Source organism: Vulpes lagopus, chromosome 3, assembly GCF_018345385.1.
Source record: "Vulpes lagopus strain Blue_001 chromosome 3, ASM1834538v1, whole genome shotgun sequence".
In the NCBI taxonomy this organism is placed as follows: Eukaryota; Metazoa; Chordata; class Mammalia; order Carnivora; family Canidae; genus Vulpes; species Vulpes lagopus.
In genome coordinates this window covers 113,933,613-113,984,780 of record NC_054826.1, presented here as the reverse complement: position 1 = coordinate 113,984,780, position 51,168 = coordinate 113,933,613, and the positions used below count along the sequence as shown (strand labels likewise).

The following is a 51,168-nucleotide window of genomic DNA, read 5'->3' as shown; positions in this document are numbered from 1 at the left end:
CCCAGCGACCCCTCTGTGTCCCTCTGGGGAACTGTCAGCCCTTCCACACAAATTTCAAGCCTGGTTCCAGTCTCTCTATCCCCAACCCCCACATAGGTAGGAGTGCCATGATAGGAAACTTCTATGAATAAGAATAAATAAGAATAAAAGCAGCCAATACAGATGGGCTTGCTACCAGCTGCCACTGCTCTGAGCACTAAATGCCCTGGGTTTCCACAGGCCAGAGCCTCAGGTCCCAGCCACTGTTGTCTCTGGTCTGGTCAGAGGAGCATTAGCCTCCTCTCTGCTTATTCATTTTATTTATTTTTAAAGGTTGCATTTATTTGTTTAACAGAGAGAGCCAGAGAGTACAGGCAGGAGGAACAGGAGAGAAAGGCGTTGGATCCCAGGACCTGAGCCAAAGGTGGACACTTGACTGAGCCACCCAGGTGCCCCTCCTCTCTGCTTATTCTTTTTTCCTTCCTCCAGTCCATTCTTCACACATAATTTAGAGATTTCCTTCTAAAACAGCTTAGATCACACCACTTTCTTGTGGGAAAGTCCAGGGGCCTGCCATCACATATAGTGCACTGGCAGCTCCACACCCCCTCATCCTCATCCTCTGACCTTAGCTCTCTGCTCTCCCTCCCATTCACAGCATGTCATCCATGCTGGTTCCTTCCCTTTCATCAGGCACACCCTGCCTGGGACCTCTGCTTCTGTCTGGAACACCCTGACCCTGATTTGCAGCCTTTCTTGGTCATTCAGGTCCTGGCATAAACACCAGCTCCTCCAAGGAAGTGTCTTCCCAGGCTGCTTTGTCTCCCCACTGCCACCTCTGCCTCCAGCACTCTTGGCCCCATCACTCCTGTTTGCTTCAAATCCTGTATTATTATTTCTGAGTGTACGTTGTTTCTATTTCTAAACTTCTTCATGCACCTGCCTTTGTTCACAGCTGTTTCCCCAACTCCTAGAACAGTACATGGTCCAGATCTAGAGCTCAGTGAATGTTTTTGAATTAATGAATGAACAAACAGCTGAATTTAATTCTCACTCAAACCCCCCAATCCATTTCAGTGATTCTCAACTGTGACTGCACATTAAGATCTCTTGGGGAAACTCAGAAAAATTGATGCTGAAACCCAAACACACTAGATTCTAATTTCATTCATCTGTCTGAGTGAGTCTGGGCATCTTTTTTTAAGGCCCCTTTGGTAATAATACTAATGTGTAGCCATCTACGCAGTGAAACACACTTAAATTTGTAACAGCCATGGCAGAAGGAAGGTGGCCAGGGCAGGGCCCGATGGTCAGAATTGCCAGGTTCAAGCCCATACCTGCAGGAAGCCTGGTTATGCTCAGTCTGCTGGGGCCAAGCTGGGCAGCAAACTCCAGGGCACTTGTGGCAGGAAATCAGGTTGTGGCCTGGAGAACAGGCTCCTGGCTTCCCTTTGTGACAGAGTAGGTTGTGACTTGCAGGCTGCTGAGTGTTCTAAAGAAATCCAGAGGCAGAAATAAAGTCCCTTCCTGGACACACTGGGACTGTACCAGCCTGAGCAGCAGTGTTCCAAGTTCTGGGGTTCTGGAAGACCAGGATGACCTTGGAGAAGAATGGCCATTGTTGGGTAAGAAGACCTTGCCCTGCCCTTGCTGAGAGGAGCATGCCCATGGACAGGGGTGGGGTTGGGGTTCACAGGGAGCACCAGAAATAAAACACACCCTGGGATGCCAAGAGTGGCACATGGGGGGCCTGAACTCAGTGCCTAACATTGGAATTTGAATCCCAGCTCTGTCCCTAAATAGCTGTGTGGCCTTGGGCATGTCACTCACCCTTTCTGAGGCTCGGTTTTCTCACATGTAAAATGTCATAGAACTCACAGGACTATTAAAGGGTTAGATGAGCTGACATGAGCAAAGTGAGCTGCAAGGTACCCGGAGGGCAGAAAGCTGGCCCTCATCCTACCTCCTAGCGTCTGTCCCACTTCCTGTTCTAGCCACACTGGCTTTCTTGTCATTCCTCCAATATGACAGTCACATTCTCATCTCAGGGGCATTTATAGTTTCTTCTGCTGACAGCACTTCACTCGGCTGTATTCAGGTTCTCTCTTATCTCCTGCAAGTCTTTGCTCAAACACCTCCTCCTCAGCCTGGGTCTTTCATATCACTCTGTTTAAAACCATTCATTAACTTCCCCCAACCCACTCTCAGGTACTCTTTCTAGGCCTTCTTTTCTTCCCAGGACTAATCACCTTCTAAATTTCCTATAATTTACTTTGCATAGCAGGTAACAGGTACTCTAAAAAGTTTGTTGAATGACTAAATAAAAGGCAGTTATTGTTATTATTTGCATCATCATCATTTTTGTCAGGTTGCAGCCCCCCAGTTTTGTGCTGCCTGATTCTTATCATTGATGGATAGGAGTGATGTTGAGATCAGGTTGCCTGAAGAGCAGGCCCTCTGTCCATCCGCCTCCCTCAGAGTAGAGATTGTATCTTTGGATCTGGCTGCAGATTTACAGATGAGAATGATTGCCCAGGACCCAGTAGAGGTCTGAGGAAATGGAATTTGAAGGCCAAGGAGATGATTCTCTGGCCACGCTTGGCAGGGAGGGAGAGGAGCTGCCTCCACGGAAATAGGCCACCCTGGCCTGGCCAGAAAATGAGCCTGAGCCACAGGAGAATAAAACACAGTGGAGGATCAACACCCCATGTGATGCTAGCTACTGCAAAGCCAGGTAGCTGGCATGTCAGCACCTACTCCCAGAGGCACCCAGAGCACTTCCTCCATCCCTAGAATCCAGTTCCAGGGGTGGATAAGGAAGGTTCTCTGAAGAGTAAATGAGCCTGGAGTTCCCGTAGATCCTGGATACTGGGAACTTATACCAGTTTGGATGTGATTCTGGGAAAAAACAAAAAAACAAACTTTTACCAAAAACACCAGCGGTTAATTTTTACTTGCTACACATAGCAACATCTGGCAGATAGAAAATGTTCACTAAATATTAGTTCTCATTTACTCGTCCTTGGCTCAACAAATATTTACTGAACTCTTACTACATGGCAGGGTACTGTTTTAAGTCCTGAGGATACAGCTGTACCGAAAAATCTAAAGTCTCTATCCTTGTGGAGTTTATTTTCTAGTGTACATGTGTCGTAAGGGAGGTGACAGGTGACATGGTGAATAAATAGAAAATATTGAACCGCAAGTTTGAGAGGTGATGGTTGTATTAATTAACTGCCGTAGCCATTTATGTAATATACAAATTGTATACCTTAAATATATAGGATTTTTTTTAAGATTTTATTTTTATTTATTTGACAGAGAGAGCATAAGCAGGGGGAGCAGCAGGCAGAGGGAGAGGGAGAAGCAGGCTCCCCTCTGAGCCCGGAGTCCAATGAGGGGCTCAATCCCAGGACCCTGAGATCATGACCTGAGCCAAAGGCAGATGCTTAACCGAGCGAGCCACCCAGGTGCCCCAAATGTATTGAATTTTATCTGTCAATCATACCACAATAATACTGGAAAAAAAATATATATATTTACAAAATACATTGAATGTTAGAAAGTGATGAACTCTAAGGAGAAAAATCAAGTAGAGAAGGGAGGGTGGGGAGTGTCAGATGAGAGAGGATTCTAGTTGGGGTTAGCGCTGCGGCCCAAGGCACAGTGAGCAGGGCCTGTGTGTGAGTGGTGACATAAGGCAGTGAACCATGTTGCAGCAACTTCCTGGCAGAGAAACCAAGGAGCACAAAGGCTTGAAGCAGCACTGACTGGGGCCAGCACACATGGGCACCAAGGACCATTCATAATCAGGTGAAAACCAATAATAATAACAAGTCAGTGTTAAAACTCTGGTTGCTTGAAATTGGCCATGCCACCATGGGAACACTTAACCGCAGATATTGGCAAATACTGCGAAACAGGATCTTTTTTAAAAAGCTATTGTTCTCAGGGATTCAGCTTGCCAAGTGGCAGAGAGAACAAACAGCAGGTGGACCAGTGTGGCTGGAGCAGAGCTAGCAAGGGGTAGGAGTAGAGAGCCAGGAAATCATGTGGGGCCTTGCAGATTGCTCTTGGAGCTTTGGCTTGGATTCTGAGCCATGCAGGGAGCCATAGCAGGCTTACCTCGCCTCTCAAAAAAAAAGCTGTATTTAGTTTTAATTTTACATACCACAAATTCATTCGAGTATGCCATTATTATTAGTAGCAACAGTAGTAGTAGTAATGCATTTACAGATTTGTGCAGCCATGATCACAGTCCAGATTTAAAACATTTCTATCCCCTCAAAGAGATCCGTTGTGCCTGTATGCAGCCATTCCTTGTTTACATACCCAGCTCCAGGCAACTAACTTCTAATCTATTTTAGATCTCTATGCATTGGAGGGTTTGGTGCAGAAAAGGAACATGGTTAACTAATATTATTGTTACTATTGTATCCTATCTGCTAAAACATAATGAAGTTCCTGTTTTCTTTTTAGATGAGGTGGTGACCTGAATTTTCTGGGAAGACATCCAGAGCCACTGGGAGCTGTGAGAGGGCCACTCTCACTGGCTCAAAATGAGCTGGCCAGTTGAAACCGCTGTGTCCGCTGCTGGCTTTGGGCTCTGCTCTCTCTTAGTTGCATTTTGGGCCAAAGCTCCCTGTGGGAGGCTGAATCAGCAAATTGCCTTTTCCAGTGTCCTGGAGGTACCTAAAGGTTTAAGCCCTGTGTTTAGTTGAAACAACGTTGGAGCCCTTTCACATTTCTTGGGTTCAAGAACAAGGTAAGATAGAAATCTTTCAAGGACAGGTGTCAGCTGCCTCTGAGGCCCTTGCTACTTCAACCAAGAAGGGGCATGCCTAAAATGGCCTGGGTTTGGAAGGGATGCCAGGGGATTCTAATTATCAGCTGTCAAGGGGTAGAGGAATCCAAGGGAGGGAGGCAGAGGAAAAAGCTTGGGGCAGAGTGGAAGGGAGGGGGGAGTAGGGAGAGGGTCAGAGAAGGGGAGTCTGAGGCCACAGGGCTGGGAGCTACAACAGAGGCTGGGGCCTAGGCCTTTCTGGTAGGTGAGCCCTTAAGTCATTTGTCCTCTTCAAACCTGACTTTTTGTGTATCTGTAAAATGGAAACAATAGCATTTATATCATAGAGTTGTCATAAGGATTAAAGGAAATAACATCTGCAAGGTACCTTCCAAATGCTTGGTACACAGTATTAAGCCTTCTGTGACTGGCAATTATTATTGTTTATCTTGTTATTGTGATACATTCTTATTGTTGGTTATTGTCTTAGTCCGTTTGGGCAGCTGTGGTTTAAACAACATTTATATCTCACAGTTCCAGAGATTGCAAAGTCCAAGGTCAAATTGCAGCAGGCAGATTCTGTGTTTGGTGAGAACCCGCTTCTGGTTCACAGATGCCTGTCTTTTTGCTTTGTCCTCACCAGGCAGAAGGGGCAAGGGAGCTCTCTGAGGTCTCAGGATCTGATCACCTCCCAAAGGCCCCCACCTCCTGCTATAATCACAACGGGGGTTAGGATTTAATAAAAGAATCCGGGGGAAGTTCAAAGTCTTTAATCTCTGGCAGTTACATTACCATATTCTGTTGTTATTATTATGACCAAGAGGAATTTGGTAGAAAGAACTTGCATCTATGGATGCAGCCTGTAGACTGCTTCTCTTGGGCTCCTGTGGAAGTGCAAGGTCTAATTCCACAGGTCTAGGGCAGGGTTTGAGGTTCTGCAGTCAACACAAGCTCCCGAGTGATGCTAATGCTGCTTGCTGTACCATAGACCAGACTTTGAATAGCAAGACATTGAAACTGCCCTGTCCAATATGGTAGCCACTAGCCACCTGTTGAGCCTTTGAAATGTGGCTAGTCCAAACTGAGGTATGCTTATAAGGGTAAAATACATGTTGGATTGTGGGGACTTAGAACCAAAAAGATAAAAAATAAAAAGAATGTAAAATATCTCTTAGGTAATTTCTTTTTACCTTGATTATATGTTGAGATTATAGGAGTTAGCCAGTGCTAACCGAGAAGAAAGGCAAAGCTGAAATAAAAAGGAAACGTTTATTTGAGGTCTCAGAATTGTGATTCAGAAAACACAGATTTGGGCAGCAATCCAAATAATGCCACCACCACCCACCCCCACCACCCCTACTCCAGGGAACAAAAACCAAGTTTTTTTGGTAAGTTTTTCTTTTTTAAGAGAGAAGGGAGGTGGGCAGTGGGAGAAAGAGAGGGAGAATCTTTAGGAGGCTCTATGTTCAGCACAGAGCCACTGCAGGGCCACTGTGGGGCCAAAGGCAGGGCTCAAGGCAGGGCTCGATCTCACGACCCTAAGATCATGACCTGAGCTGAAATCATACTGTAGAAAGTTGCAGGTACTCAGGCTGAATCCTTGGAATATTTGTGGTTTGGCTCAGTTTAAAAGCTCATGGTTCTACCAGTGAGGACGTGCATAAGGCCCACCACCTTCATGGATGGCCTCCAGGTTCATTTTGAATTTATATTTTTAGATTTTATTTATTTGAGAGAGAGAGGTTGAAATAGCATGAACAGGGTTAGGGGCAGAGGGAGAGGAAGAGAGAGAAACAGACTCCCCAATAAGTGGGGAACCCAACGTGAGACTGGATCTCAGGGTCCTGGGATCATGACTTGAGCTGAAGGCAGGTGTTTAACTGACTGAGCCACCCAGGCGCCCCCTCCAGGCTCATTTTAAAACCCTTTGACATGCATGACCCCATTTTATTTCACCTTTCATACTAGTTAAGTAAAATATTATTATAATTCATTTCACCTTTTTTTTTTTAATGAAGCTACTAGAAAAATTGTACATTATGGGTGTGGCTTACATTATATTATTGGGAAGACTTGAGAAGTTGGCTCTTGAGTTACTGACCTCAGACCCACAGAGATCCACAGGGAGTGAGCAGTTGAAGGGATGGATCTCAGGCTTAGGGAGATGGAATGACTAAAATCACATGATAGAATTAAGCCTAATGCCCAAGACTGTGTTTACAAATCAGTGTGTACTATAGTCACCATCATGGCTGCCACAGATTTCTCCACAAAGCCCAGAATTCAGGATTGTGTTATTTCTCTTCCCTTTGGTGACAGGCTACACAATAACATGATGCCATGGCTAAGAGGACGGGTACTCTGGGTGCTGAGGAATGCCCGGGGATTCTGTGGGCCTCGTGGGCAACAAGCACCTCTACCAGACCCTCAGAAGCTTGTGGCCACCTGGGAAGCCATCAGCCTGGGGAGGCAGCCAGTGCCTGAGTACTTCAACTTTGCTCATGATGTGCTGGACATGTGGAGTCAGCTGGAAAAGGTGAGGCCTGCTGTGTCCTAGTGTCTGTCTTGGGCCTCAGAGGCTGCTCTCAATTACCCCAATGTGACTCAAGGCTATAACACAGGTGGACATTTGACCTGGTAATTTTGCAAGTCCTAAAACTTAAACTGTTAGCATTTAAGCCTTAAGGGAAAAAGAATTATGACCAAGTTTCATGAGCTTTAGACACTTAGCCCAATCCCTGATGCTTCTCATATTCTTGAACACAAATCACATAGTTGAGACAGTTGTGCCCACTTTGATTCTCTTCCCATCATTCTGATCAAGTGAAAGAGAAAGTTTGGTTTTGATTCTTTTCTGTTGTTAGTATTTCTCTCACTATTGTGTTCTTCCCCCTACTTACTTTCTCTCTCTCTCTCTTTCTCTCTCTCTCTTTTGAGAGAGAGTGTGGAGGTGGAGGAGCAGAGGGAGAGGGAGAGAGAATCTTACACAGGCTCCACACTCTGTGTGGAGTCCAGGGGGGCTCGATCTCATGACACTGAGATCACGACCTGAGCCAAAATAAAGAGTTGGATGCTTCCTGAACTTACTTCCTTTTAAATAAGGAGAGAGCATGGCTGAGGCTCAAAGCTTTTCATAGATCACAGCAGATATGTAGGATTAAATTAAGATTATCTTGATTTCTTTGTGTGTGTCTGAGCATGTACTTCCTTCTTTAATTTTCTCTTCCTTAGCTGTCTGTTGTGTCTCTCACTGTATTTTATAGTCACTTTTTATTTATGCTAAAGATGCTTTTTATTTTATAGTAGGAGAGTATAAACTTTATCTCAAAGCAATTTACTTATGTTAATTTTAAGAAGAGCTTGTGTAAAGAAAAATGGTGAGGAAACTAATACCAATAGTAGACTCAATAAAAGTATGCTGTTAGTGAATATAGTGAAGTATGAAGGCAGCTTTGCAGTCAGCTAGAAATGGTGCATCCCTGGGACACCTGGGTGGCTCAGCGGTTGAGCGTCTGCCTTTGGCTCAGGGCGTGATCCTGGAGTACAGGGATCGAGTCCCACATCGGGCTCCCTGCATGGGGCCTGTTTCTCCCTCTGCCTCTCTGTGTCTCTCATGAATAAATAAATGAAATCTTAAAAAAATAAAAATAGAACTACCGTATGATCCCGCTATCCCACTTCTGGCTATACATGCAAAGGAAAGAAAACCACCATCCCGAAGAGCAGTCCGCACTCCTGTGCTTGTTGGGCCATTACTCATAATAGCCAAGGTCAGGGGAGCAACCTGAGTATTCACTGATGGATGAATAGATAGAGAAAATATGGCATTTACATGCAATGGCATATTATCTCAGTCATAAACACTGAAATTCTGCCGCAATATGGGTGCCCCTGGAGGACAGCTTCTCCCTTTGCCTATGTCTGTGCCTCTCTCTCTGTGTGTGTCTCTCATGAATGAATAAATAAAATCTTAAAAAAGAAAAAAAAGAAATGGTTCATCCACTTGAAATGTGACCTTGGACAAATGCCCTAAGCTCTTTGGATCTCAGTTTTCTCATCTATAAATTGGAAGCCATACCATCTGCTCACAACCTAGAGTTGTTGTGAGAATAAAATAAGAAGCATATAGGAGATGGAGCTGAGACACCCCATTCCTGTCTACAAAGTCTGAGCTCTTTTTCCACACTGAGATCATTCTTAGAGAGTTTCTCATAATGATAAATACAAACAGGTTTACATCTGCAAAAATGGTGGAGTAAGGGCTTTCTAAAATTTTATCCTCTATAAAAACAACAAGAATTAAAAAAAAAAACCTTGGAAAAATTGCCAGAATCTACTTCTTAAAACTGGAAACTAACCAAAGGCTGGAATAGCTCAGGGAGTGTTTATTAAGCACTCATTAAAGATTTGAGTGAATCTCAGAATGCCCCTGAGATATTGCCTCATTATGCAAAAATAACATATCCCTCATAACAATTTTGGGAAAAGTTTAAAACATATCTGATGAATTTCAACTTTCAGAAACAAGAACCACCAGAAAATATTAGTCTCAACATTTTGTATGCTGAAGTCTGCCTTTGATAAAGTTGAACTGTACATTTTTTAAACTTGATTGCCATCAAAGCAGAAATTATAAAGTTGCAAAACAATGATAACACATCCCAAATTGATCTAGACACTCAATATAATCTTTATTAAAATCCCAGTAGACTTCTTTGCAGAAATAGATGATCTTGTCCAAAAATTTATGTAGAAAGGCAAGGGACCCATAATAGCCAAAACAGTCTCTCTTTTTTTAAGATTTTTTTTAATTCATGAGAGACACAGAGAGAGGCAGAGACATAGGCAGAGAGAGAGAAGCAGGCTCCCCGCCTCCATCCCAGGACCCCAGGATCACAACCTGAGCCAAAGGCAGATACTCAACCACTGAGCCACCCAGGCATCCTACCACAACAGTCTTGATAAAGAAACAGAACAGGACTCAACACTTCCCTATTTCAAAACCTACTACTAAAAAAAAAAAAAAAAAAAAAAAAAAAAAAAAAACCTACTACTAAGTGACAGTAATAAACTGTGTGAAAAAAAGAAAGATAGTGTGGCGCTGGTAGAAAGATAGATATGGATGAATAGGATAGAATTGAGAGTCCAGAAATAAACCCATAAATCTATGGTCAGTTGATTTTAAACAAAGTTGCTAATAAATTCAAGGGGGAAAGAATTGTCTTTCCAACTTGTAGTGCTGGTACATATTGTATGATCCCATTCATATGAAATATCCAGAATAGCCAAATCCATAGAGAAAATGTAGATTAGTGGTTGCCAAGGGCTGGGGAAAAAGGGGGATTAGGGAGTGCCTGCTAATCTGTACCGTATTTCTTTTTAGGATAATGAAAATGTTCTGGAATTAGATAGTGGCAATGATTACACCGTTTCATGAATATACCAAAAACCATTGAATTGTGCACTCCAGAATAGTGAATTTTATGGTATGAGAATTATATCTTAAAAAAAAGAAGAAGACACAGAACAGTGTGAATCATATGCTACCTATTGCATTAAAAAGATGGTACGGAAAACAGAATATACTTAACATTTCCCTAAAGAAACACTGAACAGATATGCAAGAAACTAGTAATATTTGTTACACATTGAAGCAGGTGAAATGGGGAACAGGGTAGATGGGCACAAGATGGGAGTAAGCCTTCTCAATGCATCTTTTCATTGTTTTGAATTTGAACCCTGTGACTATAACACTATAAAAAATTAAATTAAATTTAAAAAATCAAGCAAACAAAATTCCTCAACAAATGTTTTCTATTTCTTTTCTGCCTATGCTACTGTCTAGGCTGGGCACCGGCCCCAGATCCCTGCATTCTGGTGGGTCAATGGCATGGGAGCAGAGATCAAATGGAGCTTTGAGGAGCTGGGGAAGCAATCCAGGAAGGCAGCTAATGTGCTCCAAGGCATGTGTGGCCTTCAGCCTGGGGACAGGATGATGCTGGTGCTCCCACGGCTCCCAGAGTGGTGGCTGGTCAGTGTGGCATGTATACGGACAGGTCAGTGAGCAGGGCTGAGGCTACCAGTTGGGGTGGACACACCTGCCAGAACTTTGCAGAATCCACATGTTTTGGGAGATGCAGCAAAGTGAACCCTATGTGGGGTTTTGTTTACTTCCCCTTTGCTCCACAATCATGCACTTGACTGAGCCCAGGGGTCAGATAGTAATGTAATTGATGAAAGTGGGTCAGTGTGAGGCAATTAGAAGCCCTGGGGGCTTTACTAAACTGGACCTCACATGCCTCATCACCCAGGGACAAGTGCTTCTCCCTCCAATCAGATGTTTCCATGTGTGAAGGAGGGCCAATGTTTCCAGCACTTTAGACTTTGTAATAGAAAACTCTGGATTTTTATGAGAAAAAAAAAAGCTTCTTATCTTTTAATGTTGAGAACTAAATAAACTTTTAAAAAATTCTGAGTGGGACAAACCAAACATATCTTTGGCTGGTTGTAGCTTGGGAGGTGCTAGTGTGTGGAGAGTAATGCAATTACAGATAAGAGACCTTCATAATCAATCCACATTAGTTTCACTCTTAGACTTTATGGCTCTCACCACCACAGCATCTATCAGCTTCCAAGGGGAAGAAGAGGAGGACAAAATAATCAAAGCAATAAGATAAGCCCCTGAGGGTTCCTCCTCCTGCTGTTATGAATGGCCAAAGCAGTGGACCATTGATCTTCCTGGGATGATTCTTCCAGCAGAGGAGCAGAGGAGGCAAAAGGACACAGTCCATAGAACTCAGAGGGCCTCTGCTGATCCTGTCTTATTGAAAGGGCTGGAGGGTTTTTTGTTTTTCTTTTTGTTTTTTGCTGATTTTACAAAAGCAAGAGAACTACTTTTAATGGAGAGCTGATTCCTCTATCCTCTGGAAACTTTCCATCACTTAGAATGTTGCCGCCCCCCTCCCAATCCTATCCATAGAACAATCTGCCTGAAATACAGATGCTTTTACAAATAATGTTTGCAAAATAGAGGGATATAAACTCATACCAAACAATTAGGTTGCTATATGAACAAGTTGAGTCAACCATTTTTTGAATGGATTGTCAAAAAAAAAGGAGGCAGGAACTTTCATTTTATTTTTATATATTTTTGCACAATATATAGAAATGAACACCATTCTAATGCTACAGCTAGAGGAAAAGAAACAGGCACACAGGTTTGAGGAGTTCTCCATATTCAGCCATGACATATAAGGCTTAGTTAAACGAAGGCCAAGATAAGGGAGCCCTTGGACTTTTCTTAAGGACCTACTATGTGCCATGCGCTGTGTTGCGTACTTTGATAGATCAAAACTTCCTTTTGGGGTATGATTTTAATTATTTTCCCTGTTACCTAAATGTCTCCAGTTTCTCCAATCATGCAAATTCATCCATTTCTTTGATGTCCAAATAAAATAACTCAAGACGACATCACACATGACTATGTCAAGCCCAACATCCTCTCCAACATCTTAGAGGATATCCAAGGTGGATGCCCTCACATTCTCACATTCCCATGTTTTCCTGATGTGCACTGATCACCTCTCTTCCAGCCTGTGGTGTTGGACTCATTTCTCTTGCTGACAGCCCAGCTGTCCACTCTCTGACTGGGCCCCCAAAGCACACCACACACAACTCAAGGTGGGACAGACTTATTCTGGGAATCGCTAAAACAGAGAGATGAACTGAGGAAACACTGTTCAGCTCCAAAAGTGTTCAGGCTAGGGTTTAAATTCAATAAAAGTTCAGGAGATAAAGCAAAGTATAACGGGAACTCTGGTGTGGCTCCCATAGCATTTGGGATTGACTCCTTCTTCTGTCTACTGTCCATACTCAATGTCCATGGCAGGATAACCAGTTCCTTTAGGAGCTCTCCCCCACCCCATCTGTGAAATGAGAGTACTGGCTTCAGTGGAGTGTTTACAACCTGTTCTGAGATACTCAGGTGTCTTTTGAGGTGTCTGATTAAAATTTGTCCCTGCTTTCTGCTTCCTCATCCCTTACCCTTGGGAAGAGACATACTCAGCTACCTTCAGAATGGCTTTGGTTGAACTTACATGAGTCCTGGAGCTCCCACCTACTAAACCTGCCCTCCCACCACCCACCCCAAGAGATCCACCCTCAACACTAGGGTTTGTTGTAGCTTTTTGTTTGCAGGTATGGAAAATCATTGAGCTAGGTTATCTCTAAGGCAGTATAATATAACGTTCAAGATCATGGACTCCTAGGTTTACTACCTCCTGGATTCACTATCCCAGCTCTATAACGTGTTAGCCACGTGATCTTGGGCAAGTTATTCCATTTAATTAAGGTATAAGGGTCTGAGTCTTAGTTATTGTTGTTTAATCTGCAAAATGCATAATAGCACCTACTCTCCAGGGTTGTGAGAATTAAATGAAATAATGCATATATAGTTCTTAGAACATGTAAGTGCTCCATAAACATATTCTGGATTTCATTATTATCATTATTGTTACCTTTCCCAGTTCAAGCATTCCAAACCTTACTAGTCCCTTCCTGTTCCTATCTCTTGGGGCTATCTGGTCTGGACCTCTTCGCAGGGGTCTTCCCCAGCTGCCCAATCAATATGCCCTCTCTGTGTGGTACCAGGGGCTGTTATGATTCCGGGTGTCTCTCAGCTGACGGAGAAGGACCTCAAATATCGGCTGCAGGCATCCAGAGCCAAGTCCATTATCACTAGTGACTCTCTGGCTCCGCGGGTGGATGCCATTAGTGCTGACTGTCCCTCCCTCCAGTCCAAGCTACTGGTGTCCAACAGCAGTCGGCCAGGCTGGATGAACTTCAGGGAACTCCTTCGGTAAGTTGGGGCTCTCTAGAGAACAGGATAAAGATAAGGCCAAGGCTTTTCTCCTTTAAGTACTAGGAGACGGAATACAGTGCTGATTATACAGGAAGAAAGCGAACCAGAAAGGAGCACTCACTGTGGAGGCCACATGGGCTAAGACCAAATCCTGGTGACCACCTTAAGATCCTTCAAAGTCACTTACTTAGGCAGTACTAGAATCGTCATTAGCCTTTCTGGGTGTCATTTGCTTCTGCAGTGGTGGTAGTGGTTTCAGAGCTATTCACCAGAGTAAACAAGATAACCCATATGATGCATTTAGGACATAGTAGGTGATCAATTAATAATATAATAATAGCTACCATGCATTGAGTGCTTAGTGTATACTAGGCAAGCATTTACCTACATTTCATTCATACACCAAAGATGTAAGGAACATCTGTTTTGTGATAAGCATTGTGTTTAAGTGAGTCACAGCATCATTTTTGAACCTCCATTTCCTTATTTACAAAGGGTTCTAATGATAGTACCTACCCCAGGAGGTCATTGTAGGACTCAGGTATGCAAGCTGGAGCTTCCAGCACAGTATAAAAGTATGTATTTTTAAGGATTTTATTTATCTATTTGAGAGAGAGAGTATGAGAAAGAGTAGGAGCAGGATGATAAGCAGAAGGAGAAGCATACTCCCCACTGAGCAGGGAGCCTGACAGGGGGCTCCATCCCTGGATTCCAGGATCATGACCTGAGCAGAAGGCAGATGCTTAACCGACTGAGCCACCCAGGTGCCCCTCATGTAACATTTATTAAAATGGTGGTCAATATTGTTGTTATAAATATTACTGTTGTTAGGACTAATTTTTACTGCTTATAATATTACCTAAGATTTTTATATTTTACAGTGAGGCATCGACAGAGCACAACTGTGTGAGGACCAAGAGTCAAAACCCTATGGCTATCTACTTTACAAGTGGCACTACTGGAGCTCCCAAGATGGTCGAGCACTCCCAGGCTAGCTATGGACTGGGTTTTGTGGCCAGTGGAAGGTACCAGGGAAAGTTCATTTGCTGGGTCCAGGGAACAGAAAGTAGGGAGTGAGCTGGAGGAATATGAGTAAGAGGCATAGTGACAAGAGAGCTAACAGTGGCAAATTGGGTAGAATCTGAAGGCTTTTGGCTTGCTTTAACTTTGAGCAAAGTGAGAAGCCATCAGAGGATTTTGTTTTCATTTTTGAATTGTGGTAAAGATACTTAACATAAAATTTACCATTTTAACCATTTTTTAAGTATAGACTTCAATGTCATTAAGGACATTCACATTGTTGTGCAATCATCCCCACCATCTATCTCTGGAACTTCTCCATTCTGCAAATCTGAATTAACATTACACAAGACATGTTACACAATAACTCCCTATTCCCTCTCCCCTCTGCTCCGACAACCACCATTATACTTTCTATCTCTATGAATTTGACTTCTCTGGAAACTGCCTGTAAGTAATCATACAGTATTTTTCCTTTCATGTCTGACTCATTGCATTTGGCATAACATCCCAAGTTTCATCCATGTTGTAGCATGTGTCAGAATTTCCTTCCTTATTAAGGCTCAATAATATTCTGATATATATAACATCCCAATGTTGCTTATCCAGTCACCCATGGATGGACACAGGTTGCTTCCCAACTTTTTGGCTGTTGTGACTAGTGCTGCTTTTAACATGGGTACATAGCATCTATTCAAAACTCTGCCTTTAATTCCTTGGGGTTTATACCTAGAAGTGGAATTGCTGAATGATATAGTGATTCTATGTTTAATTTTCTGAGGAACATTGGAGTATTCTGAGCAGAAGAGTGATGTGGATCTGATTTGTTTTTTTAAAGGATCTCTCAGGAGTTTGGGTTGAGAATAAACCATAAGAGGGACAAGGGGTGAAGCAGAGGTCCACTTCAGAGACCAGTGCATAAAGAGGCAAAAGTAGAGGCTTTCCAGAGGGAGTGAGAAGAACTAAGATTCTGAATGTATTTTGAACATAAGCCTAATAAGATTACTTGACAGGTTTGACATGAAGTGACAGAGATGAGTCAGGGATGATGCCAAGTTTTATGGCCTAGCAACCAGAAGCATTAACTGACAGTGGGAAGACTAGGATGAGCTGTCTGGTGGGAGGAACGTGAGCAGTCCATTTTCAGAATTCTAAGTTTGAGATGCTTAGTAGACATCTCCATATCCTGAGTTAAGGATGGAGACACTGAGGATACATGTGTAGAGTTAGTAGGGAAGATTCATGCTGGAATTATCAAGAAAGTGGTACTTACTGCCTTGAGATTGGATGAGATCAGCAAAGAGTAATGAACACTGAGAATGTCACTTCATTGTCAGTGAATGAGCACCAAATGTCTGAGGCCTTTCCACAATGAAGGAATAAGCAAGGAAAACTCAGAGGAGACTAAGAAGGATCACTTGCCATCAGGGAAATACAAATCAAAACTACAATGAGATACCACCTCACACCAGTGAGAATGGGGAAAATTAACAAGGCAGGAAACAACAAATGTTGGAGAGGATGCGGAGAAAAGGGAACCCTCTTACACTGTTGGTGGGAATGTGAAATGGTGCAGCCACTCTGGAAAACTGTGTGGAGGTTCCTCAAAGAGGTAAAAAAGATCTGCCCTACGACCCAGCAATTGCACTGCTGGGGATTTACCCCAAAGATACAGATGCAATGAAACGCCGGGACGCCTGCACCCCAATGCTTCTAGCAGCAATGTCCACAATAGCCAAACTGTGGAAGGAGCCTCGGTGTCCATTGAAAGATGAATGGATAAAGAAGATGTGGTATATGTATACAATGGAATATTACTCAGCCATTAGAAATGACAAATACCCACCATTTGCTTCGACGTGGCTGGAACTGGAGGGTATTATGCTGAGTGAAATAAGTCAATCGGAGAAGGACAAACATTATGTGGTCTCATTAATTTGGGGAATATAAATAATAGTGAAAGGGAATAGAGGGGAAGGGAGAAGAAATGAGTAGGAAATATCAGAAAGGGAGACAGAACATGGAAGACTCCTAACTCTGGGAAACGAACTAGGGGTGGTGGAAGGGGAGGAGGGCAGGGGGTGGGGATGACTAGTTGGTGGGCACTGAGCGGGGCACTTGACAGGATGAGCACTGGGTGTTATTCTGTATGTTGGCAAATTGAACACCAATAGAAAATAAATTTATTATTAAAAATAAATAAACAAATAAATAAATAAATAAATAAATAAATAAGGAGCAGCCACTGAGTAGGTTGAGGACCAGGAGACCATGTATTCCAGAATCAAGTGCTGAACATGATCACTTTTCTTTGTTCGCAGGCACCGCTTTCCCTTCTGGATTGTGCTTCCTTCTCTGCCTCCCCTGTGTAGCTCCTATGCATCATTTGGGTCTCACTCAGGTCTCACCTCTCTGGGGAAACATTTTTCAGATTCCATCTCCATCCTATATCTGGGTTAGGTGCCCATTCTCTGTAATTGCATAAGTCTCTGTGTCTAACTGTATGAAAGCTTGCTCTACAGGGGCCTCCCGGAGGGACCTATCATCACTCAAAGCAAAACTAATCATTCTTTCCTACACGCTAATGCCACGTCCTGAGTAAATGTTCAAGAAAATGCCCTCATCACATTGTACTGAGATTATGTGTTCCCTTATATATCACTCCACTAGACAGTGAGCTCTTGAAGACACAGGATCTGTCTTTTTAATTCTCTATCCTTCACCTAGGGAATAAATACATAGAATATATTCAATAAAAGCTTGTTGAGACAAAGATTGACTTTATGGTTCTTGTACAGATTTGATAACTATAATAGTGAGTATCCACTGTGGGCAAGGCTCCACATAAGGCTACATGGATAATATAATCCTTTTTAAAGGTAGAATCATTGCTGAGAGTTCTGACTTTCTTTAATTTTTGGCAGGCAGTGGGTGGATTTGACCAAATCGGACATCTTCTGGAACACGTCTGACCCTGGCTGGGTAAAGGCAGCTTGGAGCCTCTTCTCTGCCTGGTCTAATGGATCTTGTATTTTTGTACATGAGCTGCCCCGAGTTGATGTCAAGGTTATTCTGAATGTAAGGAACAAAAACATGACTTATGAGTTGCATGTAAATGAGTGGAATATAGGTTTTGAATTTGCAGGAGAAAAGGCATGAATAAGTGACAATAAGGCTTCTTTGGTGGCCTCCTTCCATATCTGATTTCTGCTCATTTGCCTATCTTCAATTATTGCCTATCCTCTAACTAGATCCCTAGTCATAAGACCATTTCATGTCTCTAAAAATTTGCATATTCTATTTTATCTGCATTAGGTGGCTCTCCCTCCATCACCTTCTTTATGCTCCTGTTAAAACCCTAATTATTTTCCAACACTTTGGGAAAAATCAGTCTACTTCTCAATTCCATGTTCTACCATCCCTGGGGCTTAGTGTGTTTTATCCAACACTGGAGTCCTGGTGACTCCTGCCCAACCTCCCAGGATTTTCTCATAATTATTGAGCCCAGTGAAGACATGGGGCACCTTTCTTCTGCCCTCCACATTCTAATTGCCATTCCTTAAAACATCTGAGGCACCATCTGCCTGTGCCCTTTGCATGGAGGTAAGCTGTCACCTGGTGGCTAATAGCATAGGCTGTACTATCAGTCAGACCTGGTTTCTGATCCTGCATCTTCCATTTGCTAGCTGTGTGTCCTTGGGGAAGTCACTGAATTTCCCTGAGCCTCAATTTTCTCATCATCATCTGTAAGAAGAAAGGGATAATTCTATGTTCTATGGAGAATGAAACTATACTAGGCATAGGGCCCGGCACATATTGATTATTATTGCCACGGTCAAGCTCACCATCATCATTATTCACTATGGGCTTGATCACCCAATGTGTGCCTTGTCCCTTTACTGCCCATAGCCCTTACTTACATAGTGTTAGTTATCTACTGTAGTGAGTTAGCCCAAACTTAGCAGCTTAAAACAAACATTTTTAGTCTCAGTTTCTGGTGGTCAGGAGTCTGGGAGAAGCCTAACAGCTAGTTCTGAATCATGAGTTTTCAGCCCGGTATGTCCATGTTCAGAGCAGCATTATGCCTAATGGCCCAAAGGCATGGAAGCAATGCAAGCCCCATGGGCAGATAATCAAATAAACAAAATATGATACACACATACAATGGAATGTTATTCAGCCTTTAAAAAGAAGAAATGGCACATGCTATACCATGGATGAATCTTGAAGACATTACATTAAGTGAACCAAAACAGCCCCAAAAGGGCAGATACTATATAGTTCATCTATATGATGTATCTAGACTGGTTAAAATAATAGAGACAGACAGTAGAATGGTCAGGAGCTGAGGGAAAGAGGAAATGGGGTGTCAGCATGTAATGAGCACAGAGTTTCATTTTGGGAAGATTTTTTAAAGTTCTGGAGATGGATAGTGGTGATGGTAACCATTCAATGATCACAACAATGTAAATGTATTTAATACCATTAGACTGTACATTTTTAAATGGTTAAAATGTAAATTTTATGTGGTGTGTATTTTTTTGTAGGATTTTATTTATTTACTCATGAGAGACACAGAGAGGCAGAGACATAGGTAGAGGGAGAAGTGGGCTTCCTGCGGGGAGCCTGATGCAGGACTTGATCCCAGATTGCTGAAATCACCACCTGAGCCAAAGTTGATGCTCAACCACTGAACCACCCAGGTACCCCTGTGTGGTGTGTGTTTTGCCATAATAATAAAAAGAAAGATGCCTGTCAGGATCACAATTATCTTAAGGCTTGACTGGGACTACAGAATATTTTAAAAACCCACTCATGTGATTTTTAAAAGACTTTAGTTTCTCACGGACTATTGGCCAAGGGTTTCAGTTTTTTGCTATATACATTCAAGTATATTCACATCATGGTGGCCTCTTTTCCCCAGAGCAAGTGACTCAAAATAGGGAGAGAGAGGGACAAAACAGAAGACAGAAGCTCTAGTCTTTATATAACCTTTATATAACCTTTATATAATCTTGAAAGTGGCATCTGTCACCTCTGAGGTATGCTATTGGTCACACAGACCAAACTTGGTTCAATATGGGAATGGATCCCACAAGAATGCAAATATCAGGAAATGACATCATTCAGGGCCATCTTGGAGGCTGGATGCCACACACAGTTTTTACCTTCTCTCTGTTAATGAGAATATGAAGACCCAGTTCACTGCTCCATCTTCACAAATTCCCACCCCAGTACCTCTAAGAAGATCTTCTACCCTTTGTTTTTGTTTAGACTCTCTCCAGTTTCCCGATTACCACCTTCTGTTGTGTTCCTACCATCTTCCGGCTGCTGGTACAAGAGGATCTGACCAGGTACAGCTCATCTGTTGGTGATTTGGGGACCTAATATGTAAATATACAGCAGTATATATACACATTGACACCCTCTCATATCAACTCTGTCTCAGTCTCTCTCTCTCTCTCTGTGTATACACACACGTCTGTGATTATGTATAGAATACATATTTAGAATATAGATATATCTGTGTTTCTCCCTCTCTCTCTCTCTCTCTCTCTCTCTCTCTCTCTCTCTCTCACACACACACACACACACACACACACACACATTCAACCATACACATATACATCTATATCCTTTGCAGATGCCTCACAAAAATAAACTGCACCACAACCCCCTGCCCAGGAATTTCCATTCAGATGGAATTGGATAGATTTAAGATAGTCCGAAATTTAGCACTTGAAGTAGACTGTCTACCCATAGGCCATTCTCTCAGCAGTATGTCGGCTACTTCTGTGAGGTTGGAGAAATTGTTGGCCACCTTTGTAATGGGATTTGTGGTCAGAGCCTTAGGCCTGGTGGGACTAGCAAGCCTACCACAATAGATATTCCATCCTTCAGCTGAAGACTAACTCCATTCAGCCATGCTGAGTGAATGCCATTGGGCATCCCACAGAAGACAACAAGACACTGTGTGTGCATGGCTCCCATCCAGGGTGAATCCAAAGCAACATCTGCTAGCAGGACAAGTCTAGTTGCTGGAGTGTTTGGAGACCTGTGACCCTTCAGTAACTTCCTGACTCTGATCTTTGTCTATTCTATTCTATTCTATTCTCTCCTCTCATTCCATGTATCTGTCCATGAAGCACCTAAGAGAGAGTTCTTACATGATTCTCCTGGTGAATTCTTCTCTAGTATAAGAATTTATCTCATTCATTGATCTGTTGTGTATACCTCACACATATTCAACCATACACATATAAATCTATATCCTTTGCAGATGCCTCACAAAAATGAACTCATGATTTTAACAGCAAGCAGACTTTGAATAATTTGCTCAAAAACAATTTGGCTGAAAGGCATTAGGTAACACTAATTAATAGTCAAACCAAGTTTATCCAAAGGGAAAAAAATTGTTGAAATGTATTTTCAACCACCCATTTTTCACATTTTGGGTAATTTGTTGCATAGAGGAGTAGTTTTACAACATATTTAATATCTGTAGGAATATTTGGCCTATTCATCAGAATTGTCAGATTTCTAGAGGGCTACTTTTACATTTTAATTTGTAATCAATTTATCTTTTTTTTAAGATTTTGTTTATTCATGAGAGACACAGAGAGAGAGGGAGAGAGGCAGAGACACAGGCAGAGGGAGAAGCAGGCTCCATGCAGGGAGCCTGACGTGGGACTCGATCTTCAGGATCACACCCTGGACTGAAGGCAGCGCTAAACCGCTGAGTCACCAGGGCTGCCCTCGATTTATCTTTTTTAAACAGGTAGCTGTCCTAACCCATTGATTCGGAGTTTGTTTTCAACCAAGTTATTTTGGCCAATTTACCTGGAATTCACTACGTTATGCCAAAACCTACTCTGTGATATTATGATTTTATTTCAAAATCAGATAGGATTGATTTTTTAAAAAAATTTATCTGCCCATGAGGAATATGCCTGCAAAGCCAGAGGACAGGGCACTTGGAACAGATTATAGAACCTGGACTTTAGCCTCCAGTGGCTTTAGATGTTTAGACCTGAGCAACAGTGCTGGAGGGTGAGGTGGGCGATGGAGAGATCCTGACCAGGTGACCTTGTCTTCCAATGGAGAAAGGTACCAATTTCAGAGCCTGAGACACTGTGTGACAGGAGGAGAGGCACTGAATCCTGATGTGAGAGAGAAATGGAAGAGCCAGGTGGGCCTGGAGCTGCATGAAGGCTATGGCCAGTCTGAAACAGTGAGTGCTACTGGGTCTCGGGTCCCTGCCACAGGTCACCTCCACCTGAGCTCTCAGCCACTTGGTAGAGATGGCCGGCCCACAGAGCTTCTTGCCTTCCCTGCTGTGACACCTGTCAGGGACTACCCTGCCCCCTGGGAAAACCTGATAACAAAATCCCATCAGCTTTTCTCCTTTTTGGTTTAAAGATAAAGTGATTTCACTAAGACACCATAGCCAGCAAACCAACTCTTATGGCCACGGGTACTGCTTATCTCCACCAGAACAGCCTGTATCTGTCTCTGGTCAGAGCACAAGATCTTACACAGTATTCCCCACAGCCATCTGGGCAGCAGAAATTTGGTGGTCAACTAAGTCTTTTGGCTTAGCAGCACATTAGGTTCTTTATGTGTCAGTGTCCAGTAGGGTATTCAATAAATGTTTGTTGACTATGGAAAGAAGGAAGAAGACAGCAAGAGAGGATAGGAGAGGAGAGAGGGATGGAGAGGTAGAAGGCAGAGTAAGAGAAAAGGCAGGCACCATGAAGGAGGCTACGGGGATAGTCTCCACCTTACTGGATCTGCTTTCTCTCCAGGTTTTAATCTGTGCCAATCTAAAAGGCATGAAAATCAAGGCTGGATCCATGGGGAAAGCATTCCCACCTTATGATGTACAGGTAGGCAGCCTGCCCCAACTGCTGTTGAGGCTCAGTTTAAAGAGGAGAACAAAGTGCATGTCCGAGGTTAGCAACAGCAGGCTCAGCTGGTGGAGTGGTCTGGCTGTGTAGATATCCAGACATGGCCCTATGATCTCCCTGCCAGGTCGTGGATGATGAGGGCAACATCCTGCCTCCAGGAGAACAAGGAAATATTGCTGTCCGAGTCAAGCCCACCCAGCCCTTCTGTTTCTTCAGTTGCTATTTGGTAAGTGGAAGGAATGGCCATTTTCACAGTGATTTCTGTGTGATGAGCATTGCCTTCTGCAATTTATAAATACTTCTTGGTTTAACCCTTGTAATTACTGCATGAGTTAGGTTGGCACTGTTGTGCCCAAGATCGCCAATCCGAGAAACCGCCAAGGAGCCAACACTGATGCAAACACACGAGGGTTTATTTACAAGCTCCAGCCTGGGTCCAAGTATACCTGACACAGCGGAGCAGGGACTTGGACCCCGAGAATAAGAGGCTTAGCAACTTTATAGGGGCCAGTGGCCAATGGGATACGCAGAAAGTTGCACAGTCATGCTGACCCAGCACTATTATTGATAAGGTGCTATAATCGATAAGGAAGTGAGAAAGATTGACTTATCCAATGTCAAGCAAGTAGTATGTGCAGGACATGGATTTAAGCATGGGTATGTCTGAGAGTGCAAATTTATAATGTAGGGGTCGGCCCATCGTTTTAATGATGGGAAAAATGCAGCTCAGAGAAGAGAAGGGACCTCACAAAAGTCAGATGCAATTTGTATCAGAGTCTACTTTTCAGAATTCTTTTTTGTCTTGAGTCTTGTGTGGAGAGGGGTCTGCTGGGAGGGCTTGTGTCCAAAGGATTCTAGTCTAAGTTTCTGTGATTATCCAGTAATGACCTCTCCCTTGGGCCCACTTTGGCTGGTGTTTGCTATAGACTTTCTTTTTGGCAGACTCTTCTCTATAAAGCTCTACTGACCTGGTTTTGGTTTCACATTAGAAATACCTTGGAAGCTTCAAAATATGATGGATACTAAAGTTCCGCCTGATGAGATCAACCTTCCTAATGATGTGGATCAGTTCCTCTGGTGATTCAAAAGTACAGCCAAGGTTGAGAACCATGGCTTTATTAGGAACTCCATCTGTTGTGCATATGATGCCATCAATCAGCTATAACACTGGAAGGAACAGATAAAAATCAGTCCATTTCTTTTTAGAATGATGGATATGTATTTTAGTGGCTTTTCTGTGACTATAAGAGAGATAGTCTTTCATGGTATTTCATTTAAAGTCACAAAAGCTTACCTACCAGAAAAAGCCAAAAACAAAAACCAAACCCAAACAACATAGTAATACACCAAGAAGAGATCATTTTAAAATTTTAATGCATTTCTTTCTAATCATTTTTGCAAGCAATAGCAAATCCTTGACTTTTCTGAATAATTTATTCATTCATTATTTATCGAGTGGCTACTTGATGCCACAAGTCTACAGCAATGGGCAGAAAAGACAAGACCCTGGTTCTCACAGAGCTCACATACAGGACCTTTCTGGGTCTGTGATCATTCCGATGGGAAAGTCCAATAATTTGTAGAGTTATTTGCTGGACAAGAAACTTTACTTGTTTCAACTTTTTCATTCTAGCACTAGCTGTTAGTTTTTTTCTTGGGTCATTTTTAACTAAGAAAAAAAAACAAACATTAAACCTCAGTGAGATAAAAGTCATCTGTCATGTCAGTTTGGTCCGAAATAAAAGTTTGATATATTCATACATAGCTAAGTTTTGGCAGTTTCTTCTATTTAGTTGGTCATTTATTTTATCCCTGTACTGATAACATAGAGCCTCATCCAGGAAAACATTCTCCTAAGTCTTAATATCTACTAGAGCAAGCCTCTCCTTCCTCAACTTCTTTAGAAATGTTTTAACTACTATCAGCTCTCTATTCTCTCATGTACGTTTTAGAATCAACTTGTCAAATTCCATGGGAAATGTTTATTAGTATTTTAATGAGTGTCCCTAAGTCTATAGATCAAATTTGGGGAGAATTAACATATTTATGACAGTAAGTCTTTCTATCCTTCCATTTATGTATATCTTCTTTACCATTTTGTGGAGATTTAAGTTTTCTCTTTATATTTCTCTCATATTTTGTGTGAGATTTATTTTCAGGTATTGACAGCTTTTTTCTTTTTTCTTAGAATACAGTTTTTAAATTGAGGCACAAGTTACATACAAGAAGCATACCTATGTTACATGTATATAGGTCAGTGACATTTGACCCATGTGTACACTTATGTGACCACTATCACAATCAAGATCTAGAGCATTCTTATCACCCCAAAAAGTCCCTTGTGCCTGCTAGCAGTCAATTCCCAAGCTATTAGCAATTACTAAATTGTTTGTTGTTACTAATAGAATACTTTTGCCTTTTTAAAAGAACTTTATATAAATGGAATCATAAAGTATTCATTTATATGGGCTGATTTTTAAAAATTCATTTATTTTACTTAAATTTTACTTAGTTAACATACAGTGCAACATTGGTTTCTGGAGTAGAATACAGTGATTCATCACTTCCATACAATACTCAGTGCTCATTGCAACAAGTGCCCTCCTTAATCCCTATCACCCTCTAGCGCATCTCCCACCCACCTCCCTCCATCAAACCTGTTTGTTCTGTATCATTAAAAGTCACTTAAATGGCTTGTTTGCCTCTCTCCTTTTTTTCTTTTCCCCCCTTTTCCCTTTGCCTTCCCCATTCCCTTATATCCATCTGGTTTCTGTCTTAAATTAAGTGAGATCGTATGTTATTTGCCTTTCTCTGACTGACTTACTTCACTTAGCATAATACAAATACACACTAGTGCCACCAACCTCATGGCCAATGGCAAGATTTCAGTTTTTGATGTCTGAGTAATATTATTTTTATTTTTCTATATCACTTCTTCTTTATCTATCCATCAGTTGATGGACACTTGGGCTCTTTCCATAGTTTGGCTATTGTAGATAATGCTGCTATAAACATCAGGGTACTTGTAACCCGTTGAATCTGTATTTTTGATCCTTTGGGTAAATACTTAGTAGTGCAATTGCTGGATCATAGGGTAGTTCTATTTTTAATTTTTTGAGGAATCTCCATACTGTCCTCCAGAGTGGTTGTACCAGTTTGCATTCCCACCAACAGTGCAAGAAGATTCCCCTTTCTCCACATTCTCACCAACACCTGTCCTGTGTTGTTAATTTTGGCCATTCTGACAGATGTGTGGTATCTCCTTGTGGTTTTGATTTGTATTTCCCTGATGACAAGTGATGTTGAGCATCTTTTCATGTGTCTGTTACCCAACTGAATGCTTCTTTGGAAAAGTGTCTGTTCATGTCTTCTGCCCATTTCTTAACTGGATTATTTGTTTTTGGGATGTTGAGTTTGGTAAGTTCTTTATAGACTTTGGATACTAACCCTTTATCAGATATGCCATTTGCCATTATCTTCTCCCATTCTGTAGGCTAGCTTTTAGTTTTGTTGATTGTTTCCTTTGTTGTACAGAAACTTTTTATCTTGATGAAGTCCCAATAGTTCATTTTTTTCTTTTGTTTCCCTTCCTGGTGACATGTCTAATAAGTTGTTATGGCCAAGTCAAAGAGGTTTCTGCTTGTGTTCTTTTCTAGGATTTTGATGGTTTCCTGTCTCGTATTGAGGTTTTCATCCATTTTGGAAATTCGTTCCTGCTTTGCCAAAGATTGGTTAACCATAGGTTTGAGGGTCCCTTTCTGGGCTCTCTATTCTGTTCCATTGATCTATGTGTCTGTTTTTGTGCCAGTACCATACTGTCTTGATGACTACAGCTTTCTAGTATAGCTTCTAATCTGGAATCATGATGTCTCCAGTTTTTTTTTTTCTTTTTCAGGTTACTTTGTCTATGTACAGTGTTTCATGGGTTTATACAAATTTTAGGATTGTTTGTTCTAGCTCTGTGACAAATGCTGTTGGTATTTTGATAGGGAATGCATTAAGTATGTAGATTGCTTGGATAAAATAGACATTTTAACAATGTTCTTCTAATCCATGAGCATGGAATGCTGTTTCCATTTCTGTGTGTCCTCTTCAATTTCTTTCATAAGTGTCCTAGAATTTTCAGAATACAGATCCCCCTGCTTTCAGTTAGGTTTATTCCTAGGTATCTTATTTTTGGTACAGTTGTAAATGGGGAGCACCCCGGTGGCTCAGCAGTTTAGCGCCACCTTCAGCTCAGGGCATGATCCTGGATCTCCAGGATCGAGTTCCACGTCCCACTCCCTGCATGGAGCCTGCTTCTCCCTCTGCCTGTGTCTCTGCCTATCTCTCTCTCTCTGTCTCTCATGAATAAATAAATAAAATTTAAAAAATTGTAAATGGGATTGATTCCTTGATTTATTTTTCTTCCCCTGCATTATTGGTATATAGAAATGCCAATTTTCTGGACGTTGATTTTATATCCTGCAACTTTGCTGAATTCATGTATGAGTTCTAGTAATTTTTTGGTGGAGTCTTTCATGTTTTCTACTTATTGTATCATGTCATCTGCAAATAGTGAAAGTTTGACTTAGTCCTTGCTAATTTGGATGCCTTTTATATCTTTTTGTTGTCTGATTTCTGAGGCTAAGACTTCCAGTATTATGTTAAGTAGTAATGGTGAGAATAGACATCCTTGTCTTGTTCTTGACCATAGGGGAAGGGTTGTCCATTTTCCTTCATTGAGGATGATATTAGCTTGTGGGTATTTCAGTTATGGCCTGTATGATGCTGAGGTCTATTCCATCTATCCCTACTTTGTTAAGGGTTTTTATCAGGAAAAGATTCTGTATTTGATCAAATGCTTTTTCTGCATCTACCAAGATTATATGGCTTCTATTCTTTGTTTTATTAACGTGGTGTATCATGTTGATTGATTTGTGATTATTGAACCACCCTGCAACTCAGGAATAAATGCCACTTGGTCGTGGTGAATAGTTATTTTAATGTACTGTAGAATTTGATTTGCTAGTATTTTATTGATAATTTTTGCATCCATGTTCATCAGGGATACTGGCCTGTAATTCTCCTTTTGAGTGAGGTATTTGTCTGGTTTTGGAATGCTGGCTTTGTAGAATGAGTTCAAATGTTTTCTTTCCATTTCTTTTTTCTTTTGGAACAGTTTGAGGAGAACATTTACTAACTCTTCTTTAAGTGTCTGGTAGAATTCTCCCAGGAAAGCCATCTGGCCCTAGACTTATGGTTGTTGAGATTTTTTATTATTGATTCAGTTTCTTTGCTGGTTACGGATCCATTCAAATTTTCTATTTCTTCCTGTTTCAGTTTTGATAGTTTGTAGGTTTGTAGGAATTTGTACATTTCTTTCGGGTTGTCCAGTTTGTTAGCATATAATTTTTCATAGTATTCTCATATAATTGTTTGTATTTCTGTGGTGTTGGTTGTGATCTCTTCTCTTTTATTTGTGGTTTTATCTATTTGGGTCCTTTCTCTTTTCTTTTTGATAAGCCTGGCTAGGGACCTATCAATTTTATTAATTCATTTGAAAAACCAGCTTAGTTTTATTAATCCATTCTATTGGGGTTTTTTGTTTGTTTCTATATCACTTATTTCTGCTCTAATCTTTATTATTTCCCTTTTCTTGCTGGTTTTAGCCTTATTTACTATTACCTTTCTAGCTCTTTTAGTTGTAAGGTTAGGTTGTGTATTTGAGACTTTTCTTGCTTCTTGAGGTGTGCCTGTGTTGTAAGATGCTTCCCTCTTAGGATTGCCTTTGCTGCATCCCAAAGATTTTGGATTATCATGTTTTCATCTTATTGCTTCCATGTCTTTTTTTAGTTCTTCTTTAATTTCCTAGTTAATCCATTCATTCTTTAGTACGATGTTCTTTAACCTTCATGTACTTGTGGTCTTTCCAAATTTTTTCTTGTGGTTGATTTCAAGTTTCAAAGCATTATGCTCTGAAAATATACATAGTATGATCTCAGTCTTTTTGTATTTGTTGAGGGCTGATTTGTGACATAGTATGTGATCTATTCTGGAGAGTGTCCCATGTGCCCTCAAAAAGAATGTGTATTCTGCTGCTTTAGGATGAGATGTTCTTAATATATGTGTTAAGTCCATTTGGTCCAGTGTGTAATTCAAAGCCTTTGTTTCCTTTTTGGTTTTCTGCTTTGATGATCTGTCGTCCATTGCTGTAATTGGGGTGTTTAAAGTCCCATGCTATTACTGTATTATTATCAATGAGTGTTTTTATGTTTGATATTATTTGACTTATATATCTGGGTTCTCCCAAGTTGGGGACACAAATATTCACATTTGTTAAATCATCCTGTGAGATAGACCCCTCAATTATGATATAATGCCCTTATTTATCTCTTATTACAGTCTTTCTTTAAAATCTAGTTTGCTAGGGTGCCTGGATGTCTTAGTTAAGCAGCTGCCTTCAGCTCAGGTCATGATCCCAGGGTCCTTGGATCAAGCCCTGCATTGGGCTCTCTGCTCAGTGGGGAGTCTGCTTCTCTCTCTGCCTCTCCTCCTTGCTTGTGTTCTCTCTCTCTAATAAATAAAATCTTTTTTAAAAATCTAGTTTGTCTGATAAAAGTATGGCTATTCTGGCTTTCTTTTAGCATACATTAGCATGATAAATAGTTCTCTATTCCTTCACTTTCAATCTGCAGGTCCTTAGGTCTAAAATGAATCTCTTATAGGCAGCATACAGATGGGAAAAAACACCAAAACTTGTTTTTTTGTTTTTTTGTTTTTAAGATTTTATTATTTATTCATGAGAGACACACACACACAGAGAGGCAGAGACAGGGAGAGGGAGAAGCAGGCTCCACACAGGGAGCCCAATGCAGACTCAATCCTGGGACTCCAGAATCAGCCCTGGGCTGAAGGCAGGCACTAAACTGCTGAGCCAACCAGGGATCCCCCTAGATCTTGTTTTTAAAGCCTTTCTGATACCCTATGTCTTTTGATGAGAACATTTAGTCCATTTATATTCAGAGTGATTATTAAAAGATATCAACTTAGTTCCACTGTGTTACTTGCAGAGTTGGGTTTCTGGTGATGTCTTCTGATTCTTTCTAGTCTTTGTTGCTTTTGGTCTTTTTTTCTCCATGCAGAGTCCTCCTCAAAATCTCTTGCAGGGTTGGCTTAGGGGTCACAAACTCCTTTAGTTTTTGTTTGTCTGGGATACTCTTTATCTCACCTTCTATTATGAATGACAGCTTTGTTGGATAGAGAATTGCTGGCTGCATATTTTTCCCATTCAGCACAGTGAATATTTCCTTCCACTTCTTTTGGCCTGCCATGTTTTGGTGGTCAGATCTGCTGCGAACTGATCTGTCTTCCTTTGTAGGTTAAGAATCCCTTTCCCCTTGCTGCTTTCAGGACTCTTTCTGCATCTTTATATTTTGTGAATCTGACTGTGAAGTGCCTTGGCAATGGTCAACTTTTTGAATTGAATGGGAGTTTTCTGTGCTTCTTGGATTTTAATGCCTGTGTCCTTCCCCAGCTTAGGGAAATTTTCAGCTCTAATTTATTTGAATAAACCATCTGCCCCTTTTTCTCTCTAATCATCTTCTGGGACTCCCATGATATGAATGTTACTATGTTTTAATAAGTTGCTGAGTTCTCTAACTCTACCATCATGGTTCATCACCTTTCTTTCCCTCTTCTTTTTAACTTCATTATTTTCCATAATTTTATCTTCAGTATCACTGATTCACTCCTCTGATTCATCCATCCTCATTTTTATGGCCTCCATTTGGAAGTGCATCTCAGTTATAACATTCAAAATTTTGGCCTGACTAGATTTTAATTTTTGTTGTCTCTGCAGTAAGAGATTCTCTAGTGTCTCACATGTTTTTTTCACACCCAGCTAGTACCCTTATAATTGTTTTAAATTCTAGTTCAGACATCTTACTTATTTCTGTATGGACTAAATCCCTGGCCATGAATTCTACTTCCTAATCTTTCTTTTGGGGCGAATTTCTCCATCTCATCCTTTTGTCCAGAAAAGAAAAGAAAGAAAAAAAACCAAAACAACAGCAACAAAACAAAACAAAAACTAGATCCTGGATGCATCTTAATCTGCTTATTAAAAGGATCTAGATCCCAAAAACAGAAAAAATAAAAATAAAAATAGCCTCCTGGGTGGCTCAGTGGTTGAGCATCTGCCTTTGGCTCAGGTGGTGATGTTGGGATTCTGAGATCCATTCCCACATCAGGCTCCCCACAGGGAGTCTGCTTCTCCCTCTGCCTGTGTCTTTGCCTCTCTCTGTGTGTCTCTCATGAATAAACAAATAAAATCTTTTAAAAAAGAAAACACAGTGAAAGTACACCAAAAATTTAAAATATATATAAAAAAATTTTAATTAATAAAATTTTTTAAAGAATTGAGAAAAATAAGAAATAAATGAAAAAAATAAAAATAAAGAATAAAAGTACCAAGGAGGCTAGATGCTAATTTCCCCTAGAGCTGAAGCTTTGCAGCCCTCTATGTCAGTAGATGGGGTGAGTGAGTTGTTTGTACTGGTTTTCTGGGGGAAGGGCCTGTTGCACTAATTCTCAGGTGAATTGGTGAAATTGGCTTAGTGGAAATGGGCCTCAGTTGGCAGGGCTTGTTGTAAGCCGCTCCAGCCTCCACTAAGGTGGTACTGTTCTGCTCCCTGAAGGCTTTCAGTGCTGATGGTGGTGGGGCAGGAGGTGAATATGGCAGTCCCCCCAACTCCTGCAGTTGAAAGTTCATGCCACCCACTCTTCAGTAAGCCCTCACAGAAGAGCAGTCAATCATTCTTCTGTCCCCAGTTTCCATCACAACCCTGCATGCACCCTGCCTGTGTCCGAGATTTTTATCTCAGGCACACAACTGAATTTCAAAACTCCAAATTTTAGGAAGTCCTAAAATTTGTGGTCAGAATGTGCTGTTCTTCCCAGGTTCAAGGGCCATAGGTTGTTGGGAGGGCTCTCCCTAGCTTCTGCTCTTTGCCAGACCTGTCCCAGGAATGCAGTCACTGGACCTAGGAATGATTCACAATTTATGGCAAAACAGAGCAGAAAGCCAGCACCTAGACTGGCTGTTCTCAACTACCTCCCACCCTCCTATGCCTGGGAACAATGCAGCATTTAGGTACCATCCATTCCTTTGTGACCCAGGGGATCCTGAGACCATGGTGTCATCACACTTAGGTTCTTACCTGTTTCACGACCTGAGCACCTTTAAGCCAGGCACATACCTATGGTAGCAGACCTCTAAAAGTTCCAATTCTGTGCTCTGCTGTTTATAATACTTTGCTGTAGTCTCTACCCCCCTGGGCCCTCTCCCTAATGCCATATCCACAGCTATATCTCTCCAAATTCATGTCTCTGCACCTCCTACCTTCCAAAAGGTAGTCAGTTTTCTACTTGTAGACTTGTAGCTTTTGTTCTCTCAGAGCTCATATTGATGTCTCAGGTGTCCAGAATGATTTAATAACTAGCTGTATTGAAGGCATGAGACAAGCTTAGGGTTCCTCTAATTATCCGCCATCTTAACTCCCCATCTGGTTTCATTTACTCAGCATAATGGTATTGAGATGCACCGAGATAGTTGCACAGAGCAGTAATTTGCTTCTTGTTGAGTAGCAGCTTCTAGAAAGCTTTGAGAATCAGAGTTTTTTTTAAGTTAATACATTTTTATTCAAGATTTTTGACAAAGTTAATAAATTTTTATTTAAGATATTTGACATGTGATTCCTTCTGCCGCCAATCACCATAGTTCCACCAAGCCAGAGTGGTGATCTTAAAGATAGCACTTTTAAAACAAACTTTTGTTCAATCCATAGCTGTCACTGTCCTGTAATCTTTGAGGTCCAATTTCTTTAGAGCCCCATTTAGGGTCTAAATAGATAAATGATCTCTCTGGTTCTCAAACATCCTTTAAGTCCAGACACTGTTTTCAAGTGAAAAAGCCTTAATATTCATATTCCTATCTCTTCCTTTTCAGATCATTCTATCCTCTGTCCCATGTTTTTGGATTTTGATGCTCTCTTTTTAGACGAAGCAGCTTCTTCAGTATATTCCTCTTGTCCTAAATACAGATTCATTTTCTTTGGTATTTCAGAACTTACTATGAAATCATTATTGTCCACCAATTTGATATCACATCCATCATCATGTTCAAGAGTTGTTGCAGCCTCTTCCACTGTTTCTGACTCTTCGATAGGAGAGAGAGAGATCCATCATCATCCAAGTATTTGTATCTACGACTGTCAAAATCTTCCCTTTCTAAATCTTCACCAACATTCATTTGTTTCAAGGATTCCTTGAGATAGTATTCATACTTCAATTTTTCAAGGTAGTTGAAAAATCCTCATGCCACCGCTTGCTCAAAGGTTAAAATCTTTCTCCATGGTAATGGCTTTTTTACATTCTCAGATCCTAAAAATGGGAACCCAGATCCTTTGTCTTTAACTTGTTTCTTATTTATTTGGGAGCGTCTAGTGGTTTTTCTTCCTTTTGGTCTTCCCCTTGGTCTTCCTTTTGGCTTATATTTCCTCTTTTTACGTTTCTTTTTTTTTTTTTTTTGAATCTTTCAAAAAATAGCTTTTAAAGTCAGTTCTTGGTTCAAAAGAGGAGTCACTAGATGAATCCCTTGCTTCAACACCTCCAGATGAATGAACAAACTTTCTAATAGGGTTTCTTTGCCCCTGTTTTGGTGAGTAAGGGACACACTGAGTCTTAAATAAGCTGCTACCAGAAGAATTATCACTTTCATTGTCAATTTCTACAGCTGAATTAGATGCCATTATAGGTTGAGAAAATTCGTTACATATTCTCCCCCAAGTCCTCTCCAAATTGTATTCACCACTTGTTTGCTTCAGAGTTCTCAACAATCACGTGGAAGGAAAGCGAGAATCAGAGTTTGATTCATTTTTCCCCTTTCCTCTACCCTTGCCTTTTGGCCAACTGCTCACTTTCTACCTTCAGTGATTCCTGAGCACAGAAAGTATCAGTGTGCTCTTTTATCCTAAAAAAACAGAGCCAATGGCCTTTGTCCACTCTCTTGCATTAACTATGCTTCCTTGGACCCTTCCAAGGGATGGTAGTGAGTGGCTGTCCTTAATCATTCCCTGGCATTTCCTTCCATTTAAAAGAGAGAAAATGCACAGTTTTACAGCTCTTTGTCCAGTGAGAAAGTCTGGCCCGGATGGTCTTTGAGAACTCCTGGACTTCCAATTAGGGGTCCCCAGCCTCCTGTATGGGCCTTTGTGGACCATAGCTTTCTTGAGGTGATGTGCCAGGATGGCCTTTCATGGGCTTACTTTATCTTCCAGGACAATCCTGAGAAGACAAAGGCATCAGAACGAGGGGACTTTTACATCACAGGAGACCAAGCCCACAAGGACAAAGATGGCTACTTTTGGTTCACAGGAAGAAATGATGATGTGATCAATTCTTCAAGGTCAAGTTGTCTACTCTGTCCTTCTCCCTTTGAAGCCTCCTGGGGGAGGGGAGGTCACTTGGAAGAGTTTGTTTTTTTCTTCCAGCTACCGGATTGGGCCTGTTGAAGTGGAAAATGCCCTTGCTGAACACCCTGCTGTCCTGGAAGCTGCTGTGGTCAGCAGCCCAGACCCCGTCAGAGGGGAGGTAACTAGTCCAGCCCAGAACATTGCCTCCTGGTTCTGTACCTGTTAGCACCAAGCACAGTAAGCTGAAAGACCCAGATTATCCCATATCTCACTCCACTCAGGTACTACAAAGTCTGAAATACCACCATGAGGCACACATTCCTTTTGGTTAAGCATTACCCTCATGTCTTTAGAGACATACTCTGGAGAGGAACACAATGAGGAGATACCAACACTTTCATGTCAAGTGGACACAGAACTGAGTCCAAAAGAGATGGACTGTTGGACAGAAGATCTTGGCAGTGGGTGCAGGCTCTATTATCCATCCTGGCCAATAAAGAGTCCTTTCCCATTTGCAGATGAGTATATAGCAAGCACACCAGACATAGCTGCTGATGGTTTTAAACTGGGAGGAATATCCAACTTAAGGGATGACAGGATAAGTATCCAAAGTGACCCTGATATATCAGAAAGATGGGCTGAATTTAATAAGCTGAGCTTTCTCATGCGAAATGCAAATTCCTTCCCATGGGTCCCAGAGGAATAGATAGAATGGGAAAAATTAAGCTCATAGGGAGACCTATGTGCTTTTCACTGGCTATAAATCCAACATAATCCTACAGTATAGTGTAGTTACCTTATGAAAGTTGGTAAAGCATCAAGCTGTGTTCTCAGAAGCTCAAGGGCCAGTGGAGTGGTTCTCAAGATCTGGACCCTGGACTACTGGTGGCTGCATCACTGGTATTCTTGTTTAAAATACATATTTCTAGACCTCAGGTTAGCCTTGCTGAATCAGAGTGATTGAGGATGCAGACCAAGGCTTCTTCATTTTGACCAGAAGCCCTTGTCCAAGTGTTTCTGATGCCCATTAAACTTTGAGGCCAATTATTTAGAATAAGAGAGGTGGGAGCCCCATGTATGTGCTAGAGAAATCACACCTGGAAAACAATACCTAGTTTTGTATATGACAAATTAGCTAGGGCTGTGACAGATGGCTGTGTGTGCTGTTAATCAGCGTATAGTACTCAGAATAGAGCCTGGCACATAGAAAGTGCTCAATAAATGTTTAGTAGTTTTAACAGAGAGAGCCTTTCATAATAACCAGATCTGTCTGAACATGAAATGTAGTGAGATGCCCACCTTTGGGAAGCATGCAAGGATGGTGAACCCATACCTAACAGGATGTTGTTGAGAAAGCTATATGCTTGGGTGAGTAAGCAACCTATTGGACTTTGGACTCTTCCATTCCTGTCAGAAACCATGTTCTGTTGTGCCTGAGTTCAAGACTCGTCCTTGGTGGGAGGCAGCCTGCAAAGAAAGGCTAAGGCAGAAACAACCAAGGTTCAGAATGTCCCTTGGGACATCTGGCACAGAAGAGGTGAGCAAAATGTTTGCTGGTTGCAAATGCAGACTCAGAAAGACTCACCACCCCTTGGAAGTGGTCTGCATTATTCCCAATCCTGCCTATCCAAGCCTCTGCCAGCTATCTTTCTGGTTAGAAAGACTGGAAGTAACGGGCCCTGAGGAATTTATGAGGATCCTTTCTCCAAAGTTTTTGCATCAGAAGAGAAGCTCATTGGCTGCTCACCCTGTTATTTTAGGAAAGAGGAGCAGTTTGGGAAGTAGTTAGGATCCTAGGATCATTCCACAAAAGCCAGTGCATCCAATAGTTGGTCCTGGAATGGAGGCAATAGGAAAAAATCTGGTGTTGCCCAGTTGCTGGCTGAGCCCAAGGCACTGGTAGGACTTTCATGCTTGGCTGGCAAATGTGAGCACTTATTCACAAGGCTAGGTTAAGGAGAAAAATATTGTTATAGAAGTTTTGAGGGTTTTTTGTTTTCTTCTGGTAGGTGGTAAAGGCATTTATAGTCCTTTCTCCAGCTTACTCCTCTCAAGATCCTAAGAAACTAACTCAGGAGCTCCAGGAGCATGTGAAAAGGGAGACAGCTCCATACAAATACCCCAGGAAGGTGAGCACCCCAGGAAGGGCTTCTAGGACTTGATGAACTGAGAAATCACCTGAGCACACACTACATGGGCTCTCACTCAGAGCCAAGCACATGGTGCCAGGGGAGGGCGGTGGATGAAGGCACAAATAACCGAGCTACTCCTTCAGCCTTTTCTCCGTTTCCTCACTGGCCCTGTCCCAAACCACATTTTGTTCCTACTCTAAGAATTGATGTAAACCAGATTGGAGGGGGGCAGGGTAGCACTGGATCACATAGGCCAAGGTCATGTGCCTCAGGCTCTATCCGTTTTGGTCATTGCCATTTAGAGAAAACTATAAATCTGGGAAGCTTTCCAATAAAGTGGTAGAGGGTAATAACTTTCAAGTTAAACGTGTTTCTAGGAAATGAGATTTCAAAATGTTTTTGTTTTATGGTCACTAGATGGCCTTTGTTTCAGAACTGCCCAAGACAACTTCTGGAAAGATCCAAAGGAATATATTGAGAAGACAAGAGTGGGGGGAGATGAGAGGCACCCCCCGAAAAGCCCCATAAGCCTCTGAAGCTTCTAAGAGGAACTGGTTGGATCACTGGTTAGTCCTTGTTTGGTGCATCATCCTTTCAACCCTTCAGACATCAAAAGGATTTCAGTTCCAAATGGGCATCTCCAGAATCATTGGAGGACCCCGAAAGAGAGCAGAAGAATGTCACTAACCCAGAGTGCACAGTCCTTGCCAGTCTAGCATATGTTTGATGGCTTGACTTCCCCCTCCCCTGTGTGAAGGCATCTTCAGCAACTGCCCACTGCACTGGTCTTACTCCAGCTGGCATCCTGAAGGTCAGGTCACCATAAAGTCAGTAGATGATTTCATTCACTGTGTTCTTATTCACTGCCAGTGGGGGTGTAACCTCTTGACCCTTTTGATAAAGCCATTTGGTAATTATATCCAGGGCCATGAAAAATTGGTTCTACCTTTTAGCTCAGAAATTCCATCTTTGGCAATCACTACAAAAAAAAAATTCAAGGATATTTACTGGAGGATTATTTAAAACTGTAAAAAAAAAGGGGGGGGGGACCAATGTCCATAGGACAGTGATTAACTAAATTGTAGTAAATTAACTTAGTAACATATTATGTGACATTTAAAAATATGTCTTGGGGCACCCTGGGTGGCTCAGCAGTTTAGCGCTACTGAACCTTCAGCCCAGGGTGTGATCCTGGAGACCCGGGATTGAGTCCCATGTCAGGTTCCCTGCATGGAGACTGCTTCTCCCTCTGCCTGTGTCTCTTCCTCCCCCCCACCTCTCTCTGTGTGTCTCATAAACAAATAAAATCTTTAAAAAAAATATGTCTTGGGGCAAACTTGAGCTAAATTCATTTTAAATCAAAATAAAAATAATATATGTGTAGTTCAAACCACAACTTTGAAAGGTAAAGGGAAAACTATGGGGAAAAGCCTGAAAGGAAATACAGATGTTAAAAGCAATATGGATGCTTATTTTCTCCTTTCTTCTACATTTCTCTATTTTCCAAGCCTCCACAGTGAGCATGTATAACTACTGTAATGAAAAAATTATTTTAAAGAAACAATCTCCCCAAACCACATTCTGCCTCCAACACATCATTCCTCAAAAATTAATGTATTATGTTGTGCCCAGGAAAGACACTAGAACCTGAAGTTACACCCCAGGAGCAGAAACAGGAAGAGGTGACTCTGGGCCTCTGAGACCAGCCACGTGGCGATGAAGCAGATGGAAACTCACCATCATCTTCAGTGCTGCTCACCCAACTCCAGGACCTCCATTCACCCACCAATCAATATTTATTGAGCACCTTCTTAGTGCCAAGCTCTGGGAATACAATGATAAGCAAAAGCCAACCCAGTCAGTACCTGTATTAGTCTGTTTGTGCTGCCATGACAAAGTACCACAGACTGGGTGGCTTTACCAAAAGAAATTTTTTTTTTAATTTTTATTTTTATTTATTTATGATAGTCACAGAGAGAGAGAGAGAGGCAGAGACACAGGCAGAGGGAGAAGCAGGCTCCATACACCGGGAGCCCGACGTGGGATTCGATCCCGGGTCTCCAGGATCGCGCCCTGGGCCAAAGGCAGGCGCCAAACTGCTGCGCCACCCAGGGATCCCTACCAACAGAAATTTATTTCCTCGGTTCTAGGGGCTGGAAGTCCAAGATTGAGGTGTCAGTGGGGTTAGTTTAATTCTGAGGCTTCTCTCCTTGGTTTGTAGGTGGTGGTCTTCTGTGTCCTCACATGGTCTTCCTTCTATATGTGCCTCTGTCCTGATCTCATCTTATAAAAACACCAGTCAGACTGGATGAGGGCCCGATGAACTCCTTGTACCTTAATCACCTCTTTAAAGGCCCCATCTCGGAGGAGGGGCAAGATGGCAGAAGAGTAGGGTCCCCAAATCACCTGTCCCCAACAAATTACCTATATAACCTTCAAATCATCCTGAAAATCTACGAATTTGGCCTGAGATTTAAAGAGAGACCAGCTGGAATGCTACAGTGAGAAGAGTTCACGCTTCTATCAAGGTAGGAAGATGGGGAAAAATAAATAAAGAAACAAAAGGCCTCCAAGGGGGAGGGGCCCAGCGAGGAGCCAGGCTGAGGCCGGGGCGAGTGTCCCCAGGACAGGAGAGCCCCTTCCCGGAGACGCAGGAGCTGCACCAACCTTCCCCGCGGAAAGGGGCCCGCAGGGAGTTAGAGCAGGACCCAGGAGGGCGGGGATGCCCTCGGGCTCCCTGGGACACTAACAGGCGCCTGCTGCGCACACAGGTGAGTGCGCCGAGCTCCCTAAGGGCTGCAGCGCGCACGGCAGGACCTGGAGCAGCTCGGAGGGGCTCGGGCGGTGGCTCCGCGGAGGGGGCTGCGGGGCAGGAGCACGAATCCAACAGCGCAGGCCCCGGAGCACAGGGCGCCGGGACACAGCCCAGGATCCGGCCTCCCCTGGGACAGGCAGAGACCAGGAGGGCCCAGGACAGCAAGGACGCTCCTGCCCCGAGCTGAGCAGATCAGCGGCCCCGCCCCAGAATCCCCAGGCCCTGCAGACGGAGAGCCCCGGAGTTACTGTGGGGGCTGACTCCAGGGTTCGAGAGCTGCCATAGCTACTGTGGCTGTTCCCCCTGGGGCCTCACGGGGTGAACAACCCCCACTGAGCCCTGCACCAGGCAGGGGTAGAGCAGCTCCCCCAAGTGCTAACACCTGAAAATCAGCAGAGCAGGCCCCTCCCCCAGAAGACCAGCGAGATGGACCAGTTCCAGGGGAAGTCAAGGGACTTAAAGTATACAGAATCAGAAGATACTCCCCCGTGTTTTTTTGTTTTTGTTTTTGTCTTCTTTTGTGTTTTTTTCTTTCTTTTTGATTTCTGATTGCTTCCCCCACCCCCACCCCACCCTTTTTTTTCTCCTTTCTTTCTTTTTCTTTCTCCTTTTCTTCTCTTTTTTCCCTTTTTTTTCTTCTTTCTCTTTTTTCTTGTTCTCTTTTCTTTCCTCCTCTTTTTCTCCTTTTCCCAATACAACTTGTTTTTGGCCATGCTGCACTGAGCAAAATGACTAGAAGGAAAACCTCACCTCAAAAAAAAAAAAAAAAGAATCAGAAACAGTCCTCTCTCCCACAGAGTTACAAAATCTGGATTACAATTCAATGTCAGAAAGCCAATTCAGAAGCACTATTATACAGCTACTGGTGGCTCTAGAAAAAACCATAAAAGACTCAAGAGACTTCATGACTGCAGAATTTAGATCCAATCAGGCAGAAATTAAAAATCAATTAAATGAGATGCAATCCAAGCTAGAAGTCCTAACAACGAGGCTTAACGAGGTGGAAGAACGAGTGAGTGACATAGAAGACAAGTTGATGGCAAAGAGGGAAACTGAGGAAAAAAGAGACAGACAATTAAAAGACCATGAGGATAGATGAAGGGAAATAAATGACAGCCTGAGGAAGAAAAACCTACCTCTAATTGGGGTTCCCGAGGGTGCCGAAAGGGCCAGAGGGCCAGAATATGTATTTGAACAAATCCTAGCTGAAAACTTTCCGAATCTGGGAAGGGAAACAGGCATTCAGATCCAGGAAATAAAGAGATCCCCCCATAAAATCAATAAAAACCGTTCAACACCTTGACATTTAATAGTGAAGCTTGCAAATTCCAAAGATAAGGAGAAGATCCTTAAAGCAGCAAGAGAAAAAAAGTCGTGATTTTATGGGGAGGAATATTAGGGTAACAGCAGACCTCTCCACAGAGACCTGGCAGGCCAGAAAAGGCTGGCAGGATATATTCAGGGTCCTAAATGAGAAGAACATGCAACCCAGAATACTTTATCCAGCAAGGCTCTCATTCAAAATGGAAGGAGAGATAAAGAGCTTCCAAGACAGGCAGGAACTAAAGGAATATCTGACCTCCAAACCAGCTCTGCAAGAAATTTTAAGGGGGACTCTTAAAATTCCCCTTTAAGAAGAAGTTCAGTGGAACAATCCACAAAAACAAGGACTGAATAGATATCATGATGACACTAAACTCGTATCTGTCAATAGTAACTCTGAACGTGAATGGGCTTAATGACCCCATCAAAAGGCGCAGGGTTTCAGACTGGATAAAAAAGCCCATCTATTTGCTGTCTACACGAGACTCATTTTAGACAGAAGGACACCTACAACCTGAAAATAAAAGGTTGAAGAACCATTTACCATTCAAATGGTCCTCAAAAGAAAGCAGGGGTAGCCATCCTTATATCAGATAAATTAAAATTTACCCCGAAGACTATAGTGAGAGATGAAGAGGGACACTATCTCATACTCAAAGGATCTATCCAACAAGAGGACTTAACGATCCTCAATATATATGCCCTGAACGTGGGAGCTGCCCATTATTTAAACCAATTAATAACCAAACTGAAGAAATACTTTGATAATAATACACTTATACTTGGTGACTTCAATCTAGCTCTTTCTACCCTCGATAGGTCTTCTAAGCACAACATCTCCAAAGAAACGAGAGCTTTAAATGAAACACTGGACCAGATGGATTTCACAGATATCTACAGAACTTTACATCCAAACTCAACTGAATACACATTCTTCTCAAGTGCACATGGAACTTTCTCCAGAATAGACCACATACTGGGTCACAAATCGGGTCTGAACCGATACCAAAAGATCGGGATAGTCCCCTGTATATTCTCAGACCATAATGCCTTGAAATTAGAACTTAATCACAACAAGAAGTTTGGAAGGACCACAAACACGTGGAGGTTAAGGACCATCCTGCTGAAAGATGAAAAGGTCAACCAGGAAATTAAGGAAGAATTAAAAAGATTCATGGAAACTAATGAGAATGAAGATACAACCGTTCAAAATCTTTGGGATGCAGCAAAAGCAAGTCCTGAGGGGGAAATACATCTCAATACAAGCATCCACTCAAAAACTGGAAAGAACTCAAATACAACAGCTCACCTTACACATAAAGGAGCTAGAGAAAAAACAGCAAATGGACCCCACCCCCAGCCGCGGAAGACAGTTAATTAAAATTCGAGCAGCACTAAGTGAAATCGAGACCAAAAGAACTGTGGAACACATCAACAGAACCAGGAGTTGGTTCTTTGAAAGAATTAATAAGATAGATAAACCATTAGCCAACCTTATCAAATAGAAGACAGAGATGACTCAAATTAATAAAATCATGAATGAGAAAGGAGAGATCACTACCAACACCAAGGAAATACAAACGATTTTAAAAACATATTATGAACAGCTGTACGCCAATAACTATTATAACTATTGGTCTTCATCAAGACAAGAAGCTTTTGCACAGCAAAAGATACAGTCAACAAAACTAAAAGACAACCTACAGAATGGGAGAAGATATTTGCAAATGACATATCAGATAAAGGGCTAGTTTCCAAAATCTATAAAGAACTTATTAAACTCAACACCAAAGAAACAAACAATCCAATCATGAAATGGGCAAAAGACATGAAGAGAAATCTCACAGAGGAAGACATGGACTTGGCCAACATGCACATAGAAAATGCTCTGCATCACTTGCCATCAGGGAAATACAAATCAAAACCACAATGAGATACCACCTCACACCAGTGAGAATGGGGAAAATTAACAAGGCAGGAAACAACAAATGTTGGAGAGGATGCGGAGAAAAGGGAACCCTCTTACACTGTTGGTGGGAATGTGAACTGGTGCAGCCACTCTGAAAACTGTGTGGAGGTTCCTCAAAGAGTTAAAAATAAACCTGCCCAACGACCCAGCAATTGCACTGTTGGGGATTTACCCCAAAGATTCAGATGCAATGAAACGCCGGGACACCTGCACCCCGATGTTTCTAGCAGCAATGTCCACAATAGCCAAACTGTGGTAGGAGCCTCGGTATCCATCGAAAGATGAATGGATAAAGAAGATGTGGTTTATGTATACAATGGAATATTACTCAGCCATTAGAAACAACAAATACCCACCATTTGCTTCAACGTGGATGAAACTGGAAGGTATTATGCTGAGTGAAGTAAGTCAATCGGAGAAGGACAAACAGTGTATGGTCTCATTCATTTGGGGAACATAAATAATAGTGAAAGGGAATAGAATGGAAGGGAGAAGAAATGTGTGGGAAATATCAGAAAGGGAGACAGAACATAAAGACTCCTAACTCTGGGAAAGGAACTAGGGGTGGTGGAAGGGGAGGAGGATGGGCGGTGGGGGGGAATGGGTGACGGGCACTAAGGGGGACACTTGACGGGATGAGAACTGGCTGTTTTTCTGTATGTTGGTAAATTGAACACCAATAAAAATTAATTTATTAAAAAAGAAAAACAAAAACAAAAAACAAAAAAAGGCCCCATCTCCAAATACAACCATATTTTGCGGTACTGGGGATTAGGACTTCAGCATATGAATTTGGAAGGACATGATTCAGCCTATGACACTACTCTTGTGGAGTTAAAGTTGAGTGGGGAGGTTGATGTTATTTGTCAAAGAGTAAGACAATGCACAACTATGATAAATGCCATGAAGGAAGAGTTTAGTGAAAACAGATTGGGGGGGGCGGGAATGATCAAGACTGCGGGAGGCTCAGGGTACCAGGACAGCCTTCCATAAGGAAGTACCTGGCGAACTGGAATTGAAAGAAAAGTGGAAGTAAACTAAGTAAAGAGATTGGGGCCCAACATTCTGAACAAAGGATATAGTGTGTGCATAGGCCCTGAGGGGGAGTTTCTAAGAACAGCTCACACTCAGCACCAGTTATGTCCAGGTACAGTTCTAAATATTTAAATCTCAACTCTCTTATTGAACAAGTACTGATAACATTCTCATTTTATAGGGAGAATGAGGAGGTTAAGCAATTTGCAGTTCAGGACAGCTGGGTTTCAGAATTTTAGCCTTCAAAGAGTACAAGGGAGCCACTGAAGGTTTATGGCAAAGAAATGATCCTCTTAAAGTTTCAATAGCCCTTAAATGAAAACAAAAACAAAAACTTATCAAAGTGATTTACTTGTTCTCTAAGACTTTAGTTTTTTTTGGCATTCCTAGGCTGCGTAAATTCGCTTTATGTTAAAGGTGGGAATTCAGAGGGCTTTGGTGATTCACCCCAGACCCAACAGGTCTGACTTTGCCAGTTCATTAGTGCTCTTGGGCTGGGGTTTGGAGTCATGCATCAGATACTGCTGGAATTCCTAATGAGCCCCCTAAAATGTCAGGACATTGAAAGCCAGGGGCTTGGATGGAAATGCCACCCCAGGGGACGTGGCCCCTGCCATCACTGTGTCACTGTGGTTACATTGCTGTTTCTCTCAGACTCAGACTCAGATGCAGGGAAGATGGACCCCAGACTCTCCTCTAAGCCTCTGGGCTGAACCAGTTTGTTCTTTTCCAGCTGTAATCAAGAGCTTCCCACCCAGTGGCCTCTATACAGTCTTCAGTTGGCATAAGCCAAGGATGATGAAGGGTGGGGGTGGGGGCATGGAAGGCCCACCCATTCACCGCTGGCCTCTTCCTACCCGCTTCCCACCCCTCCCCTCACCCTGCTGATGCATTTGACACACCCTCACCCCAGCCAGCTCTCCCACCGTTGCTTCAGCCCAGCTCACCTCGGAAAGGAAAAAGACAGAAATCCCAGCTGCACCATCAGGAGCCAGGTGCCACCACCCCACACTTCCCCACCAGCAGCCCCAGCCCTAGAAGTCATCAGTAATCCTAGCAGTGACAAGAACTGCTACCTTCCCATTATTGACACTGTACTCCACACCCGGCATTGTGCTACATGCTCTGCCTACATCCTCTGACTCTGTTATTCTGCACTTTCACTCACTTCCCACATCTGTGCTATAAATATATCTGTGCTATAAATATATAAATATATATAGCACATATATCTGTGCTCAACTCACTTTTAAAAGAAAGCATCTTCACCCTAAGCACCCGATGTATTAGAGGATGAGTCTGGAGTTCTGTTCATTGTTTTCCTAATGCACACCAAAAGAACCATGAACGTGAATGCTGTCCAATGAAAATTACCTTGCAAAACTCATTTTGGGGAAAAATGGATCCAACCAATTTTTCACTCGAATCCTGAAAAGAAAGCATTGGAATCTCCATTTAACAGATGGAAAGACTGAAGCTGGGGACATTTTGCCTAGCAGCCCCTCCCTGGGTCTCCACCCCTCTCCGAGACCCCTGCCCATCTTCCTCAGATTCCCACCTCTTCCTCCTTCTCACACTCTTTACCCCATTCCTTTTCCTTTTTAGTGTTGTATTCATTTTAGCTGTACAATATAGTGATTCAACACTTGCGTACACACCCGGTGTTCATCACCACAAGTGCACTCCTTAATGCCCATTACCAGCTTCACTCATCCTCACCCCACCCCCACCTCCCTTCTGGTGACCATCAGTTTGTTCTCTGTAGTTAGGAATGTGTTTCTCAAATAGGGAAAGGGATTATAGGGGAAAGGAGAGAAAATGAGTGGAAAAAGTCAGAGAGGGTGACAAAACATGACAGACTCACAACTCTGGGAAATGAACAAGGGGTAGTGTGGAAGGGTAGATGGCGGGGGGGATGGGGTGCCTGGGTTTTGGGCACGGAGGGGGCACTTGAATGGGGTAAGCACTGGGTGTTATACTATATGTTGGCAAATCGAATTCCAATTTAAATGTGAGACAAGATTCCATCAAAATCCTAGAGGAGAACACAGGCAACACCCTTTTTGAACTCCGCCACAGTAACTTCTTGCAAGATACGTCCACGAAGGCCAAAGAAACAAAAGCAAAAATGAACTATTGGGACTTCATCAACATAAGAAGCTTTTGCACAGCAAAGGATACAGTCAACAAAGCTAAAAGACAACCTACACAATGGGAGAAGATATTTGCAAATGACCTATCAGATAAAGGGCTAGTTTCCAAGATCTATAAACAACTTATGACACTCAACTCCCAAGAAACAATCTGATCATGAAATGCGCAAAAGATATGAAGAGAAATCTCACAGAGGAAGACATAGACATGGCCAACAAGCACATGAGAAAATGCTCTGCATCACTTGCCATCAGGGAAATACAAATCCAAACCACAATGAGATACCACCTCACACCAGTGAGAAAGGGGAAAATTTACAAGGCAGGAAACCACAAGTGTTGGAGAGGATGCGGAGAAAAGGGAACCCTCTTACACTGTTGGTGGGAATGTGAACTGGTGCAGCTACTCTGGAAAACTGTGAGGAAGTTCCTCAAAGAGTTAAAAATAGACCTGCCCTACCACACAGCAATTGCCCTGCTGGGGATTTACCCCAAAGATTCAGATGCAATGAAACGCCAGGACACCTGCATCCCGATGTTTCTAGCAGCAATGTCCACAATAGCCAAACTGTGGAAGGAGCCTCGGTGTCCATCGAAAGATGAATGGATAAAGAAGATGTGGTTTATGTATACAATGGAATATTACTCAGCCATTAGAAATGACAAATACCCATCATTTACCTCAATGTGGATGGAACTGGAGGGTATTATGCTGAGTGAAATAAGTCAATCGAGAAGGACAAACATTATATGGTCTCATTCATTTGGGGAATATAAATAATAGCAAAAGGGAATAGAGGGGAAGGGAGAAGAAATGGGTAGGAAATATCAGAAAGGGAGACAAAACATGGAAGACTCCTAACTCTGGGAAATGAACTAGGGGTGGTGGACGGGGAGGAGGGCGGGGGGTGGGGTTGACTGGGTGGCATGCACTGAGGGGGGACACTTGACAGGATGAGCACTGGGTGTTATTCTGTATGTTGGCAAATTGAACACCAATAAAAAATAAATTTATTATTACAAAAAATAAAATAAAAAAATAAAAATATACATATAAAAACAATGTGTTTCTCAGTTTATCTCTCTCCCACCCCTCTCTTTTTTCCTTTACTTCTTTGGCTTGTTTCTTAAATTCCACATCTAAGTGAAATCATGTGGTATTGGTCTTTCTCTGATTGACTTATTTCACTTGCCATTTCATCTGGCTCTATCTATGTCATTGCAAATGGCAAAATTCATCCTTTTTATATGTATGTATATATAAAAGAGTAATACACACACGCACACACCCCACATCTTCTTTATCCATTCATCTAGCTGCGGACACTTGGGGTGCTTCCACATCTTGGCTATTGTATATAATGAAGCTATAAACATAGGGGTGCATATATCCCTTTGAATTAGTGTTGTTTTATTCTTTAGGTAATACCCAGTAGTGCAATTTTTGGTTCCTAAGGTAGTCCTATTTTTTATTTCTTTTAAAAGATTATATTTATTTATTCAGAGACAGAGAGAGTCAGAGACACAGGCAGAGGGAGAAGGAGGCTCTATGCAGAAAGCCCGACGTGGGACTAGATCCCGGGTCTCCAGGATCACACCCCCGGCTGCAGGTGGCGCTAAACCACTGCACCACCGGAGCTGCCCCATATTTTTAATTTTTTGAGGAAACTTCATACTGTTTTCCATAGTGGCTGCACCAATTTGCTTTCCCACCAACAGTGCAGGAGGGTTCCGCTTCCTTTTTTTCCACATCCTTGCCAACACCTGCTGTTTCTTGTGTTGTTGATTTTAGCCATTCTGACAGGTGTGAGGGATATCTCATTGTAGTTTTGATTTGTATTTCCCTGATGGTAAGTGATGATGAGCATCTTTTCATGTGTCTGTTGGCCACTAGGTGTCTTCTTTGGAGAAACATCTGCTCATGTCTTCTGCCTATTTTCAGTTGGATTATTTGATTTTAGGTATTGATTTTTAAAAGTCCTTTATGTGTTTTTGATAATAACCCTTTTAGGGACATGTCATTCGCAAATATCTTCTCCCATTCAGTAGGTTCTTTTTTAGTTTCGTTGATTTTTTCCTTTGCTGTCCAGAAGCTTTTTATTTTGATGTAATCCCAATAGGTTACTTTTGATTTTGTTTCCCTTGCCTTGAGTGATATATGTAGAAAAAAGTTGCAACAGCTGATATCAAAGAGGTTACTACCTGTTTCCTCTTCTAGGATTTTTATGGCTTCAGGTTTCAGGCTTTAGGTCTTTAATTTATTTTAATTTATTTTTGTGTGTAGGGTAAGGAAGTGTTCCCTTTGTTCACCCACTTTGCCTTGTGGGTCTGAGGTCTCAATGGTACTAAGCTCAGCTTTTAAGTCACTTGCAAATCTTTCCCTGCCATCCATTTTAGGGATCTTTTTGGGGATCCCAGTTTATTCTACTTAACCATTTGGTGGCAGAAATAATGGAGATGCTGAGTAGGCTGGGATTGATGGCCTATAGTCGACAATAGCTTTGTGTTTTTTCCCTCCAAGCCACTGATATTCAGACCCGCTATGTCCACTCTCTCTCTTCTTCACCTAAAGGACTGTATACCCTTGGACAGATCCCTTATCTTTTTATTCCTTCTCATGCCTCGTTTTCAGGCATTAAAATGTTTAGTCCAAACTTAAATCCAGCTTAGACATGGCTCCTCTTCTGCAGCCCAGACTCACTCAGGGTGTGGGGTTTTTTTTTCATACACCTGCAGTCTGTGTTTTTCTTTGTAGCCATTACTCATTCACTGTAATACTTCCTGAGTACCTACTGTATGCTAGATACAGTTCTAAGTTCTCGAGCTAAATCACTTCCAAACAGGCAAAGATCTCCTTCCTCGTGTATTTTATATTCTAATGGGAGGAGACAGAGGCAAGAAATAATGAATAAGTAAATTTTATAATATGTTAAAAAGTGATGAGTATTCCAGAAAAAGTAATACTGCATAAGGGTGGAGGAGGGAGAACCACTTCAGAGACAGATTGCCATTTGAAGTAGGTGGTGAAGGTTAGCTTCACTGAGAAGGTGAGAAAAATCTTTGGCAAAGATTTGAAGGAGGAGAGAGGGTTATCTACAGATACTTGGGAGAGAGTGGCCTGAGGAGAAACAGCAGGTGCAATAATACAGAGGCAGGGTGTGCCAGTGGGTCTGGGAGGGCACAGTAAATGGACAGAACATCAAGCCAGAGGGGACAGGAGCCTGTGTGAAGACCATGCAGGAACTTGGATAATGTGGTGAACACTTGGGCATGAAACTGGAATTCGTTTGGTGAGTACTGAGAAGAGGTTTGACATGATTTGACCTGTGACCTAACCTTAGCAGCATCTAAAATGAACCTAATCGTCTTCTGTGTTAGTAGCTATCTCGCCTCTAAACTGGGAGAGATCTGTTTCAGTCACCTTTGTGTCCAGCTGAGAGCAGCAGTCAATAAGTATCTGTTGACTAATTGGCAAAACCAGCTATTTCCAGGGGAGATGATATTCCATGGCTTATCTAGGGGTACTTGGCTCCAGAACTTCTAAACCAACCAGATCCGTTGGTTCTTTTGCCCCTATTTCTAAGAGGATAAATTACTTTTTCTTGAGCTTCCTTCCACCTGTGGGATCCTAATTACAATTCCAGAACCACACTCCTCATTCCCCAGATCTGCTGCATGTAGGCGATCAATAGGAATGGTCAGTGAATCCCAGGTGTGTGGAGTCCAGAGCCTATTCTCCAAGTCTCCCATTCTAGGCTTGCTATAATTTGCTGAATGTTTTACTATATGAGAATGCATTTTTTTAAGAAAAAACTTTTAATTTCTTTTTGAACAAGTAAATGTAGCTGAGATTAAGGGGTACAAGAGCTCCTGGCCCCAAGGGTCTCAAACAGACCACTGGTGTTTGGCCACTCACTGCTGACACATTCCAAAGGCAGAGAGAGGAGTGGTGGTGAATGTGAAAGAATTTATTTCAGTGAGGCCAACACCAGGAAGACAGCAGACTATCATCTCAAAGGCCATCTCCAAAGTGTGGAAAATATTTCCAGGCTTATATATGGAAAATGTGGGCCAAAGGTCAGTGGGTTTGGGCAAGGGGGAGGTAAAGGTCAGGTGGATCATTGCCTTGGAGTCAGTCCTGCGGGTTCTGCTAAACCAGGGCAGTCCTTATTAGTGCTTGAGGGAGTAGTTTCAGTTGAGTCAGGGGATACTTTGCCCACAAGGTCTTTTGCCTGAGTTAAAAAGTAAGCTGGAAAGAAGAATTTAAACATTAGAAGGTACAGTTGGAGGTTAAAGTGGAGGTAGGTGGTTGAAGTCCTCTTTCATAAATAAAAATTTAATTGGAGTGACTTAATAGAAAAGCCCATTTTGATCTGTTTCAAAGTCCAACTACTTCCTCTCTCCAGAAGCAGCTGAGACGAGCAGTTTCTAGTGCTCGTTACGAGAAGTATCCTAAACAGCTTGATGCCTACTATCAAGTTTAATCCTCACATGTCTAAATGGTCTCCTAGGACCATCCCCCATTTTCAAATGAGAAGACTGAGATTTGGGACAGGAGTAACAACTTTAAAAGCACACAGCTCAGTACCAGAGGAAGCCAAATTCAAATCCAAATAGACTTTGGGTTATTGGTCCTCATGAACTTCTATAGCTTCTATACAGCTGTACTGTATAGTAATGGATAAAGAGGTAGCTAAACACTGGAGCTATAGAACCCAAGGGTATTTATACAGGGAAGAGGGGGTTACTGGTGCAGGAGAAAGCTCAAATCCAGACATCAGAAGAGAGATATGTAAGGCAAGGAGACTAGCGCTGTGCAGAAATGGATGGGATGGGGTAAAATCAGTAGCCCCTCCCCAGGACAGGGAAGTAAATGAGGCAGAGGTAAACAGCTTGGATGTCTCTACTAGGCACCCAATAAAGAACACAACAGGAAGAATAGCTGATCCTCCGGGACTCATAGACCAGGAGAGAGCCTGAGATTCCTAGGAACCCACCAGGAGGTAACTTCTTATTTCATGCCACCAAATTCCTTCAGAAAATATCATCTCCCTTTCCCAAGTAGATACAACTATTTCTCAAAGTCTTTTAACAGAGTCTTAGAAAGGGACAGCAACTCGTTACCTAGTTCTGCAGGATTTAGGCTTCTATGTGCTGGGGTCCTGTTTTCCCTCCCCTCTGTGGCAAAGTGATCAAGATAAAAGAAATCACTGTACAGAAGGGAGAGAGTTGTCCAGGTGATTTCCTGTTCCCGGTACTCTGAAGCCCCATTGTAGGTTAGTGACAAGAGGGCACCGAATAGCAACAGCAAGAGGCATTTAGGGCAGACACTAGGGAGAACTTCTTGGCAGAGAATTAAGAGACTTATGACTGTGTGATTCTGAGGTATTTAGCACTACTTATTTCAGGGATATTTAAGAAAGGACAGATACCTTCAGGGACAGAGGGGCTAGGTGGTTCGTAGAAGCCTATGAATTTTCCCAGGGTAGGTGAGGAATTCTTCCCAGGACAGGACTGCTGCTCAACATAAGCAGGTTTTTCAAGCCATACTGTTTCTAGGTTGCCCAGAGAAAAGCATAAAAAGGAACCAAATTGCTTCTAGTATCCTGTCTAAGTGTGTCTCCCCAGACTCCCACCTTGGATCCTGGCTTCTACAGTCTGTAAGCCCTCTGGCTTCCTCAAAAGTCTTCTGATGTGGGTCTCTGTCACCGTGCCTTCATTGCCAAGTAACTGGCACCC

At 42.2% G+C, this 51,168-nt stretch overlaps 1 protein-coding gene and 1 pseudogene across 6 annotated transcripts; one reads left to right on the top strand and one right to left on the bottom strand.

Moving 5' to 3' along the window:
• Positions 1–4,529: 4,529 nt before the first annotated feature.
• On the top strand, positions 4,530–36,978 carry ACSM5 (acyl-CoA synthetase medium chain family member 5). Of its 6 annotated transcripts, none has more exons than XM_041749622.1 (15): positions 4,530–4,744; positions 7,082–7,298; positions 10,608–10,818; positions 13,412–13,619; positions 14,504–14,647; positions 17,567–17,720; positions 19,917–19,996; positions 21,750–21,873; positions 22,448–22,528; positions 22,674–22,775; positions 33,868–33,995; positions 34,081–34,180; positions 35,417–35,539; positions 36,012–36,131; positions 36,568–36,978. In XM_041749622.1, the coding sequence occupies exons 2-15, from the start codon at positions 7,095–7,097 to the stop codon at positions 36,610–36,612; spliced, it is 1,824 nt and encodes a 607-aa protein (XP_041605556.1). In that variant the 5' UTR covers positions 4,530–4,744; positions 7,082–7,094; the 3' UTR covers positions 36,613–36,978. The 6 variants fall into 6 exon arrangements, with proteins under 6 accessions (XP_041605556.1, XP_041605554.1, XP_041605558.1 ...); XM_041749620.1 differs by having other exon boundaries at positions 4,532–4,744; positions 36,552–36,978; XM_041749621.1 differs by lacking the exon at positions 4,530–4,744 and adding an exon at positions 4,966–5,023 and having other exon boundaries at positions 36,552–36,978.
• On the bottom strand, positions 30,977–33,850 carry LOC121487671 (annotated as a pseudogene).
• Positions 36,979–51,168: the final 14,190 nt, after the last annotated feature.

Bases quoted from the DNA above. Each gene is read 5' to 3' on its own strand.
- ACSM5 (XM_041749620.1), top strand. From the start codon at position 7,095: ATGATGCCATGGCTAAGAGGACGGGTACTCTGGGTGCTGAGGAATGCC. The intron at 10,819-13,411 runs GTCAGTGAGCAG...GTGTGGTACCAG, and splicing joins TGTGGCATGTATACGGACAG to GGGCTGTTATGATTCCGGGT. The intron at 13,620-14,503 runs GTAAGTTGGGGC...TATATTTTACAG, and splicing joins AACTTCAGGGAACTCCTTCG to TGAGGCATCGACAGAGCACA.